This window comes from Chenopodium album, chromosome 8 (genome assembly GCF_948465745.1).
Source record: "Chenopodium album chromosome 8, dcCheAlbu1.1, whole genome shotgun sequence".
In the NCBI taxonomy this organism is placed as follows: Eukaryota; Viridiplantae; Streptophyta; class Magnoliopsida; order Caryophyllales; family Amaranthaceae; genus Chenopodium; species Chenopodium album.
In genome coordinates, this window is record NC_137841.1 from 49,997,667 (window position 1) to 50,069,755 (window position 72,089).

General features: G+C 34.5%; 2 protein-coding genes, 1 long non-coding RNA gene and 1 pseudogene across 3 annotated transcripts; 3 read left to right on the forward strand and 1 right to left on the reverse strand.

The window, feature by feature from the left end:
- The first annotated feature begins 16,628 nt into the window (after positions 1 to 16,628).
- LOC145556982 (small nucleolar RNA R71) lies at positions 16,629 to 16,742 on the forward strand (annotated as a pseudogene).
- Positions 16,743 to 31,889: 15,147 nt separating this feature from the next.
- On the forward strand, positions 31,890 to 42,317 carry LOC145556105 (transglycosylase). Its single transcript, XM_081617777.1, has 4 exons — positions 31,890 to 32,067; positions 34,912 to 34,962; positions 41,373 to 41,503; positions 41,978 to 42,317. Exons 1-4 carry the CDS (start codon positions 31,891 to 31,893, stop codon positions 42,096 to 42,098), a joined length of 480 nt encoding a protein of 159 aa, XP_081473903.1. The 5' UTR covers position 31,890; the 3' UTR covers positions 42,099 to 42,317.
- A 5,438-nt stretch (positions 42,318 to 47,755) lies between these two features.
- LOC145556106 (uncharacterized) lies at positions 47,756 to 51,406 on the reverse strand. Its single transcript, XR_014091743.1, has 5 exons — positions 50,848 to 51,406; positions 49,853 to 49,935; positions 49,674 to 49,753; positions 49,523 to 49,565; positions 47,756 to 48,323 (listed from the first exon to the last, which is right to left on the reverse strand). It is a non-coding gene; the product is annotated as an uncharacterized LOC145556106 (long non-coding RNA).
- A 15,351-nt stretch (positions 51,407 to 66,757) lies between these two features.
- Positions 66,758 to 68,040, forward strand: LOC145643017 (uncharacterized). The gene is made up of 2 exons (XM_081694181.1): positions 66,758 to 67,520; positions 67,616 to 68,040. Exons 1-2 carry the CDS (start codon positions 66,758 to 66,760, stop codon positions 68,038 to 68,040), a joined length of 1,188 nt encoding a protein of 395 aa, XP_081550307.1.
- The last annotated feature ends 4,049 nt before the right edge of the window (positions 68,041 to 72,089 follow it).

The following is a 72,089-nucleotide window of genomic DNA, read 5'->3' on the forward strand; positions in this document are numbered from 1 at the left end:
AAATGGGTGCATATTTTTGCCAAAAAAATGGGTGCATATTTTTGCCAAAAAATAATGTGCATATTTACTTTTAGGGAACTAATACATGTTTTATTTTCGGGAACTAAGTATAGTTTTTAAATTGGAGGATTAATATCCGACTTACCCCCTAGAAAAGTGACGGAAAAAACGCGCATGCAAGACTCCCTTAGACATGGTCAAAGTGTGTGTATTGGTGTGTGCGTTGAGTTTAAGTGACATGTTTGGACTCTTGTTTAAGACCATGGGACTTAGTGCCTAAACTCGATTAATGACTCAACCAAGTACTATTTACAGCGAAAATTAACCGAATTAATTAGAAAACTGGTTAATTAGACACTAGGTGATGACTCGACCAATAATCCGAACTATCGGCAAAACGACAGGACTGGCGTCGCACTATGTAACGTAGAGCCAGACGACAGAGTTGTCGCCAGGCGCCACACTCCACAGAGTGGCTCTACAGCTCAGAATTTGGCGCCAATACTGGAACTTCAATCTGAGACTGTTTTCGGTGTTATTAGTCAACAGGGGTATATGCCTAAAGTCGTGCTAGGTCAATTCTGATTAAAATATTAGACTTTATTGACTCGGATTAATTAATTAATTAATTAATTAGGCGAAGTTCTTTAAGTCATTAATTTATTTAATCTCATCACAAGTCAAACAAACGGTTAAGAAAACATAGAGTATAAGCACAACAAATAATGCACAATTAGTCAAGTAGGCACAATATGATGCAATAAGTTTGCAACCTAACCATGGCTCTAATTCTCTAAAGTTCTGGATATGGTTTAGTCAATAGAGGGTCCATGGTTAATTGTCCGGATGCACCGCGCAGAAGCCTAACCGTGAAGGGTTGGCGCGAGTGGATGGGACACCGCGAGTTTTAGAAAAAACTCGCTTCCATGGTTTGGTGAATTCAACAATCTCAGATGTACCCTTTGTTGCTCAGAGCGTTCAATCAGGTAGATGGAGCATGAATTCCCAGAGGGTTATGTCCATATGTAGAACACATATGGATTTCGGAAAAGTGAGAAAAAATTCAATCAGGAAATAGGATCGAGCAAACAATACAAAAAACTAGTCGAAATTAGAACGCATATTTCTGGGTCGGTATTGGAAGAATTTGGCGCCAGGCGTCAGGTTTTAGCTGTAGCGCCTAGCGCCAATGCTGGCGTCTGGCGCTATAGTTAAAATTCTGGCGCCAATGCTCTGGCCCCTGACGCTAATTCCTACATGCCTCAGCAGCTTTCTGTTCTCGATAAAATTTTCCAGATTCGCACAGTGTTATTTGGGTCCTAGTTGTGAAAGATATTTCTCAAATTTCCTACGTGTAAAATCCTATGTTTTTAACTCATTACGGATGGTCTTTCCAATGAGATCTTTTTTTATGCATATGACAATAATGTTAATCAAAATTACGCACATAAAATACTTAGAACATTTCGAGTCTCATCCACTCATTCTAAATCATTGCCGAAACAAATTCAAGAATTAAAATAGAAATCCTCCCCAGTGGAGTCGCCAAAAACTGTAGGGAATAATTTCAAGCGTTAATCCCCTAGCTTGAACCCCACTGTGATCATACACTAAAGAACGGTGGCGTCCAAAAGGGAAGAAGAAAGAGAAAAAGATTCGCCAACAAGTTTTAGGAACTTGTAAACCGTTCACAGGGTAAAGGTTACACCCCTTAACGATCCAAGAGATCGTCAACTCCATAAGGTCTTGAACCAAATAAGGGTTCGGGGGTGAAGGTACAAATCCAACCTAAAAGATATTGAACCTGCCCTAATAATAGGCCTCTACTTTATTCTGATCGTATTCATGTGCGCTTTTTGACTAACATGCAATCAATAGGATTACCCTAAACCTGTTTATCTATGTTGGTTGAATATTAATGCACAGATAAATCTATTATTGGCGATCACTTGAATTATAATCATATTAACCCTAACAAGATTATTAATTATCTTATTAAGCGTGATTACAAATACCAATTCCCTTTAAACATGCATAAAGGTGTGATCAAGCAATAACAATAAATAAATATCAAGCAACATGATAATAATCATAAATAATAATTATAATCATAACAATAATAAAACCATTATCATAATAATAATCATGTTAAAGCTTAATAATAGCAAGATCCTAGGCATGATACTCACAAGATTAATAACAAACCCTAGCATGTCACTACACAATAAAAATCAAATCTTTAACCCTAACATGATACTAAAAATCATAAATATTAGGAAGAACATAGGAAGCATCATACTTTTAATCATACTTGATATTAAATTTACCCTAGACATGATTCTAGGAATCAAAATAACAATCTAAGCATAATTTCTATATCATAACAACATCAATAAAAACCATTAAAGTACTTACTTTGATGCCTCGTACCTCTTTCTAATAACAAAATACTCACGTTAGTAACTTCAAGGAAAATAATAATCAACAATTAAATTAAATAATGGAAATAAAGATTTAGGACCAAACCCTCAGAAATTAAACCTTTCACGTCTAGGGCGAAGGCAACTTCAAATATGGCTAGGTGTTTTTAGATCTAATGAATGCGGAATTTTATATGTAAAAACCCATTTGTGTCTCCCCAAAACCAAGCCCAGTGATGAGTACCTTTCACGTGAATCATAATCGAATGAAGCAAAAGTGTGGAAAGTTTAGTGTTGCGGATAGTTTTATTTCTTTTCTCTTCTCTCTGTTTTTGAAAACTTATTTTAAGAAGACAGGGAGAAGAGCTTTCCAACGATATATTATAAGCCCAATTCCAATGAATATTGAAGAAGTTATGGCCAATTTACTAAACTGGGCCCGGTTTGAGCCTTATATACGGCCCAATGATCTAGGGGAGGGCCTAATATGATTTATCATTCCTAATGCAATAAGGAATGGTTTTAGTCTTCTAAATTCTTCTAGAAGGTTCTTTTCATTCCTAATTCAATTAGCATTGATAAATTGACTTTTGTTGACTTTTCAGAGTTTTAATTAAAATCAAATAGCATTTTCAAGGAAAATATATGATTTTATCCTCCAGTACGGCAAACTTATCTGATTTTCGAAACACGTTAAAAACAGGCTTGGCGCCTGACTCCAGGCATTGGCGCCTGGCGCTAGTGTTGGTGCCTGGCGCTAGTTAGCCAGGGTTGGCACCAGCTCTGTTTTTCGTGCGCCAGACTCTGTTTTGTTTATTTTATCTTTTTGGCTGATTTTCTCTATAAATAACGTAGTAAAAACTCCGTTTTCATTCACCAGTCCTCATCAACAGTCAGTTTTAATTAATGTTCACCTACAATCAGTTTTCATTCAATTAATTCTCTCATTCTCTTCTCTAATCATTCACCATCTCTCTCTTTTCTAAAATTGCTTTTTACATACAAAACTCCGCATTCGCAAGATCTAGAAACACCTAGCCATATTCGAAGTTGCCTTCGCCCTAGACGTGAAAGGTTTAATTTCTGAGGAAAGAGGTACGAGGCGTCAAAGTAAGTGCTTTAATAGTTTTAATTGATATTATGATGTAGAAATCATGTTTAAATTGTTATTATGATATTTCTAGTATCATGTCTAGGGTAATTTTAATACTAAATATGATTTTTACGATGCTTTCTATTCTCTTCCTAATATTTATTCATGTTAGTATCATGTTAGGGTTAAAGCTTTGATTTTTATTGCTTAGTGACATGCTAGGGTTTGTTATTAATCTTGTTAGTATCATGCCTAGGATCTTGCTATTATTATGCTTTAATATTAACATGAACATGATTATGATTATAATTATTATTATGATAATTATTATTTTGATTATTATGATTATTTTATCTATGATGATTATTATGATTATGATTATTATAATTATTATTCATGATTATTATTGTGATATTTATTATTATGTTGCTTGACATTTATTCTTTATTGCTTGATCACGCCTTTTATGCATGTTTAAAGGGAATTTGTTCTTGTAATCACTCTTAATAAGATAATTAATAATCTTGTTAGGGTTAATGTGATTATAAATTCAAGTGATCGCCAATAATAGATTTGTTTGTGTGCATTATATTCAACCAACATAGATAAACAGGTTTAGGGTTAATCCTATTGATTGCATGTTAGTCAGAAAGCGCACATGAATACGATCAGAATAAAGTAGAGGCCTATTATTAGGGTAGGTTCAATCTCTTTTAGGTTGGATTTGTACCTTCATCCCCGAACCCTTATTTGGTTCTAGACCTTATGGAGTTGACGATCTCTTGGATCGTTAAGGGGTGTAACCTTTACCTCGTAAACGGTTTACAAGTTCCTAAAACTTGTTGGCGACTCTTTTGCTCTATCTTCTTTCCCTTTGGACGCCACCATAATTTAGTGTATGATCACAATGAGGTTCAAGCTAGGGGTTTAAATCTTGAAATATTCCCTACAGTTTTTGGCGACTCCACTGGGGAGGATTTCTATTTTAATTCCTGAATTTGTTTCGGCGATGATTTAGAATGAGTGGATGAGACTCGAAACGTTCTAAGTATTTCATGTGCGTAATTTTGATTAACATTATTGTCATATGCATAAAAAATATCTCATTGGAAAGACCATTAGTAATGAATTAAAAACATAGGATTTTACACGTAGGAAATTTGAGAAATATCTTTCACAACTAGGACCGAAATAACACCGCGCGAAACTGGAAAATTTTATCGAGCACAGAAAGCTGCTGAGGCATGTGGGAAGTAGCGTCAGGGGCCAGAGCATTGGCGCCAGCATTTTAACCGTAGCGCTAGACGCCAACATTGGCGCCAAGCGCTACAGTTAAAAGCTAGCGCCAGTCTCTGATTGCTGGCGCCAACCTCCCCCAATACCGAGCCAGAAATATGCGTTCTAATTTCGACCGGTTTTTCGTATTGTTTGCTCGATCCTACTTCCTGATTGAATTTTTTTTTTCTCACTTTTCTGAAACCTATATGTGTTCTACGTATGGACATAACCCTTTGGGAATTCATGCTCCATCTACCCGATTGAACGCTCCGTGCAACAAAGGGTACATCCGAGATGTTGAATTCACCAATCCATGGAAGCGAGTTTTTCTAAACTCGCGGTGTCCCATCCACTCGCGCCAACCCTTCACGGTTAGGCTTCTGCGCGGTGCATCCGGACAATTAACCATGGACCCTCTATTGACTAACCCATATCCCAAACTTTAGAGAACTAGAGCCATGGTTAGGTTGCAAACGCATTGCATCATATTGTGCCTACTTGACTAATTGTGCATTATTTGTTGTGCATATATTCTATGTTTCTCTTAACCGTTTGTTGACTTGTGTTGAGACTAAATAAATTAATGACTTAAAGAACTTTGCCTAATTAATTAATTAATTTGAGTCAATAAAGTCTAATATTTTAATCGGAATTGACCTAGTACGACTTTAGGCATACCCCAATTGACTAATAACACCGAAAACAGTCCCAGATCGAAGCTCCAATATTAGCGCCAAGGTCTGAGTTGTAGCAGCTCTGTCGTCTGGCGCCAAGCTCCATAATGTGACCCCAGTCCTGTCGTTTGGCCGACGGTTCGGATTATTGGTCGAGTCATCACCTAGAGTCTAATTAATCAGTTTTCTAACTAATTCGGTTAAGTTTTGCTGTCAATAGTACTTATTTGAGTCGATGATCGAGTTTAGGCACTAAGTCCCATGGTCTTACACAAGAGTCCAAGCATGTCGCTTACACTTAACGCACACACTAATACACATACTTTGACCATGTTTAAGAGAGTCTTGTGTGCACGTTTTCTTTTCCGTCATTTTTTTTAGGGGGGTAAGTCGGATATTAATCCTCCAATAAAAAAAAAACTATAAATATGTACATTATTTTTGTCAAAAATAGGCACCCATTTTTTACTTTATTCTTTTTTCCTCCTTAAAATAAACCGTAAAGTCAAGTTGATTCGAGTCAAGTAATTAAAACGCAAAATGGTTTAATTTACAGCGCGTGGTCAAGAAAGGAAGGACGGTTAATCAAACACAACCTTTTCGTACAAGTCCAACTTTTCGACAAACCCATAGCTCGTAAGAGGAAAGCTAAGACTATAATGGCAACACAAGAAGAATTCAATGATCTTAGGAACCAACTGGTTGCCGTGACTGAGACACTGAAGCTTCTCGCACTCAAGATCGATGATCCCGTGAAGCAACAACAGATGGACCTCATGCAAGAGAGTCTAAGCAAGCTGTCTAGCGACTACAAGTTTCAAGAACTTACATCACAAGGGGTCTCGGTGGACAAAGATCTTCTTCCGCAGAAGTTCAACGCCAACGACATCCCAAAATTCAGAGCAACTGACAACCCTTACTTTCATTTAAGAGCATTTGAAAAAATAAAGAGTATTAAGGGTATCGATAAGAAGGTTTTCCCATCTCTGCTCTCACTATCTCTCGAGACCGTATGCCAACAATGGTTCTTTTCTCTCGAGAAAGAAAAGACCTCTACTTGGGAGTCCATAGCAAACGCTTTTGTTGATAGGTACAAGTGCAACATTCAAGTCGAGACTTACCGTAGGAAACTTGAGATCCTCAAACAGAAAGAGAACGAAGGCTTCACCTCTTTCTTTAACAAATGGAGGGAAACCTCAGCTAAGATGATTGAGGTGCCAAGTGAAAAAGAGTCTGTGAGGCTTTTCATCAAAAATCTTCAAGAAAAATATTCCAAGCATCTCAAGTATCAAAATAATCTCTATACCTTCAAGGCCGTCTATGACATTGGGATCAATATTGAAGACGACTTGGCTAAGTTAAAAGATGCCAACAATAACTCCAACAGTGGCTGGAAAGGAATTGAAAGAAGAACGTCAATCCTTCTTCTTCCAAAACCGCCCACTCAAACAACGTTAGCACTTTTAATTTAGGAGAAGTCCTTGCTATGAACAATCAAGGACAGAAGAAACCATTTAGTAGGAACTTCACTCCTATTGGCATGAGTTATGACACCGCATTTGATCGATTAAATGCAAAAGGTCTTATAACTCCTATTGGACCATTTGGGGACCCACTAGTCGAGAAGAGGTCGGCTAATTGGAGCCCCAATGCACACTACAAGTATCACCAAGGTAGGGGCCATTTCACCGAAAACTGTTGGAAGCTTAAGGAAGCCATCCAAGACTTAATCGACAACAAAAAGTTATCGTTGCCCCATGCCAGTAAGAAGTCAAGCATTGACAATGCACCTTTCTCTCATACCCTGGTTATCTCTGATGAAGAAAACAAGGTTGACCCCTCATCTCTCATTAGACCTGTCAAAGAAATCCATGTCGTAGAAAAGGAAGAGGAAATCTTTTTCGATGTCAAGGATAACCTTCCAGAACCGGCAAGTAACGAAGATATACAATTGCTCACACTGTCTATGATGGAGGTATCGCATCTACTACGTGAAGCTCTCAAGGCTATAAAGGAATCCCAAAAGAAATGTGATGAGGTTCCACTTCCGAAAGATGAACCTAAAAGGGAATTCACACCAGTAAGAACGACTTATGAGGCAAAGCATTTTCCTTTACAAGTCAATGAAAAAACCAAGAAGAGCAATAGAATCTACACTCCAATTGGGATCCCATATGCACAAATGTTCGAAATGCTCTCCGAGAGTGGCGAGATCAAACCTCTCGAACCGAGACCATTCGAATCGTTGAAAAGAACAGATAGATATTACTTTCCGTATCATCAATCAGGGGGTCACACTATAGAGAACTGTTTCAAATTCAAGGATTTGGTTTAGAAAATGATTGATGAAAAGAAATTAGTCCAAGTTCAACAAGAAGAGGATGCAACCATTTATGGAGTTTGGGACAGTGATGAAGAAGATGTCTATCTAAAGGACCTAGTAGGACCTCCACCTTCTGTGTCATACACCACATATGACATTTGGGTTGAAGATGACTCATCAATAGATGTCCTCACAAGATCTGGGAGAATGCAACCTCCCATTTCAACACAACCTATGCCAACCACACAACAAGTTCCCATTCCTATCATTGAAGACAATGATATTGTTAAACAGTTTAAGAAGACAAAAGTTGAGATGAATGTATGGAAACTTCTGGCAACATCTCGAGAACATAGGTTGGCTGTAATGAATGCCTTGGACAAAATTGGGATAGATTCTAACACTACTCCTGAGGGATTAGCGAACTTCCTTACAAGTGACCTTCCTAGTCCGATTAATTTGATCACTTTTTCTGACAAAGATATACCCCCAGAAGGTGACAAACATTACAAGGCGTTAAACCTCACAGTAGTTTGCAAGAGGATGAATGTTCCTATGACTCTTGTAGTCAATGGATCGGCCATCAACGTCTGTCCACTTAGAACTGTGAGGATGCTCAGCATAAGGGACAAAGATTTAACTCCATCTACACAAGGAATAAGGGCCTACGACAACACTCGTTGTCAAGCTCTTGGCAAAATTACCCTGAATGTAACGGCAGGAGCAATAGAACATGCTACTACTTTCCAAGTAGTAGACATTAAAGCTTCGTTCAACTTGTTGTTGGGACGCCCTTGGCTTCATGATCTAAAGGCCGTCCCTTCATTTCTCCACCAACAAGTAAAAGCTATAGTTGGGGAAATTCCAATCACCATCGATGCTTCGCCTATGAGGATCAAATCTATAGAGAATCCAATCATTAATGTGGAGCACGACGAGAATGATGAAGATTTATGGGGCTTTAACGAAGCAGTCTCCTAAATCCAGGAGGATAAAAGGACCCCTCTTTGCCATGACCCCCATTCCAACATGATTGTAAATGCCATGCTGAAGAAACAAGGACATTTTCCTGGGAAGACCCTAGGAAAGAAGAAAGGAATGGCAAAACCGCTGAAGTCACCTGGCCTCCCTAAGTTAAACATTTTCGGACTTGGTTTCGAACCGACTCGGAAAGATCTCAAGCGAGCCCAGGAAAAGTCAAAAGCACGTAGGGATGCTCGCATTCAAAAGAAAGCAATCCCAATGGATCAGTACCCTCTTACGCTTAATAGTCAATTTATAAAAAAAAGGAGAGGATTATCCATGCCATGAATTTCCCGAGCCATTTGTTGTAAACGGCATAAGACAACCGGGATTCGAGATTTTCTTGGATTGCTACTTCACTGATGAAATCCCAACTCCTGCCTACAAGGAGAAAGCACCCCCATGCTTTAACTTTAACGTCATGGGATTACTGTTTGGGCAAGAAAAGAATGAGCCAACTTGGAAAGAGGATAAGTCCTCGCTCATTCAAACAGTCCTACAAAGTGAAAGCTTCGATCCCTCAAAGCTTATCACTCCAGCTGAAGGATCCCTACAAGGGTGGCGCAAGACTATCAAGGTGACTACTCCAAGCGGAAGGGAGATATCCATCACGACAGGGCAAGGACCGATGTTTGAAGAGTCGTTTGAGTCAGAGTCTGAATCAGAGCCCGTCCCCCTAGAGTCTTCTAAGTCTTTAGTAGTAACACCTCCCCCTCCTATTTTTTCTCCTAGGATAGTTAGTGATCCAGTCCCTGAGGACATATCACTCTTTGATGTAATGATCTCAGAGTATAATAATATTTCTCATTCTCCTTACTTCTCGTGTTCTTCTTTAACCCAAGATGACGAGCATTGCTTAACTAACAATGAAAAAGACAAAGAAATTATTAAAGCAATGGAAACACTCAAAAAGAAAACACCGATAATTGAAGAAACTGAAACAGTTGATATCTCAAATGATTCAACTCATAAAAGAGAATTTAAAATCGGATTAACACTGAATAAACAAGAAAGAACCGATTTAATTAACTTACTTAAAGAATTTATCGATGTATTTGCTTGGTCATATGAAGATATGCCAGGAATTAAAAGAGAAATAGCTCAACACACTATACCACTAATTCCAAGAATGAAACCCATAAAACAAAAGGTACGTCGAATGAAACCTGACGTAGCTCTTAAAATAAAAGAAGAAGTTCAAAAACAAATAACTGCAGGTTTCATCAAAGTATCCAAATACCCCGAATGGGTCGCCAACGTCGTCCCAGTTCCAAAGAAAGACGGAAGGGTAAGAATGTGTGTCGACTATCGAGATCTAAATAAGGCAAGTCCAAAGGATGACTTCCCCTTTCCAAACATCGATATTCTGGTAGATAACACGGCAAATCACGTGCTTCTCTCGTTCATGGATGGGTATGCAGGTTACAACCAGATTCTCATGGCAGAAGAAGACATAGAGAAAACAACCTTTATAACACCATGGGGCACTTACTGCTACACGGTAATGTCATTCGGGTTGAAAAACGCGGGTGCTACTTACCAACGTGCAGCAACTGCCTTACTCCATGACATTATGCATAAAGAAGTCGAGGTATATGTCGACGACATGATTGTAAAATCAAAAGACCGTCCGGGCCATCAAATAGCCTTAAGGAAATTTTTCGAAAGGCTAAGAAAATATAATATAAGGTTAAATCCATCTAAGTGCGCTTTAGGAGTCACCTCAGGCAAGCTTTTGGGTTATGTCATAAGCTTTAGAGGAATAGAGGTAGACCCAACCAAGATCAAAGCAATCATGTCAATGCCACTGCCCAAGACTGAGAAACAAATTCGAGGATTTATTGGCCGGTTGCAATACATAAGCAGGTTCATATCAAAATTAACGTCAATATGTGAACTAATCTTCAAAAAACTCAAGAAGAATGTACCAGTAATATGGGATGATGAGTGTCAAAAAGCCTTTGAAAAGATCAAAGCCTATCTCGCAAACCCTCCTGTATTAGCACAAGCACTTCCCGGAATACCTCTTAGGTTATATTTGACGGTTACTAAAGAGACAATGGGAGCTATGCTAGCACAAGAAGTAGAAGGCAAAGAGAACGCAATCTACTACCTAAGCAAGAAGATGCTCGAATACGAATCATGCTATACACCGCTCGAGAAATTGTGCCTCGCCTTGGTGTGGGCCACAACCAAGTTAAGATATTACAGGCTAGTGCATACCGTCTTCGTAGTCTCCCGATTAGATCCACTCAAGTATTTATTTGAGAAATCTACACTCAACGGACGCATATCAAGATTGATAGTCAATCTAGCCTAGTTTGATGTAAGGTTCATGCCACAAAAATCTATCAAAGGATCCGTAGTGTCAGACTTTCTAGCAGATTTCCCAATAGAAGACTCGACGCCAATACAAGACAATGAATTTCCAGACGAAGATCTAATGGTTACTGAAGATGACACTTGGACCTTGTACTTCGACGGAGCCTCGAACCAAAAGGGATGTGGCGTTGGAGTACTACTAGTATCACCTAAAGAAGAGAATGTTCTAATCTCCACAAATCTTGATTTCGACGTTACCAACAATGCTGCTGAATATGAAGCATGTGTGGTAGGCCTTGAAACAGCTTTGGCATTGGGAGTAAAAAAAGTTAAGAATATTCGGAGACTCTTCTTTGATTATCAATCAGATATCTAAAAGGTGGAAAGTAAGGAGCGAAAGTCTAGCCCCTTACCAAACCTATCTGGAAACTCTTACCGATCAGTTAGACAAAGTAGAATATACATATCTACCTAGAGAGGAAAATCAATTTGCTGATGCCTTGGCAAGATTAGCCTCAATGGATAGGATTCCCACGGATATCGAGCAAATGCCTCTAACTATAGAAAAAAAGACATAAACCAGCATACATCCAGGCTATAGAAGACGACGAAGTAGTCCTAGGCGAAGAAGAAGAAGAAGAAGAAGAAGAAGAAGAAGAAGAACCGTGGTACACGAACATACTCAATTATGTCACCAAAGGAGAATACCCTCCTCATGTTGAAAAAAGAGCAAAACGAGCATTAAGGCTTTTGGCTTCCCAATATGTACTCATAGACAACGAGCTACATAAAAGGGTACCTAAGGGTCAAGCTCTCTTATGTGTAGGAAAGAAGGATGCACAAAGAGCAATGAGAATAGTCCATGAAGGAATCTGTGGCACTCATATAAATGGCAAAATGTTAGTCCAAAAGATAATGCGAGAAGGATATTATTGGACTACAATGAATAGGGATTGCCATCAATACGTAAAAAGATGCCCTAAGTGCCAAATTTATGCCAATTTACAACATATCCCTCCATCCTTGCTCTACACCTACACATCTCCATGGCCATTCTCTACATGGGGAATTGACATCATTGGCAAAATCACTCCCCCGGGAACAGGAGGCCACGAATATATCTTAGTAGCAATTGATTACTTCACAAAGTGGGTCGAAGCGCAATCATACGCTAAACTCACTACAAAACATGTAGCACTCTTTATCGAGAGAAATATTATTTGTCGATACGGAGTCCCACATGAAATGATAAGTGACAATGGAACTCACTTTCAAGCCGAATGTGAAGAATTGCTACAAAAATACGGCATTCAACATCATCGTTTTTCCCCTTATAGACCTAAGGCAAATGGAGCAGTCGAGGCAGCTAATAAAAACCTAAAGACTATCATCGAGAAAATGACAGAGAATTATAAGGATTGGCCTGATAAACTTCACTTCGCATTGAGGGGTTACCACACGTCAATTCGTACATCAACAGGAAATACGCCATTTTTCTTGGTATATGGAATGGATGTGGTACAACCTGTAGAACTAGAAATACCATCTATACGCATTGCATTAGAGAGTAAACTCAATGAAGTTGAATGGACTAGGGCAAGATATGAAGAATTAATTCTACTCGATGAGAAACGACTAGAAGCTCTACATCACACTCAGTGTTACCAGACTCATATGGCTAGGCATTTTAATAAGAAGGTCAAGACAAGAAACATCAAAGTAGGAGACTTGGTGTTAAAAGCACTAAGGAAAAATGTTTTAGATCCAAGGGGTAAATTTAGACCTAATTGGTCTGGAGCCTACATTGTCAAAACAATCTTGTCAGGAGGTGCAGCAAAACTAACTGATATGGATGGCAATGAATTCTCGAACATGACAAGTCTTGACCAACTTAAGAAATACTACCCATAATTACTTGAGTAGGATACTCAAGAGAGCTACGTTTGGCCTGATTCCTTAAGAAAGGATACGTAGGCAACCCTTTAAAGGTGCGGCCACCTTATTTTTCGACATTCTCACGTCCCAGAATTGATCAAAAATTCGACAGAAGATCGGCAAAATATCGACGTCACAAAGAAGAACCTGGCGCTAGTCAACGACCATCGGCGCCAGCCGATGAAATTGGCGCCTGGCGCCAGACTTCCCTGGCAGGCGCCAATCGCAAATAAGAGGCGCCAATTGGAAAATAAATTCTGGGCAAATTTCGGTGTTTTTCGGAAAATTTTCGACTTCCGTACTCGAAGGATTTCTGGAAAATTAATTTTTTTTCGGTTTTCATTGCTTTAATAAAACAAATTTAAAGTAAATAATTTAATTAAAAGCTGAAATTTCATTAATAAAATAAAATTACATTATTGATGGAATTTAAATAAAGCTGAAATAAATTAACTTTAAATGAAAATTTTAAACTAAGTCTAATAATTTGGAATTAAGCAATGCTCCTAATCTTTATTTTCGTTTCTAGCCCTTTTCCAATTCTTGTCTGCTTCTTCCTCCTCATCCATAACTTTAGCTAGTAGGCATCCTTTAGAGGACCTACATTCAATTTTAGAGTAGATAGTCTCCCCTTCAGCTAGTACTCCATGTTTCTTTTCCACCCAAGCCTTTTTATCTGTGGTGTCAGCTTTCCTTTTCCCTTTATCTTTGGTAGCACTTTTCTTCCTAGGCATTGTAGGTGTTTTGAATTCAACTCTTGAACCTAGGCGTTCCTTGGCAGGAATCACCCTGTCACCTAGACGACTCTTCCCATCAGTTTTACCCTGATCTTTCTTCGAATCCTTCGAAGGCTTCTTCAGCAACCACTTCTTCACATCATTGGGCAAAGAAGGAGGAACCTTTTGAGTAATCACTTCCCATAAAGGTCTAGCACTCCAGTAAGCATCAAATCTGTCTACTTCTTGAGAAACAGGGTACTCATAGGGAGGACGAAGATCCCTGGAAGGAATATTCTGAAGCAAGTCGTATTGTCTTTTTACCCTGCAGGGGTAATAATAAGTCATACGAGACAAACTTGGAAGACGGCAGAAAGGTTGCTTGTTGACACCAACCATCCTTTCTATTTTCCACCATGGGACGACCCACTTGATAGCAAAATCACGAGATTCGAAGACCTTTCTCCACCCATGGCGCCCAATTTTAGGGAAGCGTTTCTTCCTCCTCATGAAGCAATTGGGAGTATACTTCTCAATATCGTCCGGAGGGCTAATTAATTCTAGCCTTTCCATTAGCCACATCTGTAAAAATATTGCAATGCAAATAAATTATTATTACAATACAAAAATATATTTTTGATTGATAGATATTTGATTGGTAATTGGCCCGATTACACCTTGATTGAAGATCGGCCTAATGACGATCAAATTACCGATCGCATATTGATTAAGAAAATTTGAAAACTGATTTGAGTAGTGATTGATTATAATCATAAAGGATCCCTAGAATGGAGATTTCTACAGAGATTGACTTGAAGATCGAAGAATCTTAAGATAAGGTTCTTCCCAAAGCCAGAAAGGTCAATTACTCCTAAAAGTAAGGACAAGAAGATTTGAATATTAAAAATAAAGAAGCTTTTAACAGAAGGCTCTAAAAGAGTATCTCGCTTAGATTTGAGAAAGACGGTTCAAGATGAAACGACCTTCGATAGCTTTCACTATGATTGGGGACGTTAGTATTTGATTTGAGAAAAGAACGATTCGAAATGAAGCGGTTTTTGATAGCTTTTGCTGGGATGGTGGAAATTATCACCCAGATATGAGAAGATGGCACGAGATGGGCGGTCTTCGACGATGTTCGCTAAGATTGTGGAGGTTGTCTCCCAGACTTGAGAAGATGGCACGAGATAGGCGGTCTTCGACGACGTTCTCTTTGACTGTGGAGGTTGTCATCTAGATTTGAGAAGATGGAACGAGATGGGCGGTCTTCGACGACGTTCTCTAAGATTGTGGAGGTTATCACCCAGATTTGAGAAGATGGCACAATATGGGCGGTCTTTGATGACGTTCGCTAAGATTGTGGAGGTTGTCACCTATATTTGAGAAGATGGCACAAAATGGGCGGTCTTCGACGACATTCGCTATGATTGGTAAGGTTATCACCATTATTCAAGAAAATAGCTCGAGATGTAGCAGCAATGATAGACGGTGTTCCCTAGGATGTGGAAGATTGTCACAACAACCCTAAAGATGGCAACTAGCAGTCACCTTCGACGATGCTCCCGAGGTACTGAGGAGGATTGTCACAAGCAGTTGAAGATGGTTACAAGCAATGGTCTTCAACGATGGCGTTCACAAGGCACTGTGGAGGTCTTCACAACAAAATACAACAACAAAAATCGGTTACTTCAGAGACGTGTGTCGACGGTGCAAGATACGCATTTTTAAACTCTTTTATCTGTTTAACTAATGCGAGTTTGCAGGTATAGGCGTTACAAGAATGATTTAGGATCGCAGAACGTTTTGAGTTATTCTCCGTCCCTATCGCTACTTTGACTTTTGTTTTGTGTCATGTTAGGATGCCTTTATTTCTTCCTGGTATCATGTTTAGGGTAATAACTAAGACTTCTAATATCATGTATGTTCCTAGAATCAATCTTAGGTTGTTTTCTATTCTTTCTGATATCATGTTATTATCATGTTAGGGCTAAAGATTTGATCTTTATTGTTTAGTGACATGCTAGGGTTTATTATTAATCTTGTTAGTATCATGCCTAGGATCTTGCTAATATTATTGTTGCTTTATTGAGATTATTATTATTATGATGATTGTTGTTATTATTGCTTGATATATTATTGTTATTGCTTTATCACGCCTTTTATGAATGTTTAAAGGGAATTTGTACTCGTAATCACGCTTAATAAGATAATTAATAATCTTGTTTAGGCTAATATGATTATGACAAGGGTTGGAACTAGGTCGTCATCTAATTCTCCCTTTGTCAAACTAAAGTTGTAAACACTTGACAAACCTTTGCACATTATTATTGTTTGACACATAGTTCACATGTTCACTCTCATTATTATCAAAATCATCATTACCATCCGGAAAAGCATGACAGAAATTACTAGAGTCATGATCATATGAACCACACACATCACAAAACAAACAACCACTAGCCATATTACTAGAAGAATGAGGGGGATAAGAGTTAGAAGGAGTACCTCTCCCCTTAAATTGGGAAGGAAGACTAGGAGCTTGGCAAGAAGAACTCTCCAATTTTTCCTTGATTGCACTCACTTCCTTCCCCAAGTTTGCCATTTGTGAGGAGAGATTGTTGATTGCATTTAAGATCAACCGAGTACACCGAAGAGCTACTCTTGCTAGTTGATTCTCTCTCACCATCTTGCCAATCTCAATAGTACCTCAAAACATCCTCAATGATGTCCACCACTTCTTTTTCCGTCCTATTCATGATGGGACCTCCAGCTCCTCCATCTAGGTATGACTTGCCTTGGGGACTTAGGCCTCCATAGAAAATCTAGATAATTTGATAGGTTGGAATCCCGTGGTGAGGACATTCCCTTTGATACTCCTTGTATCTCTCCCACGCTTCATAGAGGCTCTCACTTGGCTTTTGTTTGAAGCCTTGAATTAAAGCTCTTTCCTCCGCCGTTTTCTTTTGTGGATAGAAATAGGTTAGAAATTCCTTTGTAGCCTTGTCCCATGTAGTTAGAGAATTCGGCTTAACCTCCTTGTCTAGCCATTTCAAAGCACGCCCAATGAGAGAAAAGGGAAAGAGCTTGAGGCGGATGAATTCTTGGGAAACTCCTTTCACCTTGATAGTATTGCAATATTTTTCAAACTCCTTGAGATGATTTAGCTGGCTCTCATGCTTGGCTCCACTAAATTGTCGCCTCTCTATCAAAGTGATCATAGCCGGCCTAATTTCAAAATCATTTGCCGGTGTTGTAGGCAGAGCAATTCCACTCTCAAATTTATATGCACGGGGAATCCCCAATTCTTTCAATGCCACTCTCGAATTCTCTTCAATTCTTGCTTGTTCCTCTTGTTGTGGTTCTTCCTCACTTGAAGTGCTAGAGCTCAAAGATCTCCTAGTGTAGACACCCAAATGTGTCTCCCCAAAACCAAACCAAGTGATGAATACCTTTCATGTCATTTGATTATCGAACAAAGCGAAAGTGTGAAAAGTCTAGTGATGAGGATGTTTTTTATTAAAATATCTCTTCTTTCTATTTTTGAAAATATTTCCTTTCTTAACTTATTTTTAAAAAACGTGCATTCCAGTTTATTTTGGTCCATGATAAGGGTCAAATAATGGTTTAGTTGGATGGGGCTTGAAAAGACCTTTCCAACGATATATTATAAGCCCAATTCCGATGAATAATGAGGAAGTTGTGGCCAAAATACTAAACTGGGCCCGGTTTGGTTTTTATATGCGGCCCAATGATCTAGAGGAGGGCCTATTATTAATTATCATTCTTAAAGATATTAGGATTTATTATAGTCTTCTACAATATTCTAGAAGGTTATTTTAAATCATAATGGAGTTAGGATTGATAATTATGTTTTGAAGAGTTTGAAATTGAATAAAACCACTCCTTTTTAGAATCCTTATTTTGTACGAAGTGGAATATATTCAGATTTTATTTTCGTGCCTCATAATGTTTATACAAATTTTATATGGTTGGATATATATTGAAATTATCTTTCCAATGATATATTATAATATAAAATCCGAGCTATAACGGAAAAGATATGAATTAGACATGAAACTCTATCCAAAACTGACACCCTTCCACTATTTAGGCCATATCTTTTTATCTACAAAATATTTTAATCTTATTCGAATTGGGTTGGAAATTAGACTTTAAGAGATTTCCAGCGATATATTATATGACTTATTTGGACTTTCGGATCAAAAGATATGATAAAAACAAAAACGCGTGAAACTGATTATTAGCGCCTGACGCTAAGCAAAGGCTTGGCGCCTGGCGCTAAGCAAAGGCTTGGCGCCTGGCGCTAAGCATTAGCGCCTGGCGCTAACCATTAGCGCCTGGCGCTAACCATTAGCGCCTGGCGCTAACCATTAGCGCCTGGCGCTAACCATTAGCGCCTGGCGCTAATGGCCAGCGTTTGGCGCTAATGGAGTTTTATTCTCGTTGAAGCTCTGGCTCGATTTTCAATCTTTTTTGCTGATTTTCTCTATAAATAGCCTCCTAAAAACTCCGTTTTAAATCATCAATTCTCATCAATTCTTATTCTATCTAATTCTTTCTTCTCATCAACTCTCATCAAGAAATTATTGATTCTCTCTCTCTCTTTCTAGCCTAGCCTATTACAAACACAATTCCTCATACATTAGCACTAGACACACCTAGCCAAGTTCGAAGTTGCCTTCTCCCTAGACGTGAAAGGTTTTAATTTCTGAGGGTTTGGTCCTAAATCTCTCTTTTAATTATTTAATTTAATTTAATTGTTTATTATTTTCCTTGAAGTTATTAACGTGTGTATTTTGTTATTAGAAAGAGGTACGAGGCATCCAAGTAAGTGCTTTAATTGTTTACATTGTTATTATTATATAGATTTCATGTTAGGATGTTTTATTGATTCCTATTATCATGTTTAGGATGTTCCTAGTATCATGTTAGGATGCTTTCTTTAGTATGATATTTAGGGTGATTCGCTTATATCAGTTATGATTCCAATGATGCTTCCTACATTCTTTCCTAATATCATGTTAGTATCATGTTAGGATTAAAGCTTTGATCTTTAATGTTTAGTGACATGCTAGGGTTTGTTATTAGTCTTGTTAGTATCAAACCTAGGATCTTGCTATTATTATGCTTTATCATGATTATGATTATTTTTATGATTTATGATTATAATTGTTATGATTATTTATTATGTTGCTTGATTTTTATTATTTATTGCTTGATCACACCTTTATATGCATGTTTAAAGGGAATTTGTACTTGTAATCACGCTTAATAAGATAATTAATAATCTTGTTTAGGGTGAATATGATTATAATTCAAGTGATCGCCAATAATAGATTTATTTGTGCATTAATATTCAACCAACATAGATAAACAGGTTTAGGGTTAAACATATTGATTGCATTTTAGTCAGAAAGTGCACATGAATACGATCAGAATAAAGTAGAGGCCTATTATTAGGGAAGGTTTAATCTCTTTTAGGTTGGATTTGTACCTTCATCCCCGAACTACCAGTCATGGTTCAAAACCTATTGGAGTTGACGATCTCTTGGATCGTTAAGGGGTGTAACCTTCACCTCGTGAACGGTTTACAAGTTCTTAAAAACTTGTTGGCGACTCTTTTGCTCTATCTTCTTTCCCTTTGGACGCCACCGTACTTTAGTGTCTGATCACAGTGGAGTTCAAGCTAGGGGTTAGTGCTTGAAATATTCTCTACAGTTTTTGGCGACTCCGCTGGGGAGGATTTCTATCTTAATTCCTAAAATTTATTTCGGCAATGATTTAGAAGGAGTGGATGAGACTCAAAAAGTTCTACGTATTTCATGTGCGTAATTTTGATTAACATTATTGTCATATGCATAAAAAAAGATCTCATTGGAAAGACCATCCGTAATGGTTTAAAACATAGGATTTTTACACGTAGAAAATTTGAGGAATATCTTTCACAACTAGAATCGAAATAACACTGCACGAAACTGAAAAATTTTATCGAGCATAGAAAGCTGCTGAGGCATGTAGGAACTAGCGTCGGCGAACAAAGATTAGCGCCAGTATTTTGACTTTAGCGCCAGACAACAGCCTTTGTCGCCGGCGCTAAAGCCAAAAGCTGGCGCCAGCCTCTGTTTGCTGGCTCCAAGTTCTTCCAATACCGAGCCAGAAATATGCGTTCTAATTTTGACCAGTTTTTAGCACTGTTTGCTCGATCCTACTTCCTGATTGCGTTTTTCTCACTTTTGTGAAACCCATATGTGTTCTATATATGGACATAACCCTCTGGAAATTCATGCTCCATCTACCTGATTGGACGCTCTATGCAACAAAGGGTACATCCGAGAATGTTGAATTCACCAAACCATGGAAGCGAGTTTTTTCTTAACTCGCGGTGTCCCATCCACTCGCACCAACCCTTCACGGTTAGGCTTCCGCGCGGTGCATCCGGACAATTAACCATGGACCCTCTATGAATAACCCATATCCCAAACTTTAGAGAACTAGAGCCATGGTTAGGTTGCAAACTCATTGCATCATATTGTGCCTACTTGACTAATTGTGCATTATTTGTTGTGCATACTCTATGTGTTTTTCCTAACCGTTTGTTTGACTTGTGATTAAGCCTAAATAAACTAATTAATGACTACTTCATTTTATTAATTAATTAATTAATTAATTAATTAGAGCTAATAAATATACCTAAAATCGAGTCATAGTTCCTTTAAGTCAACCCGGATTTTTATTCCCGTATACTGCACAAGCGTCAACTTGTTTTGGTCATAGCTGGAGTTCTAGAAAGAACTACGAGTCGTACAACCTATGGATCTGTAGCCCCGAGTTTTATCCTTAATTTGGCGTTGGTTTAATCTAAATCAGAGTCACAGATAAAACGTTATGACTAAAATACCACAGCCTGTCCAGTTTAATGCATATACGTGAGGTCTTAACTTAATCTTTGTTTGAGTCTAGTCACATAGTCTAGCCACATGGTCATGACATGAGTCTTAACATGTCACCTACACTCACTAGTATTAGCACACACTTTTTACATATTCTTTTCACACCATGACCATGTCTTAGGTTCATGCATGAGTCGGTTTTTTCCGTCATTTAAGTTGGGGGTACATTTCATTCCTAATTCTTCATATCCCTCCATCTACATCATCTTTCTTCACCTCCTCCATCCATTGCATGTTGAATAGAGTTTGAGCCAAACAATTAACAATGAATATCCCCAAATTCTTTTTCCACAGTACTTGGTCGAGGAGAGAAAGGCGATTAATCAAGGACAACATATTTGTTCAAGTTCTACTTTTTGATAAACCAACGAGTCGGAAAAGAAAAGCTAAGAAGATAATGGCAAGTCAAGAAGAAGTCAATGAACTCAAGAAGCAGTTGGCTGACGTGATTGAAACATTGAAGGCTTTAACCCTCAAAATCAATGACCCTGTGAAGCAACAACAAATGAACCTTATGCGAGAAAGCTTGAGCAAGCTATCTAGTGACTATAAATTTCAGGGCATTAGTTCACAAGGGGTCTCGCTGGACAAAGAACTTCTCCCGCATAAGTTCAATGCCAACAACATCCCAAAATTCAAGGCAACAGATAACCCTTACTTTCATCTAAGAGCTTTTGAAACCATAATGAACATTAAGGGGATTGATAAGAAAGTCTTTCATTCTTTGTTTTCTTTATCTCTTGAGACCGTTTGTCAACAATGGTTCTTTTCCCTTGATAAAGAGAAAACCTCTTCTTGGGAGTCGATAACAAACGCTTTCATAGATAGATATAAGTGCAACATTTAAGACGAAACAGACCACGGACAACTTGAGATGTTAAAACAAAAAGAAAACGAAGGTTTCACTTCTTTCTTCAACAAATGGAAGGAAACTTCCGCTAACATGGTTAAGATTCCTACCGAAAACGAATCTATGAGGATGTTTATCAAGAATCTCCAAGGGAAATATTCAAAGCACTTAAAATACCAACACAACTTGAATACTTTCAAGGCTGTGTATGATATAGGCATTGACATTGAAGATGACCTTCTGAAAGATAATAGTGCGAGAGGAAAGAAGAACGACCATCCTTCTTCTTCCTCTCCCATTAATGAAGTACATGATACGAACGCCTCTAAATCACGAATCCAAAGGTCGAAAAGAGTGTTCACTCCACTTGGTATGAGTAATGAAACAGCATTCGAGAAGCTACACCACAAAGGACTAGTCATGCCCATAGGGCCTATCAAAGATTCAGTTCCAGAAGCCAGGCCACCCAAATGGGATCCTAATAAGCACTGCAAATATCACCAAGGAAAGGGTCATGATACTGAGGAGTGTTGGAAACTCAAAGAAGCTATTCAAGATCTGATCGGCAACAATGAAACTTCCGAGATTATAGCCATCAAAGAAGATCAAACATCCTTCGATCCATCACTTCTTATCACACCTGTAGGTGAGCCCGTGATCGAAACAGCTTATATAACCTCTCTTGATGAAGTGGCCATGATCAAGGAGAATGAAAGTCTTGTCTTAGATAATACTAGGGAAGACTCGTCAAGTCTAAAAGAGGACGTTCGGAAACTGCAAGATGTCGTTGCCATGCTCTTGAACGTGGTAGAAGGACTAGCAAATCGGGTGGTGGTTATCGAACAAAATTCTCGCCAAGGATTTAATGAAGAACTCAATGCTCCTAAGCCACGGGCAAAACGGACCATTGAAGAATACACACCAATAGGAATGACTTACAATGAAGCTTTTGACAGTCCTCACAATCAAGGTCTTATTCACCCCATTGGTCCCAATCAAGACCCTCCGCTTGAAAAACGGTATCCCAATTGGGATCCAAAATCTTATTGCCGATACCATAGAGGTCGTGGTCATACTACTGAAATGTGTCTCGCCCTCAAGGATCGTGTTCCAGACCTCATTGATTCAAATCTCCTTCATGTTCCCCCGCGCGACAAGAAGGCCAAGATTAGTAACAATAGTAACAGTGGATGTAAAGGAAAGAAGAACGACTTTCCTTCTTCTTCCGAAAACACCTACTCTAGTAACAATATTGGTACTTTTGACCTTAATGAAATCTTAGCCATGGATAACCGAGGATTTAGAAAGCAACTAAGAAAGGATTTCACCCCTATTGGAATTAGCTACGATGATGCTTTCGATCGACTCCATGCAAAGGGACTCATTACTCCTATTGAACCCATTCAAGATCCCCCACTTGAGAAGAGATTGCCTAGTTGGAACCCAAATGTACGCTGCAGGTACCATCAAGGTAGGGGTCATACTACTGAGAGATGTTGGAAGCTAAAGGAAGCAATCCAATATTTGATCGACAATAACGGGCTTCCAATACCTCCAGTCGGCAAGAACACCAAGTAATGATAGGCCAAGGGACAAGACGCAAACTTCAACGACAAGATTTCATGATCATTTTTCTATTTTTTTACCCTTTCCCTAATAAGTCTAGCATAGGCACCTTTTCTTTCCTTAGATCAATTTTGTAGGATCATTATTTCTTTTCCTTTAATAAAATGAGCATTTATTTCCTTACATATGATCATTGCATTGCAAAAAAAAAAAAAAAAAAAAAAAAAAAAAAAAAAAAAAAAAAACATATCAAACTAAGCACAAGGTATACCAATGATTTGAGGCACCCCTTGTAGCCACATCATATCATTTTCACCCTTCAAATATACAATCCTTTATTCATAAACCACTTTGAGCCTCGTCTAACAACAGACCTTTCAGTTTTCAACCTACATCTACCTAACCTTGGGATGGGATGGTGTGTAACTTATGCAATTTTCAAAGAACAAAAGCTTGAGTGATTCAAAAGATTAAAATAGAAAAAAATAAAAAATAATAAAAATAAATAAAAGTGTACAAAAGGGCAAGTGTTCCAATGTCTTTGATATTAACATGTCTTTGATATGAACATGTCTCAGATTGCATCTCTTATCGAGTGCTCGGTACCGTGCCTGAGAAACATGAATGCCAAGTGAGTGATAGACCGCATGATCGGGATTTCCCACACTTAAGAAAATAAAATAAATGCTAAAGAAAAAAAAAATAAAAAAATAAAAATAAAAAAAGAGCTAAAAAAGAATTAAAAGCCTCAAGCATAAAATTATAAAGATGAAAAAGCAAGGTTGCACACCTTGGGGGCTTATCGAGGGTCTTGAGCCTTTATCCCCTTCTTCTATAACCTTTAGCCTTACCATGTTACAACCCTTAAAAAGACCTTTTGGAGGTATACACACACTTGTGCGAGGTTCGGCTAGAGCTACGTTTGTCCTGATTCCTAATGGATAAGTAGGCAACCTCACATCGAGGTGCGGCCGTAATAAAATGAATTCATATTCACATTCACACACTTAAACCATGATCATATCAAGGGATCTCTAATGCTCATCCCTATTCATGTAGAGCTAGACTTGGGGGCTTGATCCCTACATCATTAGCTTACCTAACCTAAGAGTCACCACCATTTGACTCTTTTTAATATATTTTCCCACACACTTAGCCCTTGCGGCCTAACTTTAGTATCACTTTCACACACTGCACACATACATGACCAAATATACTTCCCTTAGGAACCCTTTGTCATGAAATCTTAACACAACGCTGAAGCATGTCTTGTCATATCAACATCACTCATCAATCATAATTGTCATTGCATCACAAAGTATGAAGTGCTTAGCCTCCGTGCCTAAATTACCCAAATACTTTCATCATTGAGTCAACCATTGAGATAGCCTAGTATGAATTAATCCTTGCACCTTGAGAGATAGTATAAAACAACATTTGACTAAGCTCATTCAACATGCACCTTCAAAAACTTCGCTTCTTTCTTTTTTGGTCTTTCTTTTTCGGGAGAAAGTCGGTACCCTCCACAGAAAATTTTTTCTTTTTTGCATTTTCGAGTCGCACAATCATAATACAATGCGCACACGGGTCATGAGTCACACGTGTCATTTCTCTTCGAGTCGAGTCAACCTCGAGTCAATCACAGCGAGTCAAGTTTATTCCTTGAGTCGTGTCAAGTTAATGAGTCAAGCGACATTAAACCTTAGGTCAACCCTAAAGAAAGATAAGCAAAGTCCTATAGTCAAAGATTAAATGCAGGTGCATCCCAACAAGCAAGAACATTCCCGATTTTTTGTTTGAAAAAACCGCGAATATGATACATAAGATTCTTCCAAGATAAGAGGAGTTACATTGATCGGTAAATTGGAGATGAAAAGCTTTAATTTACAAAAGATTTGAGCGAATTTGGTTGAAAGGAAACGACCAAGCTCAAAGTTCGGAGCAAAACCAAGCAACAACGGCAGCAAGAACAGAATAGGGAAGACCCGACTCCAGCACCAGACGACAAGGTTGTCGTCTGGCAACAACATCTGGCGTCTGGCAACAGTTTTTAGCGCCTGGCGCTAGATCCAAGCGTCTGGCGACAGAGCCAATTCTTGGCGCCAGAGATATTTCAGCAGCGACAAAACGCTTAACCACTCAGAGAAGGTTATTTCAACCTCTTTCAGCAATTTCGGGTTCCTTGGTACGCCAGTTAGCCCCTATAAGCAATTTGACATGATTAAGTAGTCAGTTTAATTGATTACAATCGCAATAAGTGATCGACCTGACGAAAGATCGTCTCACTTAGCTTAAAGCGCCTAAGCATTGGCTCATCGCAGAGACACCGACATACTGGTTCATAAACAGCAGAGCGAGGCACCGACATAATGGTTCACAAGAAGCAAAAGCGCTGACGTACTGGCATAGCAGAAGCAAAGTTCAAGCGAGCTTTAAAGATCGATAAGTGTTGGTCTTCGGAAGTTTTTCTTCGGAATATTATCGCAACAAACATTCAAGCATCGAAGCTCTTTTTTTCAGAGACGTGTGGACATATTATCAAGCTCTTTTGTTCAGAGACGCGTGGACATTTCTTTCAAGATCTTTTGCTCAGAGACACGTGGGCATCCTATTATCAAGCTCTTTTGCTCCAAAGACGCGTGGGCATATTAATCAAAAGCTCTATTGTTCAGAGACGCATGGACATATCATCAAAGCTCTTTGTTCAGAGACGCGTGGACATATTATTCAAAAGCTCTTTTGTTCAGAGACGCGTTAACATATCATCAAAGCTCTTTGTTCAGAGAAGCGTGGACATATCATTCAAAAGCTCTTTGTTCAGAGACGCGTGGACATATCATCAAGCTCTTTTACTCTAGAGACGCGTGGGCATATCATCCAAAAGGCTCTATTGTTAAGAGGCGAGTGAACATCAAAACAACAAGATGGCGTTCCATAGATTGTGGAAGGTTGTCACAACAGCAAAATACAACAAATCGGTTACTTTCAGAGGCGTGTGCTCGACGGTGCAAGATACGCGTTTCTTAACTCTTTTATCTGTTTAACTAACGCTAGTTTGCAGGTATCGGCGTTACAAGAATGATTTAGGATCGCAAAACGTTCTGAATCATTCTCCGTCCCTATCGATACTTTGACTTTCGTTTTCGAAACTTGCGTTTCTCCAAACTCAGTCAAAGTGGGGGCTTCTGTAGACACCCAAATGTGTCTCCCCAAAACCAAACCCAGTGATGAATACCTTTCATGTCATTTGATTATCGAACAAAGCGAAAGTGTGAAAAATCTAGTGATGAGGATGTTTTTTATTAAAATATCTCTTCTTTCTATTTTTGAAAATATTTCCTTTCTTACCTTATTTTTGAAAAACGTGCATTCCAGTTTATTTTGGTCCATGATAAGGGTCCAATAACGGTGTAGTTGGATGGGGCTTGAAAAGACCTTTCCAACGATATATTATAAGCCCAATTCCGATGAATAATGAGGAAGTTATGGCCAAAATACTAAACTGGGCCCGGTTTGGTTTTTATATGCGGCCCAATGATCTAGAGGAGGGCCTATTATTAATTATCATTCCTAAAGATATTAGGATTTATTATAGTATTCTAGAATATTCTAGAAGGTTCTTTTAAATCCTAATGGAGTTAGGATTGATAATTATGTTTTGAAGAGTTTGAAATTGAATAAAACCACTCCTTTTTAGAATCCTTATTTTGTACGAAGTGGAATATATTCAGATTTTATTTTCGTGCCTCATAATGTTTATACAAATTTTATATGGTTGGATATATATTGAAATTATCTTTCCAATGATATATTATAATATAAAATCTGAGCTATAACGGAAAAGATATGAATTAGACATGAAACTCTATCCAAAACTGACACCCTTCCACTATTTAGGTCATATCTTTTTATCTACAAAATATTTTAATCTTATTCTAATTGGGTTGGAAATTAGACTTTAATAGATTTCCAGCGATATATTATATGACTTATTTAGACTTTCGGATCAAAAGATATGATAAAAACAAAAACGCGTGAAACTGATTATTAGCGCCTGACGCTAAGCAAAGGCTTGGCGCTTGGCACTAAGCATTAGCGCCTGGCGCTAATGGCCAGCGTTTGGCGCTAATGGAGTTTTATTCTCGTTGAAGCTCTGGCTCGATTTTCTATCTTTTGGCTGATTTTCTCTATAAATAGCCTCCTAAAAACTCCGTTTTAAATCATCAATTCTCATCAATTCTTATTCTTTCTAATTCTTTCTTCTCATCAACTCTCATCAAGAAATTCTTGATTCTCTCTCTCTCTCTTTCTATCCTAGCCTATTACAAACACAATTTCTCATACATTAGCACTAGGCACACCTAGCCAAGTTCGAAGTTGCCTTCGCCCTAGACGTGAAAGGTTTTATTTTCTGAGGGTTTGGTCCCAAATCTCTCTTTTAATTATTTAATTTAATTTAATTGTTTATTATTTTCCTTGAAGTTACTAACGTGTGTATTTTTTTATTAGAAAGAGGTACGAGGAATCCAAGTAAGTGCTTTAATTGTTTACATTGTTATTATGATATAAATTTCATGTTAGGATGTTTTATTGATTCCTAGTATCATGTTTAGGATGTTCTTAGTATCATGTTAGGATGCTTTCTTTAGTATGATATCTAGGGTGATTTTCTTATATCAATTATGATTCCTACAATGCTTCCTACATTCTTTCCTAATATAATGTTAATGTCATGTTAGGATTAAAGCTTTGATCATTAATGTTTAGTGACATGCTAGGGTTTGTTATTAATCTTGTTAGTATCATGCCTAGGATCTTGCTATTATTATGCTATATCATGATTATGATTATTTTTATGATTTATGATTATAATTGTTATGATTATTTATTATGTTGCTTGATTTTTATTATTTATTGCTTGATCACGCCTTTTTATGCATGTTTAAAGGGAATTTGGACTTGTAATCACGCTTAATAAGATAATTAATAATCTTGTTTAGGGTGAATATAATTATAATTCAAGTGATTGCCAATAATAGATTTATTTGTGCATTAATATTCAACCAACATAGATAAACAGGTTTAGGGTTAAACATATTGATTGCATGTTAGTCAGAAAGCGCACATGAATACGATCAGAATAAAGTAGAGGCCTATTATTAGGGCAGGTTCAATCTCTTTTAGGTTGGATTTGTACCTTCATCCCCGAACTACCAGTCATGGTTCAAGACCTATTGGAGTTGACGATCTCTTGGATCGTTAAGGGGTGTAACCTTCACCTCGTGAACGGTTTACAAGCTCCTAAAAACTTGTTGGCGACTCTTTTGCTCTATCTTCTTTCCCTTTAGACGCCACCGTACTTTAGTGTATGATCACAGTGGGGTTCAAGCTAGGGGTTAGTGCTTGAAATATTCTGTACACCTAGCAACCCTTAATCTTTTAATAGTCCTCTCAATCTTCGATCAAATGGCACTAGAAAATGACCACGTGCTCTACGCATACAACTCAAAGGAAATGATTAGTAGCATGGCTACAAGTGTAGCCTTAAAGAGGAAAATATTTTTGTCTTATTTTTAAGAATGAAATAGACTCAACAGCTATAACAAAGCACCAATGACATTCTCCAGCAACGGCGCCATTTTGACAAGGGTTGGAACTAGGTCATCATCTAATTCTCCCTTGGTCAAACTAAATTTGTAAACACTTAACAAACCTTATACTAGTACGCGGTAAGTCAAGGGTCGAACCCAAAGGAATGAATTGGAGTTATGATATAGTCTAATATTAAGCTAAATCGAAGAATTATCAATGGTTGAGTTGGTAACTAGAATAACAAGAATCAAGACAAATCAAAGTAATCGAACAATATACTAAACACTAGGGATATAGGTTCCACATGCAAGCTCAACAATCACGCTAATTGATAGATCACCCAATTGATTCAAACATTGCAAGGGACAAACAATAGTTGCAATCAAAGGAATTCAAAGGTTATCTCCTATAAACCAAGCTAGGGTTCACTATAAATGGCTAACAAGGAGAATCACAATCAAATTCAATCAATTAAAGCAATTCTCAAATCAATTGTTCGTGTCTTTGAAATTTGCAATGCAATCTAGATTAATCTTATAGGTTGATCACTCCTAGTCTAATTAATCACATGCACAACTGTGTCAACCAATTTAATTGCAACAATTCAATCAATCAATGATCATCAACTAGCAAAAATTATCAATCAAGCATGCTTCCCCTTCTCCCTAGCAACTAATCTACTCACTAATCATGGTGAAATTGAAAGCCAAAACAAATTCAATAACAAACATATTCATCTCAAGCTAAATCAAAAAGAAATACAATCAATCAACAAATTCTCAAAGCTAAATCAAAATCCAAACCAAACATTCAAACATAAAAGAAAATTGCAATTGAATTAAATTCAAAGGAAAGAAATCTCACAAACTTTCATTGATATGAAGAAGAATTCCAAACTTGATTGAAGAAGCAATGTTGAATTACAAATCAAATCCAAGGATTACAATCTCTACTCTCTCTAACTTTTCTCTAGTTTCTCTCTCTAAAAACTAAGCAAATGAAATATTATCTAAACGTTATCCTTCAAAAGGATTTACAAGAGTATTAATAGACAAAGAAGAAAAGTTGATCGGTCGCGCCCTCTCCAAGAAGACCCCGCGGGCGCGCAGAAACGGGTACGGAACCCATAACTAACTCCGCGGGCAATCAAGGTAAGACCCGCACCCGCGGGTACTGTAGCACGCGCCCGCGGAAAAGCCACCCGCGCCCGCGGCTTTGGGATCGGCAGATGCCCTGTTCCAGAAGAAGCAGGGGATCGCGGTCTCTCTATCTGGAGCAGTCTCTCCAGATTCTCCGCGCCCGCGGCTAGGACGCGGAGAGTTCCTGCCTAAAATCACCAAGTTGAAGCACTTAACCCGCGACCGCGGCCTTCAGGTCCCGCACCCACGGCAATGAGAAGATGTAGAGCGCCCTCTCCACGAGGCTTGAATCTCCTTTGCTTAGCTCTTTTTGCTCCTCTTGAATCCTTTGCAAAGCTAAGTCCTTAAGCACCTACAAGAGAAACCAAATAGAGAAAATAGAAGAGAAAAAGAGCAATATAAAAGGAAAACACGAAGAAAAGCACATAAAGGAAAGTAAAACACAAAGGAAGAAGAAATAGAGAAACTAATGGAGAAATGACCAAAATGATAAAAGAAAAGCATGAAAAATATAGTGAAAATATCCTAAAACACTACCCTATGAGTGTCATAAATGACACTCATCATATTATAATTCAAGTGATCGCCAATAATAGATTTGTTTATGCATTAATATTCAAACAATATAGATTAAACAGGTTTAGGGTTAATATATTGATTGTATGTTAGTCAGAAAGCGCACATGAATAAGAGAAGAATAATGTAGAGTTCTATTTTTAGGGCAGGTTCAATCTCTTTATGGTTGGATTCGTACCTTAATCCCCGAATAACTAGTCATGGTTCCACACCACTATGGAGTTAACGATCTCATGGATTGTGAAGGGGTGTAACCTTCACCCTGTGAACGGTTTACAAGTTTCTAAAACTTATTGGCGACTCTTTTGCTCTAGCTTCCTTCCCGTTGGACGCCACCATGCTTAAGTGTATGATCACAGTGGGGCTCAAGTGTGGGATGCTTGAAATATTCCCTACACATAGTACTTTACAATTTTAACTAATTGATAATTAGAGATAATAATAATCATTAAACTTGTACGTCAATCGACAACCGTGATAAAAGAAACATGTCAAATAAGAAAGGATGAAAATGTAATAAAGCGAATATGTGAAATATTTAATTTTAAGGAATAATCAAAGGAGAAGTAAAAGAACATTGAGAAATAAAGGGTGTATTATAAATTTTCTTATTATTACCTTATTACTAACTTTTTTTTAATAAAAATATATGAATCATATTTCTGATTCTTAACCATAATAACAACTGTAAATGTAACAACATTTTAACCACACAATTTCTCATACAACGTGGCAATGTGCGTATTATTTGCTAAGAAAAAGGTGTAAATGCAATTGATTGCATTTAATTTGAAATACATAATAAAATGTGCAGCATTACCTGTGCATGGATATGGTTATTTTTATAAAAATTATTCATCTGATATTATATATGTAACTCATTCGTTTTAAATTTATCAAAGGTAATTAATCATCACATTGCTTTTATCATTATTATGATATTTTAGGTTGAATGTGAAACTTTTTTTTATGGCTATTAACTAATCACTCATGACTCTTTATCCTCATTGATGCATTTCCAGATATGCTCCCTATCTAAAGATATAGATCATAAATGTATGTTATATGTTTATGGATAAATCATTACAAGGTAAAGTATGTTTTAATTTGAATTCCATCTTTCTAATTAAAATTATTTGTTTAACATAAATATTGTTATCATAAATAAATATATTATTTGGTAAAACTTACATTAAAAGTGCCAATTATCTGTTTATACCATCAATTTTATATTCTTAAATTTTATTTTATTTTTTATTTTACAATAGTTAAGGTATGCATATAACCATATATATAAATAATCATCATCTGTTCTATCACAAAAATAATATTATTCTACAAAAACTTAAGACATTGTAAATCAATATATAATTATTTACCTTGATATAATATTGTAAATGACAACAGAGAAAATGACAACTAGCTTCAAATATTGGGATGATTGTGTTCATCCTTTAGACATTGAAGCCTTATGGTTAGATCCTCAAGTTAGAACTGAATGGCTTGATTCTGGTGAAATTAGAGGCCAAAAAGTTCACCTCTCAAGAGATCCAGATGGACAACCTTTCCTTACACAAACAGAGATGAAGGTAACATACTAATATAATTTCTATTTTTTTTTAAACTATTTTTAAACCATTTTCTTCTTTTTCACTTTAGCCAATATGAGTTTACCTGGTACTAGCTGCTTTGTCGGGGAATTTCTCATCTAAATTAACGTGATTTGTGTGTTATTTGTTCATCTTTTGTATTAATAAAGCTAAATGAGCATAACTAAGTTTCATATTATTGATCAAATTTTATACTAAGTTATCCATAAACTAGTTAAACTATCTATAAACCTATACTAAAAGCAAATAAGTAATGACACTTGTCACTACATTATGAATAATTTTTCCGCCTTTTTATTTTTCCTTTTTTCTTCTCCTATCTTTTATTTAAGGAAATTAAGGAAAACAATTGGAAGGTGGAACATATTAAGTTAATAACATACAATATAAGTAATATAAATAAGTGAACCATACCATTTACAAATCTGTACAAAATATTAAATATTTTAAATTAAAGCTTGACAAAAATTGTGTTATACTAAACATTTTGCATACTACATCAATACTAGCTAAATATGACTTTGTCTTTACACATAAAATAATTAATAGTTTCATAGATCAAATCTGGGAAAAAAAAAAAGGGCTTTGGATGCAGCTAATATAGCTAATCTATGTGTGCATTTTTTAAAATAATTATTGATATTAATTAAATCATTTCAATAAGTATTAGAAAATTTTAATTGTGTAAAATATTATGAGATAATAGAGGAAATATTAAAGAGACATATGTATCTTTCAAACAAAAAAAAAAAGTAGACATGTGTAAATAAGTCTTTGTTCATACCGTCATCATACGTACATTTTCTAGCTTTTAATTAAGGAATAAGTAAACTATGAGGGAGTGCAATTTAAATTTTATTGTTGTAAAAATCGGTGGAAAGCAGGAAGTTATGAACCCAAAAGGATATGCAAATAAATTAAAATTAGAATCTTCATTTATGTTGTAGAGGCAGTTGGAAAGATTTTTTTATCCATGGTTTTGATTTAAAATTTTATGAAGTAGTAGTAATGATTTCATTTTTCTTGAATATATATATCTTTCTAAAGTCTCACCAACTAATACGTCTTTCAAGATGGTATCCATAAAAAAATAATAATAAAAAAAATTGGTAGAGACATAGATTAACTTAGCCGAATTTAAGATGATAAAAAACCAAAGGGAATGAAATAGTGATACAATGTGAATGCTCCAATAAAGTTTTAAATGTCGCGTGTTTGAACTTATCTATTTAAATATGTATAAAACCGAGTAATTTTATATATTGAACTATTGCTTTACTTTTATATATTTTTTTTAATTTAATTTGTTAATAATTTTTTTAAAAAAAATAATTTAAAATGATATTTTTAAAATTTATTATTGTGTATGGAACGGGACTTAAAACTAGTATTTATCTATTATCCAATCTCATTAATAATTTTGAAAAAGATTTTCTAGATATTCTATTTTTTTAATAGTTGAAGTTGATGAACCACGTGATTTCTAACGTACTGCCATTTTACAATCAACATCTTTAGTTACTCAATACCATTTTTTTAAGATTTATTTCCATAAAAGACTTGTTAGTAGTTTTAAATTACTTATCACTTGATCTCATTCAAAATATTACCTATGATATACTTGCTTTAATTTTTTAACTAGCAACCTTGTCTCATGACAAACTTATTTAGAAGGTAATAAACAATCAAATTTGTCAACATATTTAAACACCAAATACCTTTATTTTTCCTCTCTAATTCAATTGTTTGCAAGATAATTTTGTAAAAGTTGATTGTTTAACTTTTTAAATTGTTTCCTTAAAGTGCATTCCATGGCACAACATTATAAGTTAAATAAGGAGGAAGCATTAGGTCCTGTTTGATTCACTTTAATATTGCTGAACTGAAATTATTTTTACTGAAGTGAACTTATTTTTACTGAACTGAACTTAATTTTACTGAACTTAAATTATTTTTACTTAACTGAAATTATTTTTACTGATTTTCTATTATAATTCTTCTTTAAGAAAACTGAATTTTACTGAACTGAACTTATTTTTACTGAACTAAAATTATTTTTACTAAACTGAAATTAATTTTACTGAACTGAACTTATTTTTACTAAATTGAAATTATTTTTACTTAATATTATTTTTTTAAGGTGAAAAGAACAGGGCCTTAGAAAGAACTCTAAATGATAGTTTTGATATATTTTTTTCAAGTTAAAGAATGAAAGGAAACTATTGAGATTGCTAGACAATTGATATTTGATCTAATAACATTTTCCCCTTTTAGATTGGTTAAAGAAAGATTTTCCCTCGAAACATTACTAAACATAATTGCTTTATTATGATAATTAGATATTGTTTCATTTGTTTTGTAATACTTCGAGATAATATATACCACATTCACAAAAGCTTTTCACTATTATAATATTAATTTTGTATTCTTACACCATTACATTTAATTACTTATAAATAAAGATTATAAAAAATTATAACTTCACTTTATCTCACAAAATTTTAGTTTTTATATATAAATTATAGAAATAAATGTAGTCAAACATAGTTTATTAGTGAATAAGTAAAGTGTTACAAGTAATAAATGGAAAATCATCTAATCTTTTACTTTAACCAAATAACCTATAATATCAAATTTTGGGTTTATTCAAGAATAATATTATTGTATTCAACATTTCACATTTATATTTGGAAAAATATAATAAAATAAAATTTCTTCTTAGAGTATAGATATCAAAAATAAAAAATTAAAATATAAATACTAAGTAAATATTCAATCTAGTATACCAGTTTTACTTATCATTACACAAAACTTTTATTTCAGGCCATTGCAGAGATTGTTAATCGTAGACATTTTCATTCTCAAATGGATGTGGTATGTACTATCTAACTTGATTTTGATTCATAAAAATACTAAATAATAAGTAACAATTTGTTATACACCTTTTTGTTTTATTAGTATCAATACATCGTTAAATATGTACATATATATAAATAAACTTGTAAATCATAAATATAAGCGTTTTTATTTCTTACATATCATAAATATAATAGAGAATATTGGAGAAAAATATAGATTGTAATGTGTTGTTCTATCATTTCATTAAACCATGTTGTATATATACATCATGAGAATATTGTAACCTCCATGGACAATTAAGACTCCATTTATATGGGGTTACAATGTGAATTAGTAATGACATATGGGGGTTACAAAGAGATTACAAATAGAGGCATGATATTGATGGAGTTACAAGTTATAATGGACATCCATAATAATTATATATTTGTGTATCAAAGAATATGTAATAAACTTGATCAAAGTATCCTTTTATAAGGCCTAAAAAGTGTCGAATTTGTGTGGTTTTTTGGCCTGATTTTTGGACCCAGTTTGTCTCGACTTGATTTTTAATTTTTACGGGTATTAGGTAGCCTATATATTTTATTTGATTTTGACACGGCCCAAATTTGGCACAAAATGTCCACTATCATTTTGTCAATATAGTGTGATCTCGTGGCCCAAAAGGGGGCCAACTCGAAGTCTTAGCCTAAAATGGGGGATCCACCTAAATCAATTTGTGAGTTGTTTAAAATTTTTTAGTTGTTGATGTATTTATTAACATTTAAGTAAATGAGAGTCAACAATGTGTTAAATAGAGAGGAATTTAGAGTAAGTGAGAGTCTCCATTTTCTAAAACCAAAGTTTTAGGGCTAAAATCAACATTACAAGTTTAAAAACATGTGCAAAAAGATGGCATAAATAGTTTTTTTTTTAGTAACATTGAAAATAACTAATTATCATTAATGTGAATCATCATCTTTTAAACACAATATTGTTGTCATTTTTTATTTTTTTTTTTTTTTTTTTTTTTTTTTTTTTTTTTTGTTTGTAGTGACATTGATGTTGGAATGTGCAATAATTAACACAGGTCCATGAACATGAGAGGATCACCATTTTGTTAAGGATATATATTACTCCTAATTTTTTTGGAGACACATCAAGGAATGTTAAGGTTTTATGTAAATTATATTACTCAAATATATATCAAATAAGCATATAAATCAAATAAAAAGAGAAGATAAATGATGTTTTTGTGAATTGACTAGAATTTGCAACTCTACCCTACAACTTCTTCGACCACAACCCTGTATGTACTTAAAGCAATAAAATTAATACCATGAGCAGTTTGAAGAAAAGATAGAAGCTAGTTAGAAAGATAGTATAGAGAATGAGATCGAGATATGAATTCCAAGTCGATGTTAAGATTAAAAAATATACGAAGTACTTCTTAGTAAACACCCATTCAATGATAACAATTATCATTTAATTTGTCTCCATAAAGATTGATTTTAATGTTGGTTATTCGGCTGGGGACAACAAGTGGGTGTAGGTAAACCTATAAAATTTTCAACCAGACCTGTACTCATTTTTGCGGGTCCTGAACAATTTTTTTTACTCGAAACCCGATTAAAACGAAACTCGTTTAACCCGAACCTGTTTAACCCATACATTTGCAGGTCAAACCCCACCCATTGACCCATTGTTATGGGTTTTTCTGTTTAACGAATCTAGTTCTTTATACAAATTGATCATTTGTCCAAGATCCTACATTTATTCTATTTGTCATCAATTTATCTCATATAGCTCTCTCTCATATTCACACAAATTACCATTACACCAACCATCAACCCATATTAATTGCATCTGCATAAGCCACATCACCATCAGTGGCCTACACCAACCGCTATAAGATGGTTTTTAGTTTGGTGACGATTTAAATTATGTATTCCTCCATCCCTAATTGTTTTCTTTTTTTACAATATCCAAGATGCGTAGAAATTTTTTTAAAAAAAAATGACTGTGTATAATTTCTCTTACATATTAACCAGAATGTATAGTCAAAGCTATCCAACTTTGACCCAACAATTAGCAATTAGACAAAATATTTGACGCATAGGAAGTACGCAATGCCTAAAATTAATATTGGCGAAATTGTTCGATTACTAAAATTAAAAAATAAATAGGAAAGAAAGCTTAATAAATCAAATATTTATAAAAAATTAGGCAAAATAAAGTAAATTAAAAATTGTTCTTAAACCATTGGCCCGGGTTGACCCAACCCCGAAAATTTGGGTAAGAAATGTATTTCTCAATCTGTGACCCAAAGTGACCCGACCTAAAATGATTGTGATTTAGAGTGACCTGCACCAGTCAACTCGATTTACATGTCTAGGTTTAGGTGAAGGTATACATTATTGACATATTAGAGAAAATAGGATGAAATTGGGGACAAGTTAGAAATAATAAACATAATGGTGGTAGATTAAAGGGAAAGAACTTGTGTGGACCCGAGGTCCACAAATGCCAGCCAATGGTATATTGAACATAGTGTTCCTAATTTCAATATTGTAACCTTTATTATTAACATTTTTTGGTAAATCCTTTACTAAAACTTGTGTGGACTACGATCATGTTGTCGTATACCTGTCAAAAGATAAAATCTTAACAAAACCAACGAACAAAGTAAGTAGGGTTGAATCTACAAAGAGATGATTATTTAATCTAACCTCTAAGAAATCGGAGAAATAAACTATGTCATGAAATTGAGATAAAAATTCTAAACTAATGAAAGTACGAATTTTTTTAAAAAAAAAAAAGGCTCAAGGTTATGGTTCACCACACCTATAACTCTAAATCTATCAAAATACCATTAACAATTCAATTAATCAAGTATCTAGAGCAATTTCTCAGCCTACAATCGGGTCTTAACACTCTCTATTCAAATATGTAGTTTGGTCGCTAAAATAATCAGAGCTGTTTATTGTAAGTAAGCATCTAAAAGTATGATATTTCGACTCCAACTCTTATTAACAATAATTAATCAAATAATTGTCTTGGTTGTAAGATTAATAGTATAGCTTTATACATTAGAGATGTCAACCATTAATCAAACCATAAATAATATCAATCAAGAATTACAATACAATCATGGATTCCTCAACCCTAGAAATTAAACTACTTAATCATGAAATAAATAAATAAAAAATTAAATCTAATAAAGAAAGCATAATTAAAGTACAGAAATAAAATTAAATCGATAAATTAAAGTAATAAACTCAAGAACAAATCCATGGAGTCCATGAAGTTGTCCATGAAAAACTAAGGCTAGAGAGAAAACTATAACAAATGTATAAAATAAAAGCATAAACTGCCTAAGTGAAAAATAATATCCCTTGAGTAGGGTTGTGCACCAATCAAAATCGGACCGGATCGAGACCGGAATGGGCTGGAACCCGGAATCACTATATTTTAAGGACCGGAACCGAATCATAATCAATTGGTCCAGGTTCCGATCTAGACCTGTTTATTCCGATTTGGTCCGATTTTGGACCAGAATGGACCTATTATACTCTTTCTTTTTTTTTTTTTTTTTGCATTTTAATATTTTTATGTATACATTATTTTTTAACGCCTTGTTTTTGTACGCGTGCTTTCCTATTTTGCACCTAGAATTTATAAATTATAATTTTTATACCTAAATTTTTAAAATTTAAACATAATATATTAAATTTTCACCTTATTAATAAGAAAATACAAGATGTGAGGACCGAAGACCGACCGAAATCCAACAGTCCGATCCGGTCCAGTCCAATTCCGGTCCAGTTTCCAGCCTCTATCATTTTTTGCACACCCCTACGCTTGAGTATTTATATTATTCCTAATCCAAAATAAAACAGGAAAATAAAAGTAAGATGTTTAATGATTGGTCGAAATATAGAGTTATAGTCCACATATGATTCCTCATCATATGTGCACACACCCCACCCATTGGGCGATGGTCGGATAAGCTGTATAGGAAGGAGTTTGACCAAAGGGCATTGGTTTTCCATCCCTCTAATTAGTAGCTACGTCCCTCACGCACAGCACGACCATCATCCGGTGGCTGGGCTATGGGTTGGCAGCTTCACAGATTCAACTCTTGATGGCGTAACTCAAGATCTAGGAATTTTGTAGAGGCATGCAGCATATTGTTGGAAAGATCTTTAAGTCTAGTTTCCAACGCAACTTGAATTACTCCAATTGGATCTATAAAACTCAAGTTATGATCCATAGTTTTTCTTCGTTTCATACTCAAATTCATCTCCTAAAGGTACAAAGCGACTCTTTTGGATCAAGTCTTGATGGCGTAACTCAAGATCTAGGAATTTTGTAGAGGCATGCAGCATATTGTTGGAAAGATCTTTAAGTCTAGTTTCCAACGCAACTTGAATTACTCCAATTGGATCTATAAAACTCAAGTTATGATCCATAGTTTTTCTTCGTTTCATACTCAAATTCATCTCCTAAAGGTACAAAGCGACTCTTTTGGATAATATATATTTTTATTTCTAATCGATATAAATCTAGACCTAAGATTTAAAAAACACATCTCTCTCATTGATCAACCTCAATTCATCAATCTTGCGTCCAAATATCATCTGAATTAACTCTAAACATTTTAAATTGAATGCGCCTAAGTGGCTATATATATGAAATCACCAGAAACGTTATAAAAAACACAAATGTAGTGTAATAGAGAGATATGTGATGACTTATGCAAACATGAACCTAAAAACGACAAAAAAAAATTTAAAAAAAAAAAAAAAAACCTAAAATGTTACTACAAAAGTAGCATAACATGCTTATAAATCCTGTATGAATATGACTCATCAGATCACTATAATATTATTGTGAACTTGAGATCACTATAACACAAACGGAGTGTAACAGAGAGATATATGATTATATGCAAACATGACCCTAACTTTAACATAAAGACCTTTATTGTTCATATTGATTAATACAATGAAACTCATTATGAAATATACAAATCTCTACTAGTAACCTTTTATTAACACATGAATTTCTTTTACATAATAACCTTTATTTTAACATAGTGACATTCTTATTAATATAAAGACCATTATTTAAAATATCATCTACTTTCTTGGGATTTCATTGACTCTTTTGACATCCGTTCAAAATCCTAAGGGTAGCACGTAAATGTTGCACATGACACTGATAGTTGTGCTAAGATACTAAGTTGTTTTGTCAGAAACTGCCTAATAAAACTTAGAATATATGACAAACTACCTGATAAAATAAATGTTGTAAGAAACCACCTATTAAAAGGTAAAATATTGTAAGAGACTACCTTTGGTCGGATCTCCACCGTTAACCTAATTTTCTAGCATTAAACCCACCACAAAACACCCCCAAGAAGTGGAAGATCCAAGATTTTATGGGTGTGCACTGCCAACCATCCACTGCTTAGTTTCTCCAAAATCCAATCCCTTGAAGGCTTGAAGTAGAGGTTAAATAATGCAAGACAATCAACACTCCAAGATAATTTAAGTGAGTAATTACATATTTATTTATTTATTACAGCTAGTAAAATTGAACAAAGATCATACCCAATTACAAGACTACATTTTGTCAAAAAAAAAATTACAAGACTTACACAATATTGCTTTGTAGCAAAATATTATACTCCGTATACCCAGATGAAATATCTTGTTCTTATTTCACCTAATTTCACCTAATTTGGGTCAAAAGTTGTAAAATTCCTACAAATTATTATACTCCGTATACCCAGATGAAATTTCTTGTTCTTATTGTAGTTTCTTAAAACAATTTTTATGTTAGGTAGTTTGTTAGAAATTCTAGGCTTTATCAGGTAGTTTTTGGCAAAAAATATGATATTCAGTATTTTAACACACTTTGTTTTGTTATTATCTAGGCACAAAGTGCGTTTTAGCGCCACTTTGGCCCAATTATTAATTAGATTGGATTTATTAAGGGACATCCTTAATTTAGGCTGGAAAACGTTTTATGTCCCCCTTTTCTCATATTTTAAATTCCATATAAGCTCTAGTTGGGAAGTCGGTTCTTGTCTTATCATGCATTGCAATTATTTGTTCGGATTAGGGAGCTAAGAGTATTTGTCTGCATTACACATTTTAGATTAAATTTATTCATTCATATTCTTTTTTGTCCAAGGCGTTCTTATTACAGTGATGATTAGTTAAGGTAAAAATGAACTTGAGAAAGTATTTATTTTGATAATTGTTTGGTAACCTTTTAGGTTTGTACTATAGTAGGAAGAAATGAAAAATATATAATACATTATTAAGAGATACATACATATATATGTGTGTGTGTGAGAGAGAGAGAGAGATGTATATACACATTTTTTTTAAGAGATACACATATTTTTTACCTTTAAAACTGTTATTGTACCACAGGACATGATTTGTGCTATTGCAGAATTAGAAAGTGATAGACAAGTCCTTGCAACACGATACATAAAGAAAACAAAAGAGAGGACTTTCGGTATCATGCAAATTTCTCCCCAAATTTCTAATTGGTTGTTCAGGTGAACATTATAATAGCTAATCTTATATGTAATATTTTACTCCATCCTTCATACATTAATTGACACGCTTGATATTTTTTCAAAACTTTTACCATATTTATTTTTATCCTATTACAATATCTAGCTTTTCTTAAAGTTATACTTCCTCCGTTTTCTTTTACTTGCAACACACCTTTTAGGCACGCAATTTTAGGAGATGATTAGTGAGGGTAAACGAGCTATTTTATCAATATAATTTTTACACGAAGATTAGAATAGGGTTAAGTATCATTTGTAAAAATTATAATGAATAATTTATCTGTTTACATTACATAAACCCGACCTCAAAACACGTGCCACAAGGCTGTGTGCAAGTAAAAAGAAACGGAGGAAGTATTACATAATAAAAGATGATCAAAGTTGATAAAAAAAAGTCTGATGTCCCAATTATTTTGGGACGGAAATCTAATAAGTTTTAAATTTTCTTTGTGATAGAGAACATGGATATCGAGCATGTGCATTGGAAGAAGAAAGTTCTACTTTGTATAGACCTTTTGTAAATGTATATTTTGGTGTTGCTTATTTGAAGTGGTTATCTAACTTTGACCATCGGTAAGTTTAATTAAATGCCATATAAAGTAATCACTCTCTCTATTCCTTTTACTTAATGTAATTACTTAACCTTGGAAATAAAACCTGGAAAATGGATTTTGTTTTTTACTTTTTTGGTTGAAAGATAAAGGAGTTAAAAGACATTAGTATCTTTATTATATATAGTAGACCGCGTAGTAGCGGTATGATGTGATAAAAAGCAAGATTTAATTATTTCATTCCAAAAAAAAAAAAAAAATTTAAAAAACAAAAATTAGGAATTTAAAAAATGATTATATCAAAACAAATAGTTTTAAGATTAAAAATAACAGGATTATAACACTTAATGGTACATTATTATATACAAAGTAGTATTATATCTATTACACTTTTGGTTATGCTTATCTATGAATTCAATTATGATTTATATGTTACAATTCAATAATTATGAATAGGGCAATAGATGAAGAGTTCATTGTCAGAGCTTTTAATGGTGGCATGAAGAAGTCAACTCATAAATCCACTTTGCCTTATTGGAAACAATACGTTTCAATTAAAGAAAGTCTCCCATCAAGGTATCTAAATTTACTATGCATTTAAACTTTTAATTCTTTCACACTACGAAGTGTTAATTAAAATTCAATATCATTTTCAAGAAAATCAACTAAAATATTTTAAAATACACCCTCGTGTTATTCAAACCTCTTCCTATATTATTTGGTTTTCTCCAAACTAAATTAGGCAAAATTAGTTTAATATTAATCCACACATAATTCTGATTATTTTGTGATTACTTATTTAAGTCCCCAAGATTAAAAGGGAATCTAATTAGATTGTCAAAATTATCATATTAGGCATGGTTTTCAATTGCATATTCCTAATCAAATATGCAAAAGGGTGATCAATAATACATAAGTTAGTGCGGTATATATATTTGAAGCAACATCATAAGTTGTTAGTCAAAGAATCCAAATCACAATAATAAACCTAAACATGATACTAGCAAAAAAAAAAATAAGTTAAGCAATTAATTAAAATTATTACTTACATTGTGTGTGCTCCTTTAAATTGATACATCATGAATAACTTGTTAGATACTTCAATAAAAATGTAAATCAAATCAAATTAATTAAATTAAAATAAAATAAAATTTTAGGTTTGTCCAGACTCTTAAAAATTAAACCTTTTACACCTAGGTTGATGAGTAGAACTCCTAGTATTGCAAAGGAACTTCAATTTAATTGAAAACAATGATTAGAATAGATATAACTATTATCAAAAGCTTGAATTATTGGATTTCTACTTGTATGACACTATCTCCTCTTTTCTTCAAAAAAAATAAGAAAAATTGTTTCCTCTCCGAAAAACCTAGAATTAGGGTCATATTTATAGCTAGAAGGTGAAAAAAGAAGTGTCAGTACAAATAATTTTTGTATCGTGGCACAATATAGTGAACCGTTGCGCGGTTTAATGTACCGTTAAGCATTACTTTTGGCATAATTTACACGATTTAAAAACTTCCATAACTTTTGATCCGCAACTCATAATAAGGCATATATTAATGCATTGCTGGAAAAAATCTTGAAATCTACATTCCAAACCAATTGAAATTAGGTCAAATATTTCTTATATTTAAAAATATGACCATTTGATTACAAGAATGTCGGTTTTGGGCTAAGTTTTTGTGTTTTGCTCATATCTTCTTTGTTTTAAATAGGAATTGGGTTTATGATATATCACTGGAAAGATTATTTCAAGACCTATTCAACCAATTCATATTTGAATCAAAATTATGGCCCACAAAAATTAATATTCCTCGGTTTTGGCCTGTGGTCAAGGAAAAAAAATGGTTTGTGGATTTTGGACTAGGAAAAGGGTTTGAATGGATATTTGGGCTACGATTGGATTAAATTAGGTGGATTAAAATAAAATTGGGCTAATACTTCAAGCAATTTTTAATTCTAGTGCCTAACCTGACCAATGTCGGTAAAAGGTCATTCATCACCTAGTTTAGTGTTGGGGAGATATAATAAGGTGGCTACAAGCGTAAGACAAAGGTAAGGGAATAAATAAGGAAACTTTTAAGGGTATGTAACCTTTTGTTAGAAAATTTTTAAGTCTATATTCTAACGTAACTAGAATCTTGAACACTAGTTATAAAAAAAATCTTGGACAATGATAGATATTGTGACTTTGAAAACTATCATTTGCTTCGTTTACAACTCAAGTTTATTTTCAAAAGATAGTTAGTTACCCTTGTGGATGCAACGTTCCATTATGTGCTTATGAAACTGAGATAAACTTCTGCAAGCACATATTTTTCATTCATCGATCCAACTAATAGTGTTGATACATTTGATCATTTTCTAATTCATCTTTAACAATCCCACCAGAAGCACAAAAATAGCTATAGAAAACACAAACAACTCGAGTTTAATAGAGCAAAAAATGGACACAATACAAAAATAATCCTAACCAAATAAACTACTAATGCATATAAGTTCCTAGAGTACTTTTCATAAGTAGGACTTGTCTTTCACCAATTTATTATACTAAGAAACTTTAATACTCCTTCCATTTCAACATATATGCCCCAATTTGATCGACACATTTGTCAATGTGGAACTTTGATCTATGTTATCAGGTAGAAATATCTTTCTATTAAAGAATGGAGGTTTATTATGTACATATAATAGAAAGTTTGTGAATAAATATAAATTTTGTTAATGGTACTCTCTAAAAAAGAGATTTGGAGTTTAAGGGAAGAAAAGATACATAAAAGACATGACGAGGCCGCTAAATGAAATTTGATTTTCATCTGATGAATTTCATAAAAGAGATTAAATATAACAAACCAAATCACCTTTCTGTAAATAAATTTACGGCGCCTTTTTGGTGCAGCAGGCCACACCGTGTGGCCTGCTTCCAAGTCAGCAGAATAACGGAGAACGACGCGCGTATAACGGGATTAGGAAACAAGCACTGAACAAAATAGCTCTACCAAACACGCGCAAATTTCTAAACCTTAAAACCCGTAACAACTCATTTACGAGGAACGAATGCGAAAATTGAGCGAAACCTCACACAATTTTTCTTCCAGAAATTAAAGAATAACAATGGCAGAAGAATTCGAAAATTACCTGATTCACAAGAATCATTAGAGATCGAACAAATTGAAGATTCTTTGATGAATCTTGAACTCCAAACCAGTAATCAGGTATTGGATCTGGAAGATGAAAACAGATACAATGAAATTGAAGAAATTAACAAGTAACCCCTGTAAAATTAACATTTAACCCCTGTAAAACTAATAACTAACCCCTGTAAAATTAATAAGTAAATCCTGTTAAACTAACAAGTAACCCCTGTTAAACTAACAAGTAACCCCTAAAATAAACAAGTAACCATAACAAAAATTAACAAGTAACCCCTGTACAACTAACAAGTAACCCCTAAAGTAAACAAGTAACCATAACAAAAATTAACAAGTAACCCCTAAAATAACACAATTAACCCTAACAAAAATTAACAAGTAACCCCCTATAAAATTAACAAGTAACCCCTGTTTAACTAACAAGTAACCCCTAAAATAAACAAGTAACCCTAACAATAATTAACAAGTAACCCCTAAAATAAACCAGTAACCCTAACAAAAATTAACAAGTAACCCCTATAAAATTAACAAGTAATCCTAACAAAAATTAACAAGTAACCCCTAAAATAAACAAGTAACCCTAACAATAATTAACAAGTAACCCCTAAAATAAACAAGTAACCCTAACAAAAATTAACAAGTAACCCCTATAAAATTAACAAGTAACCCTTAAAATAAACAAGTAACCCTAACAAAAATTAACAAGTAACCCCTGTATAATTAACAAGTAACCCCTAAAATAAACAAGTAACCCTAACAAAAATTAATAAGTAACCCCGAAAATAAATAAGTAACCCTAACAAAAATCAACAAGTAACCCCTGTTAAACTAACAAGTAACCACTAAAATAAACAAGTAACCCTAACAAAAATTAACAAGTAACTCCTAAAAATATCAAGTAACCCCTATAAAACTAACAAGTAACACCTGAAATTTAACAAAAATAAACAAGTAACCCCTCTAACTTAACAACAAATTCTGTAAAACTAACAAGTAACTCCTAATAAACTACGAGTAACAAGTAATAACCCCCTAAAACTTTACAAATAACCCTTGTAAAATCAACAAGTAACCCCTCCCTATAAAACCAACGAGTAACCTCTAAAACAAGTACACTGTAATTTTTAAAAGTAATCCCTACATAATGAAAAAAGTAACTATTGTTGTATCTTCTACATTAGCAAGGTCCTCCAGCATCTTCTTAGCAACCTCCATTTCATCTGCCTTTTTTTTCTTTTCATTCTCTAGTAATTCTTCATAAATTGCTTGATTTCTACTCACGAATTCTTTCACACCACCAAGAACAATCTCACGATACTTGTTCAAATTGCAGAGCATAGATGACAGAAAAATCGAAAAATTACTAAAATTAGGGTTTGATTTATATCAAAAGTAGGAGAGTTCAGCGTATATGTCGATCCTTTCTTTCCCTTGGGGAAGATTATCTTGATTTTAGTCATTATCAACAAAAAGAACAATTTAGAGGAGAGAGAATTTGAGGAGAAGAATTTGAGGAGAGAGAAAATGGAAGAAGAATAGTTTGAGGAGAGAGAAAATGGAAACAGAGAAAATGAGAAAACTTTGGGAAAGAAGAACCTTTTGATGTAATAAAATGAAAAAAAAGAAAGACACCTTTTTTTTTAATTTAAAATAACGGACCCATTCTGTATAACGGAGTCCGTTATATGAAACGGACTGGCCACACCATGTGGCCAGCCACATATAAAAATTTGCCATAAATTTTATTGTTTTAAAACCCTAAACAGTATTGCAATTCTTTATATTTTAGTTAAACAAAAATTATCTGTTAAAAATTTTGCTCCTAATTTAGCAATAATTGTATCTCAAAATTCAAATTAGAAACAAAATATAATTAATTCTATATTTTTTAATTTATAAATTTATAACTAAATAACATTCCCTACGTTTTTAAATACTTGCTCCATTTCTATTTTTTGCACTATTTATTTGTCCTATTTTGACTAATGTTTGTGATTTATACATAAGAAAAAATAGTCTTGTGGGTACTTGTTGGAATCATCTCAATGAATAGATTATTAATTTTCAATTGTTAGAATTTATACTTATTGATAATTAAAGATATTAGTGATCAAAGATTAGCATCGACATGCGTGTCCAAGAGAAATGGAGCAAGTATTTAAAAACAGAGGAAGTAAAAAGGAAGAATGTTGTTTTTCCTTTTTTTGAAGAAACTAAAACAACTATAACAAGTAACATTACATTAACTTCAAGTGTATCTAGTACAAAATAAGAAAGGTTAATATTAATGCAATAATTGTGTCATTATATATCACTACTACATTTTTTACCTATTGCAACCCCTAAGTTCGTTGCATTAGGCGTCAAAATCCGTGGAATTAGGCCTAAACCTAAGTTCAGTTGAGCTCCAATCAGTTCAGTTCAGTTCAGCTCCAATCAGTTCAGTTCAGTTCAGCTCTTAATTTCCCTCTCTCATAAAATATTCATTTCAGCTTAGTTCAGTTCAGTTCAGCTCCAATCAGTTCAGTTCCAATAAGTTCAGTTCAGCTCAGTAAATGTGAACAGGCCCTAACAATAACAAATAAAAGATTTCCTAAAAAAAACAAATAAAAGTTATAACTAAATCATTTTGTCCCCAAACAATATTTTCAGCATTTTTGTGACCGCATTATCATTTCTTTCTCCTTCTTCTCCAATTTCTCAAGTAAAGCAATTCAGAATAATTCCATAATAATAATAATGCAATTAAAATCAGGAATTCTAGAAAAAAAAAAAAAAAAAGAATTTTATTAATGTAAATTAAAAGTTTGTACATTGTTATCTAAAGGAAAATTACAAAATTAAACTATCACTAGTTAAAATAAGTAAAAAACAAATAAAAGATATCCTAAAAAAAACAAATAAAAGTTATAACTAAATCATTTTGTCCCCAAACAATAATTACAGCATTTTTGTGACCGCATTATCATTTCTTTCTCCTACTTCTCCAATTTCTCAAGTAAAGCAATCCAAAATAATTCCGGGAGTATCTTCTTCTTCAGCTTCAGTATCCACCTCTCTAGCACTGTTTACATATATCCAATTGATCTAAATCCCCTGATAACAAAACACACAAATAAATCAGAATGGAATTATAGAATAATCGAGCACTAAGAAAAAGAACATGATGTTTAAATTTGTTTTTTGCACATGAAATTGAAACACAATACTAGAATCGAGTTCACTAACGATGGGAAACCCCCGTTGTAAACTCGTCATAAAAGATCATTTATGATGGCATTTCCCGTACCCGTTGTAGAAGGAGAAGAGGTACACCTAATATCATCGGAAAGAGAAGACAAACTAGCTAGCATAGAATTCATGACAGGTTGGTAATATTTTATAAAGTAATGCAGAAAAGAATGCTGAGATTAACAGAGAGACTGCTATGATGGTAACCACAGATTGATCCCAACTTATATAGTACTACATAAAAAAAAATTTCTATAATATTCACTAAGACAATATTTGTAGAAATTTCACACCAAAGACCAATGAAATTTGCAAAGTTCTAAACTACAAGACCTACCAATATGTGAATACGCTGCATACCTGTTAATACGTTAATCTGTTTTTCTTACTAACAATATAAAGGCCCCAAATTGATATAGAGACTAAAATTACCACCTAGATTGTGAAATTGATATTCGATATTTATAAAATATTAGAGATCAGAAATATTAAATACATGAGAAATCAAGCTTAGGAATTACTCTCGTACCTTGTACACATAAGATGAATTGAAATATGATCTATAAACGAGAAATGACCAAAATTAATTTGTGATGCATACATACAGCTGAAGACTCAAATACCTTAAAATCAACTCCTATGGTTGAATACTCCGATACCATTGAACCAACTCCAAATTAATCAATGTAAATCTCTATACATCAAAATCAACTTTTTTTTTTTTGTTTTTTTGTGAATTGTGATTAAAACCCCGAAGGGGCGGCTCAAATATCATTAATTAAAGAAAAAAAATCATTAAACAGTACGGAGCTAATAGGAACACGAAAATCAACAAATCAAATATTACTACCTAACTCCCAAGGAGGCACATGAGCAAGAGCATGTGCAACATTATTCGCATCTTCTTGCTGGCGCACCACAAAGTTTCCCCCTAAGCGTCTCGCAACCATACCAAGACCACATACCATCCCACCAAGGCTGCCAGCATCTACATTAAACTTTACCCTCCCCACAGGTCAATCAATGCATATTAGTAGGGCAAGGACATAATATCTAAAATATACCTTCTGTGGCTTCAACAATGGAAGGATTATTTTCAAGTAGAGTCTGCATCAAAGACATAAGCGCCTTTCAGTGATCAAATTCCGATTATTAAGGATTAATAGAGCATTGCTAGATTTTGTATCAAAATGAATAAGTGTTACAAGGAAATACCTCCTGTAATTGCACAAGGGATTCTATTGCTTCACTAGATGCTGCAATGAGATCTGAATATGCAGCAGAGACATCGTCATCTGCATCACATAATGATGACCAAATTGGTTCCTATAATTAAAGCAATAATTTACAACAGAACTCCAAATGGGATTATCAACTAATTAAGAGGAATTTACATGAAAACCTGTGGTAGCTTATTTGATTTAGAATACAGTTTTTGTAATAAGAACCTGAGCTCAAGGGCCATATCCCAAAGAGCCTACAAGAACACAGAGAAAATTATAACAATAAATTATCATATCTATGATATTAACACTTCAATATTGAGTCACAATACTTGAAAGGTAAAACATGTCTAAGAAGTAGTAATTATCATATTTATGACATTCATAATTCAACAATGAGTAACAATACTTGAAGCATATATAGTAATCTAGTTAATAGAAGTAGTAGTGATGTTATAACCCACATCAGGAAAGTATAATTCTGAACAGGATATTATGAAACTAGTCTAGATGTTATAATCCAAAATCTAGCAATAATCAATCCCTTGCCTGCGTCACAGCTCTTCTGACAGTCCCATCTCCCTCCATTTCTAGCATAAGTTTGCTCACATACTCCAGAACTTCTGTAGGTGACTTCCACTCATTCTCAAATAATCCCCTGTTCCTTGCACCCCAACTTGCCTAACATATAACCATAACCCACCTTCTCTCCTCTACTCCCAGTTTCACAAAAATCAGAGCAACCCAATCTGAGAACGACCTCCACTTACCATCCACCACCCAACCGAAACTACTCTCTTGCCAAATATTAACAGCACGAGGGCAATAAAGCAAGGCATGGGAAACATCCTCCTCATCTTCACTACACACATTACACTATTTTTTATATTCTTTAATCAAAATTAAACTTATCATTACTCATTATTCCTGATTTTAATCACATTATAACTCAAGATCTAATTAATTAGTCACACAATAAGAAACAATATTCACTTGATTAATACGAGTAATTCAATTAACTTTATGAACATCATCATCAAGACATGCAGAGATAAAATAGCAGGGTAGCAACAGAGGGAAATACCAGGTAAGCAACAACATAACGACATGTAGTACAAACAAAATAATAAAAATAATAATTATAAAAGGTTGAATGAACATCTTACCCAGGAGCCATTTCAATTGAAGAGGAACATAGAAATTGCTTCAATGGAGATTAGAGTACGCTTTATTATTTGGGGTGACAGTGATAGCGAAAAAATTATAATGATCTTCAAAATCCAGACAATTCAAAGAACAAGACGAACCCTAATTTTTGGATGTTCTTGTGCGTAATGAAGCTATTCGATCTAGAAGCTTTTAAACTCAAATCCTCCATGGCTGGACTCGAGAAAACTTTCAACCTTTTGGAAATCTTCAGTCATAATCTCAAATCTAGGATTGAGATTTGCACCCGTACACAAACCTAAAACCAAATCCCAAGCCTTATTCGTTTCTCAAGCCCGGGTTCTTCATATGATTTCCCCAAAAATCGTAACAACCATGATCTCATCATCAAGCATTACCTTGATGCAATTTTCGATGCCTGATCTTCGATCTATTTTCTCAGCGAATTTCTCTTTTCTCAACTATTGGGGATTAAGTTATTTGAGAGGATTTGAACCAGATTTATGGTTGTATTGTAGCTACAAGGAGAGAGAATAAGAGGGTAGAGGAACGAGGACATTCAAAGTTTGGGGGGAAATATAAGAGGGAAATTAACGCGCCTGTATAAAATTTTCATATATTTGGCTGGCCGTTGCATTAGACCACCCTATCCCAACGGCTCTGAACCATAATACAACGCCCAGTTATATTACGGTGTATTCGTTGTATTAGAGGATGTTATTGACACGGCTAGTAGGTATCCGTTGTATTAGATTTAACTATTGCCACGGTATTCCAACTTACCGTTGCATTAGCTCTACTTCAACCATCTCATTTGATAAAAAATGTAGTAGTATGTTTTTATTTCAGGAAACTGATAAAATTTTATTTCACAAAGTAATAGTAAAATAAAAACAAAAAAAAAGTTAAAGAACACATGAATTTATTGAGGTTTCACTAAGCTCAGAGTCTTTGTCCTCCTTACCCTAATCACTTTTTATATTTAATTTGTTTCATTCAAATCACAAAAACAATTATAATAATAATTACTAATCCAAGTCAGGACAAAATTATTGCCCACATCTAACTCTATATGTGCACTTGGCGTCTTGGCCTCACAAGCAATTGTCCTTGATGTCACAAATGTTAGATGATCACTAGCTCTTTAGTTTTCCTTTTAAAACACACATTATTTTCTCTAAAAAATGCTTTCTCGTAAAGATATTAACAGTGTTATAAACTAACGTGAATAAACAGATGAAATGTTCTTAAGACAAAAACTAATGGGATGTTTTCAAAAGTTTATAAAATAGACGAGATGTTAAAATAATAATGTTTTATGTAAAAAAAGTAAGCTAAAAAAAAAAATTATTTCACGAGTTAAACGATCATGTCATGATGCAAAGATACTTTCTAAAACATATAATCGTGCAACAGAAGGTACATAATATTTTATTTTGTCTCCATAAATATACTAAATATTGTCTCAAGAATTTATATGATCTATAAATAGTATAACTGTAATCTCTTACTCTCTTAGTTAGAGAATATATTCTAAGCTAAATATACTTTAAGGAGATAATTCATAGACATTAGAAAAATGGATAATCGCCAACTAATGAAAATGCATTTTTATAGTAAATTGAATTTTTGTTCAGACTGGTAGTGTTTTGAATACCAATTGGATTGATTCTAGCATTCAGAATATTTATCTTGTTTTATAGAAATAATTTGCCAATTTCTCAAATGTTTACACACAGATACCATACTTAGAGACTAAAAATGAAAAACTCTAATCTAGCCAGTTATTATCTTCATGTACTTCAAGTCTTGAAGCGTTCCCTAGCTAGAGACACCTCAATTCAGTTCTTTCTTAATCTTTAACAAATTGGATAAATAATTTAAAACAAAAAATGACAACCTTTTGCTGCACATCTAAAAAACAACTAGTTTAGGTGGTGTCATCACTACAAAACTGTAGGACCCCAACATTAACTACTCCTTCCTTTTTCCTAAATTTTACTTACTTGCATTTTATGTGTTGTTCGATGGATACATAGAAGTTTTTTTATGGAGTACGTTGAATTTACATTATCGAAATAAATCTAATAAGTTTCTAGATGATAATATATATTTATCAAAATACATGTTTAAAGTTTTAAAAAATTAAAAAATACCACCTACTATTATACTCCCTCGTTTTAGTAATAACTAACCAACAAATCATATTTTTTACTTTACCTCCAACAATTCTTCAACACATAAAAAAAAAAAAAAAAAATCGCCACTTATTTGCCTAAATCCTTTACATGCACTGACTTCACCATTTTCCGTTTTCCTCAATTTCTCCCTCTCTTCTCTCGATTCACATACTTCACTTCTCCTTCTCTTCTTAAACCTTCATATTATGCTCACCCACCAAACTTATTCCACCCCCTCCCCCCAATGGATAGATTCTTCATTGTTTTTTTTTTTGTCTCTCTCTCCTCTTTCCTTTTCAAATTTGAGTCTTCATCATTGTTGTCTAAAAGTTATCTTAGAGGGGTTGGGGAGGGGGGACCAACAACGAAGCACAACTACAACATTGGAAGGGGATTAAGCTTTGAATATAGTTCTAAGATCTAATGCAAAACAATAATGCATGGTAATTAAAAAACACAAATTACAACCTTTATTTTGTTCCTAATTAGCAGTAATTCACAAAATAAGAATTAATTTTGCAACAAAGTATCACTAAAATCAAATCCCAAATTGATTTCATACACAAACCATAATTTCAATTTAAAAACTCCCAAATTGATTTCATGAACCTTGAGTTTAATTAAAAAAACTCCCAAAATTTATTTCATAGACCCTACTTTTACTTCAAAACCCCCAAAATGATTTCATAAATCCTTATTAAACATACATTTTTTATAAGATGATTATGCACTCGGTGTTGCATTGTTGTTTGGCTAGAGTAGTGAATTAAAATTCTAATTACCTCATTGATTGCAACTTTTTTGCAAATATAGAAGAAAGATGATGAAGAATGAATAATTGCGGTAAGAATCAAGAGAATAGATAGGGAGATTAGGGAGGGAGATAGTTAATGGGGCTCACATGACGTCACTATATAAGGTTTTGGCAAACAGGCGTTGATTTTTGAACGTTTTTAAGAATTGTTGGTGGTAAGATTAAAAAATATTGGTAGTTATTAGTAAAACGAGTATAATAGTAGGTGGTATTTTTCAAATTTTCATTAAATTTTTGTTAGTTTGACTACAAGAGTATAAAGTAGGGCAAAATTAGGAAAACAAAGATAGTGTTAGATGATTATAAGACATTGAAATAAAAGTATTTTGTTTAATAAAAGCAATATTGTAATACATGAGGTGTGCCTAGTAATAGTACGTAGTAATAGAAGTAATATTAGTAACAACAACAACAAAAACAAAACAACAACAACTACTACCACAATAATAATAAAAAAAATAAAAATAAAAATAAAAAATAATAATAATAATAATAATAATAATAATAATAATAATAATAATAATAATAATAACAATAATAATAATAATAATAATAATAATAATTAATTAACTAATTTTTATTAAATAAGACAATCTATTATCTTCTTATTTACATAATATTTCCTTTAAATTTATGCTTAATCGTATTGAAGTTTTTTTTTTTGTTTCATTACAGAAAACTCATTAGTCAACGCCCTATAACAGATCAAAATTCTGATGACATTCCTACCGCTTCAACAAAAAATAATGGTAACCTTATTATAAGCCCAATTTATTTTGTTCAATTACTTAACTTAAAATTCATGAATGAAATTTTGTAATGTATTTGGGTATATAACTTAGGGGATAAAGTAAGATAGATGGAGTAAATAAGTAGGTGTGAGTAAGATTGTGCAATGGTCTAAAACCGGTCCGGAAACCAAAATTACCTATTTGTAAGGACCGGGGATCGCCTCGTAATTGACTGGTTTGGGTTCCGGTCTAGAATTGAATTTTACGGTCTAGTCCGGCTTTAGACTCAATAGACCATAATATTTAGATATTTGAATTTTTAAAAAAATTGTTAGGTTTGTTTGAAATTTAATATAAAAGTTATGAAATAGAGTATATTATCTAATTATACTCGAAATTAATGAAAACATATAAACTACATAAAAGTAACATATTAAAAAAAAAAAAATTCTAAAGCTGCAGATGATTAGTATTGATGACTATGCTTCCGACAGCATCTTCCAATAACCAATTAGTGGTTCGCGAGTCCAAGTCACTGCTAGTTGGTGGTTCACGAGTTAGAGACGCCGCTAGTCAGTGGTTCGCGAGTTAGAGAAGCCGCTAGTCGGTGGTTTGTGAGTCATTACTCGTGTTTTCTTAATTAAAGGCGATGTGTGTAGTACGATGGTGGTCGCTTGTCTTCTCCTCTGGTGTGATGGGCTGAGATTGAAAGAGAGAAGAAGAGGAAGATGAGAGAAAAATGAGTGAGAAAGTAATTGAGAAACTGAAAATAGAAAAGAGGCATAAGAAAGGAATTTAGGATTTTAAAAAATGAAATATAAAAATTAAAAATTTTAACCATATGGCTAGGTAGAACCTAGGTCGTTGATTACTAAGTAAACCCGATCAAAATAAATTAAAATTTATAAAACCAAACCCAACCCGAAGTATAGGGGAACAGGGGAGATTTTCTCGTGCGGTCATTAATTCTCTTGTGCGCTCCACTTGATACATGTTGGGGGAGGCACTCTCTAGAGGTCTTCACGGTGGGTTCAACACCGATTTTAATGTCCACGCAACATGAGATCGCGGCCTTGAAGACTTGGCTTTTACACTCCTTCTCTTTCGAGCTTCAAGGGGAGAGTCCGGCTTGCATCTTGAGCTTTATATACCCCTAGAAAACGCCATTTAGTTCCTTGAGAATCACTAATATCTTGAAATAAAAAAGAAGCAAACAAGTAAAGGAGAAAAGTCAATATAAACTAAGAAATGCAAGAAAATAGGAAACAACTAAGGAAAATACAAAAAGAGAAATTACAAGTAAAACTAAAGAAAAAGAGATAAAAGAGATGTAAAAGCTATCAAGATTCATCCTAAAGAGGCTAAATGAGTGCCATAAATGACACTCATCAAACTCCCCTAAGATAGACTTTTGCTCGTCCTCGAGCAAAACAAAAGCAAGTAGAAATAGGATGAAAGACTTATACAAATAAGAAAAAGGAATGAAAGCGATAAGAATGTACACTAAGACTCACTTTCGTAGGAATCACGGTTGTTTTTAGCTACAACCATCCCTTTAAACCCCGAAGTCGCTAATGAGGACGTCTGAGGTCTTGTAAGGGTATCCAAAGAGTTTGAACCATATATCTTGAAGGTAAAAATGAGGCAAATCAATAAAAGAAAGTAAAATAAAAAATTCAAACAACTGGATTTTGAAATAGACTTTTACAAATGATTAAATGCAAGTGAATAAACAACTTTCTATACAATAAGGGTATGCACGTTCCAAGATATCTAAGGTTGATTGAAACATAGGATATGCTAAGCATAGATTAATAATGAGACACAATTCACCTACATCTCAAACATTTTCACCACAATCTCCCAACTAGCTTCAAAGCCACCTCTAGTGAGCATCTTAATGATTCCTCAAATGAACCGAAAAAGAAAGAGATTTAAAGCAACTCGAAATCTTGACTAATCCACACCACTCCATAGGCTTGACTCACATCTCCCTTCACTGACTTGTGACTTAACCACAAAGGTCAAATGGTGTTGAGAAGGGTTGTAATGTAAGGGCAAAAAAGGTGAAGATAGGCTAAAATTAAAAATTTGGTGGTATACCTAAATTGTGAAGCGAAGGGTGATCAATCCTCAACACCATAATCAAGCAATCACCAAACAAAAACACCAACACCCCCAAACTTATTCAAAGCCAAAATCACAAACATATATTCAAAAAGCGTAAGAACGCTTCCTCCCAAGCTAAAATGAAGTAATTATCCTCAATGCTTAAAATATGGAGAAAATACTTACATCAAAATATTTTTTTGAATTTTTTCATTTTTCACATTTTTTTTCACTTTTGCCAAAACATGTGAATTTGCTAAGATTTTTCTCAGTTTTTCATTTTTAATTTTTCACTTTATTTCATTGTCCTCTCCTTTTTTTAACTATGGACGACTTTTTCAACTTGGCATTTACCTTTTATTCACGAGATATTTTCAACAAAAACTTGCATATATACATTATAAGAACTAATATTCAACTAATCCACCATAATCTCCAACAATAATGATTAATTGCTTCACAAAAACCAAGAATGGAAACAAGAATGAAACAAAAGACTAAAAACTAAATATATGGATTGGTTTATGGCTCAAAATGTGAGCAAGTAGGCAAATGAAATCCCAAAATAAAGAAATAGAAAACTATCCTATAAAAAGAAAAATCACCACCCCGAAAAGATGTCTTTGTCCTTCCTAAATAGCTCGGTCGCGATCTCGGGAGACAAGAGTCAAGTTCTATATACTACCTTAGCATACTCTATCCTAGAATAAATCAAAGATACTCTCAAACCGTGCACATCGATACAACAAGGAAACCATTCATTCAAAAGCAAAAGTTCGGATGATATTATGTCCAAAACACAAGCATAACATGAAATGAAAACGAAAAGAAAGCCTCAAAATCATATTATTGTAATTTTGCATTTTGAAAAGAATGAAAAGAAGCAGGAAAGTAGAAAAGAGAAGAAAAGGAAAAGATAAAGAAAAGTACAAAAGATGCATGCATGTCATATAAATCCCAATCGTCATACAAGTGGTCATTCGACAACATCGCCAATGACCCCAAACACCTATGGTGTTACAAAGAAAACATCCTCAAACTGTTCCACTCTTCCTAAACTAATCCTATTCTATGCAAACAATGAAAGAAAAGAAAGAAAAGATGGAAATAAGAAAGATCTCACCGGGTTATCCAAGTTAAGCTAAGAAAAGCGGGGTAATGAAAATACCACCTCCACGAAGCTCCAATCAAGCATTAGCATGAATTGTAAAAACCAAGTGAGAGTGAAAAAGAGAATAATGGAACTATATACAAAGAAAACGGTTAGTAACTTCAAAACAAAATAACAAGAAAGAAAAATCAAAAATAAAAAAGACAGAGACAAAGTAACAACATCGAAATCAAAACAAACCAATTAAAATATCAAAATCAACTATACACTCAAAATAGCAAAATAAACTATACACCTAAGCTACGATCATTTGGATCAAAGGGATTTGGATTCAAGGGTTTTGGATTCAAGGGGGCAAAATCATCAACTCATCATTAAATAACAATCATCATCAAAATCAACATCAAAAGATCTCAACAAGAAAAACATGATATAATCATGGAAAGCAACAACACTCAATTACATCAATCATAGACCAAGACAAGCAATCATAAATCATCGACGCATGAAAAACCAAGGACATCCAACAACAACAAAATTCGCCACCGAGACCCTTCCATAAGACTAGTGTCCCCCCAAGCTAAACAAAAATACATCTCATCAATATAAAAAAAAATATCACATAATAAAAGGGATGAAGGTAAAAGCACAAAGAGGGGGAACTAGTTACCACTAGGCCCGGCACCATCATCATCATCCTCCCTATCATATGAGAAGCCGGATGGGGGACCATAAGGATCCCATCCCCTGGTGTAACCGGGTGGCCAACCATAGTGACCCCTAAAATTATCTTGTTTCCAAGGGAGTATATTGATTGGGCAACTCAAGTGGCAACGAATGGGTGGGATCGACATAGGGGTAGGTAGGATCACCCCTATAATCGCTCCCATCGGGAACACGGTAATCATAGTTACCGTGCTCATCCGGAAATGAGCGATTCTCGATGTTTGACCCTTGAGTTCCTTGCCAATATGGGTAGGTAGCCCTCCCATAATCTCCCCAAGAAAGTACGGGACCGAGTTGAGGAGGAAAATACGGGTAGTTAACTGCAGGGTTGATCTCCCCATGGTTAACACTAGCATCATAGAGTTGTTATTGTTGGAGAAACATACCTTGTTGCATTTCAGAGATGCCTCTCATTTGGTTGTGAATCACCTCAAAGTCTTGATTATACATCCCGTTCATTCGAACTTGCATGCCCGCCATTTGGGCACTTAAAGCCTCCATGTCGAGGTTGGATGTTGATATTGAGGTTGAGGTGGTTCTTGATCTTGTTGTTGTTGTTGTTGTTGTTGTTGTTGTTGTTGACGTTAACATTAATTTTATTGGATTTGTTGCTCTTCATTGAGGACATCTTGCATGTCTTCATCTTCACCGGGGATGCGGTTTCTTAGGGGAACAAACCACACATTTGGTACATGCTGGTGGAGGGAGGTCAAAGAGGGGTTAAGAAGGTAACAACGAAGAGCATTCCTTAATAACCAATCAAAAACCTCATCGTCATTGCTCTTTGCTATGAATTGTACTTGCTTAAGTTGAGCGATGTGAAGGAAGAGAGTGCCGGTGTCTCTCATCGGAGTACAAGAATGGTGATATTGACCATAACCAAGCTTGGTATCCAATCTAGTCACCATGATACCACAAGGAATGTCCCACGACTTCTTACCATGCATGTCCATGCAATTTCTCAAAAAGATTTTCCCAAAGTTCACATTAACACACAACTCTTCTCTAGTTGCAATCCAAAGAACACATAACTCGGCCTGTGACATCTTTTCCAAGTCTTGCTTTGGGAATACTGAGTAACCCAACAACCGATGAATCACTCGAAGGCACGTTTGGAAAATGTCACTGGCAGGAGAATAGCGAGCGGTGAACTCATCCAAAACCCCGAGATATCATGCCACCATGAATTTTGGGATTACCCATCATAATACTGATGCTAGGGAAAAAGGATATCCGCCCCTGGATTAAAATCAAGGGCCACATTGAATTCAGCTAAAGCCATGGTAGTCTCCACATTGAAGAGTTGGAAGGAAATTTGGTAGTCCTTTTCACTAATCGAAGTGGAAGTCAATGAAGCTAAGAACTCCCTAGTCGGCTCAAGGTAGGTTCGGTAGCACTTGTTGACAAAGCTACCCAACCGAAGGTTTTCAAACAAAACCCACAAGTTCTCATCGATTCCCTACTTAATCATTCTCTCTTGATGATAGTGAAGTGAGGGATTTATGGTTCGTTTCTTGAATTTGGTCCAAAGATGTTTGTGGATTTGGTTGGCAAACCGTGATTTGGGTAATGGTAGAGGGTCATGATTTTGTTGTGTTTGAGATGAGGGGAATTTGAGGGTGAAGCTTCTTCAATTCTTATTTGAGTTTTTATTTTTTTGGAAGTGAGGAACTTTCATGATTTTTGACATGTTTGCTTCTCAAAATTCACAACCAAAAATTCAATCACAACTCCACAATCCACCACAATCACAATACAACCACAACACTACCACTCCACTTGGTTCAACCAACCAACACTTCAATCACCAACCTACTACCAACAATACCAAATTTTAATCTTCCACAAATAGCCACCAAAATTAACAACCAATCTATACAATCAACAACAACAACACAATGTAAGGCAATTTCAGTCAACAAACAACACTTATAAGAAACCAAATTATTCAATCAATCATCATATTCAACCAAAACAATACTACTACTATTCACAAGTGTGCATAATAAAATGTTTGCTACAAATTGATGTAATAATGTCAAATAGAGGTAAAGAAGATAATTATACCATACAAGAAGCAAGTTTGATCAAGTTTTAAGCTCCAAAATCAACCAAAACAAAAATCTTCAAATTTCTCTTCAATGGAGGAAAGAGAATGGATAATATGAAATGGATGAAAGTAGTATGATTTTTGACGAAAATGATGAAATTAGAGTAAGAATTTGTTGATTTTGTGAGTTGTTTGGAGGATTTGAGGGATGAAATTCGAAGTTTGAGGGGTTAGGGTTTCGGTTTGGGAGAAAGGAGTGTGCGGACGAGGGTGAGGGTAAGAAAGAAATAAGGGAAAGAAAGGAGAAAGAAGAAGAAATAGATGCGGCCTAGGCACCTGCACGGTCGCGCAGTAGGGGTGTGCGCGTGCATGATGCCCGTGCGCTCATGCCCCTGCTGCTCCTCTTCTTTACTTACTTCTTGTTTTGGTGAGTTAATCTTGGGCTCTATGGTCTTTATCATCCGAGGATTAGGGAACCCACTAAACATATCAATTTCTAAACGCCTTGGCAGTGGGTTCAACATCCGGAATTAATGAGAGCACCATAATGAACCCACCAATCACAAATTTGCTTCTCATTTAAACACAACTTTTCCAATCTGCCTCCTTGTTTACCTTACCCATTTAACTCGAAATTCAATAAAATCAAGCATAATCTCATCATTTATCACGAAACTCCTTCCCATTGTGCTCATGCTCCTTTGAGGGGTCCGTTTTCCGATGAATACAACTTATTAATCCAAACACAAAACAAGTGAAAGAAAGAAAATCAATTTAAAGAAAACTAAGGAAGATACAATCAAAAGAAAAAGTTAGAAAACCGGGTTGCCTCTTGGGAACTGCTTTCTTAAGGTCCTAAGCTCAACCCTTCCTCCAAATCATGGAGGGTCAAATAACACCACCTTGTTCAAAGTGGTAGAGGAAACAAACTTCTTGTCATTGCTTGGCAACTTTTCATCATTGTTGGATTTACTCTCTTTTGTTGAAAATTCCGAATCAAGTTTACTTTGCTTCAACTTCATTTTCATCTTCATAAAAGCTCTTTTTTCTTCTTTGTCTTCTTGCTCCTTATAGTGGACGACTTATCACCATCAATACTCTTGGAGTCAATCTCATCCTATTTTTGGTAGAGCTCAAACCATAAAGGTATATCAATCACCTCCTCATCCACAAGCTTTGAAGGCTCCATCTTGTCTTCACTAACCTTCTTGCTTTCAACACTCGAAGGCACATCATCACAAACTTCAAGAACATTGTTAGCTAAAGAAACAATCATGCATACATTATCATTGGAGTGAAGTGAATTTATGCACATAATTCCCTTCACAAATGATAAGCATTCATGCATCGATTTAACTCAAAATTAGCCTTATTGTTACCAACCCTCAAAGTAATAAGGCCATTCTTCACATCAATCAAAGCTCCCAAAGTAGCTAAGAAAGGTCACCCTAAGATGATAGGTATGTTGTCATCTTTCGCTATCTCAAGCACAATAAAGTTAACCGGAATAGTAAACTCTCCTATCTTGAGGGGGACATCCTCAACTCTTCCCTTTGGAAACTTAATAGATTGATCGGCCAATTTTAAGGTCATGTTGGTTGGAATCAACTCACCTAGCTTAAGCTTCCTAAAGATCGAATAAGGAATGATGTTCACTATTGCACCAAGATCGCAAAGAGCATTTTAAAACAATTTTCCATTGATTTTGCAAGGGATAGAGAAATTACCCGAATCTTTCATTTTATTAGGTAATATCATTGTGAATCAAAGCACTACAACACTCCCCAACCTTTACCGAGTTAATGTCATTGCACTATCTCTTTCCACTTAAGATTTTTGTAAAGGAACTTAGAATATCTTGGCATTTGGGTCATGGCTTCGGTGAAAAGGATTGAAATATGAACTTCCCTAAGCATATCAAGAAATCTCCCAAATTGTTCATCAATTTTGTTTCTCAAAACCTTTTGGGGATATGGAATTTTAGGTTTGATCACATCCTCATGCACTTTTTCATCAATCTTCTCTTTATCTTGGGCATCTTTGCTCACATTCTTTGACACATCAAGCTCTTTCTCCTCACTTGAATCACTCACCTTTTCACCTTCCTCACTCTTCCTAGAAACTCTCTCTTCAAGCACTTTACCACTCCTTGTGGTGTTAGAATACACGGGTTTCTTAGGATCAAATTCTTGTGAGGGTAAAGAAGAAGAGCTAGCATTCACGCTCTCTTTCAAGGTGTTCTCTAATCGGGTGATTTGTATTTCAAGCATCTTGTTGTGTGTCATCATCTCATTGAACTTTTTATCACTTATCAACATGTAAGTTTATAAAATTTTAGTTTGGTTCTCGATAATTTCTTCCAAGGTAGTTCTAGAAAATGAAGGTTGAGCATAGGAATTCTCACCATTTGCTTTAGTTCTAGGAGCAAATCTGGGTGGGGGTCCTCTTTGATTGTGGTTTTGAAAATTTCCTCGATTTTGGTTTCTCCAATTACCCTGGTTTTGATTTTTGCTATTATTATGGTAATGGTTACCATAGCCTTGGTTTTGGCTTTGGTTTCCATACCCTTGACCTTGACTTTGATTATTATAGCCTTGATTATCATAGTTACCTCGGAAATTTTGATTTCCTTGGTTCCTATAACCACCATTGTTATAATTATCAAAGTTCCCTTATTGGTGAGCATTTCTGTTCCCAAAGTTTCTTGATCCATCAAATCTTTGTCCATCATTGTTATTTGAAACAAATTTCACTTGCTCACATCGTTATTATCAACATCATCAGAATTATCAAATGAATGTGGATAACTAGAAGCATCATGGTCATATAACCCACATACATCACAAAACACACATCCATTTGGAATATTATTCGAAGTAGAAGTAGGAGTAAATTAGAAGATGTACCTCTCCCCTTATTGTGGGAGGGAAGAATTAGTTCTTATGAAGAAGCACTCTCAAGCTTTGCTTTAACTAAGATCATCTCCTCTCCCAAGTTCGAGAATTGTGAAGACAAATTGTTGATGGCATTGATATGGTCGATTGAATATATCGTAGCACCGCTTTTGCTTGTCGACTCTCTCTCGCCTTCTTTCCAATCCATGTGATAACTCACCACATCTTCTATTAGGTCTACCACTTCATCCTCCTTTTTGTTCATGATAGGGCCTTGGGCACCGACATCTAAGCAAGACTTTCCTTGGGGGCTTAGACCTCCATAGAAGATTTAGATGATTTGATAGGTGGGAATCCCATGGTGTGGGCATTCTCTTTGGTATTCCTTATACCTTTCCCATGCCTCATAAATACTTTTGTTTGGCTTTGCTTGAAGCTTTGAATGAAAGCTCTTGCTTCGACCGTCTTCTTTTGTGGATAGAACCGAGATAGAAACTCCTTAGTCACTTCATCCCATGTTCTCAAAGAATTTGGTTTCACCTCTTTGTCCAACCACTCTAGAGCACGTCCAATAAGAGAGAAAGGGAAAAGTTTAAGTCGAATGAACTCTTGAGAAACCCTATTCACCTTGATGGTATTGTAATACTTCTCAAACTCTTTAAGATGGTTGAGGGGATTCTCATGCTTGGCTCCACAAAATTGACAACTCTTTATCAAAGTAATAATCGCCGGTCTTATCTCAAAGTCATTTGTCGGTGTTGTGGGGGGAGCAATTCCGCTTTTAAACCTTTAAGCTCCCGGAGTTCCCAACTTCTTTAATGCTACTCTCTGATTAGCACCCATGCTTCGTCGTTCTTCTTCTTTTTTATTATGGATTTCCTCTCTTGTGGGACTTAAGCTTGAGGAACGATTAGCTAGAAACCCTTATCCTTGTTATGGTCCTCTCAATTTCCGGATCAAATGGCACTAAATTTCGATCTCGTGCCCTACGCATACAAATATCAAAGGAAAATATCAACATCATGGCTACAAATGCAGCCTAAAAGAAAGAAAATATATTTGTATATTTTAAATAAAGTGGAATAGACTTAATCAACAATAGCAAATAACGATGCCATTCCCCGGCAACGGCGCCATTTTTTGTGCGGGTGAAACCTAGGTCGTTGATTACTATGTATACCCGATCAAAACAAAATTTATAAAACCAAACCCAACCTTAAGTATAGGGGTAATTCCGGGTTGAACTCAAGGGAATGTAGTATTAGCTAAAGTCTCCAGTTAAGCTATTCCAAAGTCTTAAACAATAGGGTAGGTCTAAGCTAGCAAATTAGCTCAATCAAAACTAACAAATAGAATTCAATTATCAAAGTACTAGGGAATTTAGGATCCACATGCACTCACTATAAATTTGCTAATTTGTCGGGAATTCGATTAATCAAGCGATGCGAGGGAAAACAATATTTGCAATCAAAATCACTCAAATAGATATTTCCTAGGGTCAAGGTAGATATATTTACAAATGACTTCAAAGGAACATCACAAAACAAGATCAATCGATAATAATAGCTTACAAATCAATTTTTCGTGTCATTGAAAACTACTATGCAATCTAACTTGATAATCAAGGTTAGCTACTCCTCTTCAAATCAAACACATGCACAAATTTCATCAACCAATTTAGTCACATCATCAAATCAATCAAAAACCCCCAAATTAGCCATACCTTATTTTTCATACATGCTTCACCACTTCCCTAGCAAAGGAACTACTCACTACACATTGTAAAATTGAAAAGCATAACAAAACTAATCATCAATTTCATCATCAACATTGCAATCCAAATATCAACAATCAAATCAAACAAACTATAGAAATTCAACAATATATTAAGAATCAAACATAAAATTGCGTTAAAAAGGATAGAATTCTTACAAAACTTTGATCTATATCAAATTGAATGAAGATCAAAATGTAGCAATCATAAAATACCGAGTTTCTCTTTATAAAATCTACGATGGCCTTTTTGCATTACACTATTATATGCAGGCACACGCATGGGCTTTGACAACTAGGACGGGTCAGTTAACAAAGTTTCCAAAATCTTGAGCTTCTTTTTCCAAAATTCTAATTTTAAGCTATTGAAAAACTAACTCCCTCTTGAGAAATAAAGAAATTTAATATATAGTAAAACTAACTAAGGAGAAGTTAGTTAGACGTCCAAAAAGAACCCCAAATGGCACGACCTCTATTCTCAATGCGCGGCCGCAAAGAAATGGATGCAGAACATGGGGAGGAAGGTTGTGCGGCCATGCCATAGCCGCGAGCACCCGCGCTTGGTAATTGGGGAGATTTCCTCGTGCGGTTGTTGATGCTCTTGTGCACTCCACTTGATACATGTTGCGGGAGGCAGTCTCTAAAGGTCTTCACGGTGGGTTCAACACCGATTTTAATGTCCACGCTGCATGAGAGCGCGACCTTGAAAACTTGGATTTTGCACTCCTTCTCTTTTGAGATTCAAGGGGAGAGTCCAACTTGCATCTTGAGCTTTATATACACAGAGAAAACGCCATTGAGTTTCTTGAGCATCACTAATCTCCTGAAATACAAAAGAAGCAAACAAGTAAAGCAGAAAAGGCATATAAACTAAGAAATGCAAGAAAATAGAAAAACAACCAAGGAAAATACAAAATAGAGAAATTACAAGTAAACTAAAGAAAAAGAGATAAAAGAGATGTAAAAGCATTCAAAATTCACCCTAAAAGAGGCTAAACGAGTGCCATAAATGACCCTCATCACCAGAATAAAGTTACATTTTCTCGAGTTTTTGGTGCAGACCATATTTATCCAATTTTTACCCGTACCGGACAGGAAACTCAAAATCATCAATTTGTAAGGATTGAAGACCGACCCAAAATCCAATGGTGTGGTCTGTTTTGGTCCAATTCCGATCCAATTTTCAATCTCGGTCCTCTTTTGCATACCCCTAGGGGTGTTTGTATGTGTGTGAGGGCGTGTGTGAAAGTTATAAAAAGATGGAGGGGTAAAAAAATTTCAATGTTGTGATATAAGGAGTTGGATGGTAAAGTTGATTTGCTAAAATTACTAGAATAAACTATAAGTGAGTATGCATAAGCCGCCAAGACTGCTTAGCTAGGAGAGCGGCTTCTTGTTTCTAGGGTGTACCGAGCAAAGTATCCGTCTTTGCTGGCTTCCCATGGTACTGCGAAGACGGTTAGCCCATCTTGGGGTTGCCGTAGTGTATTACATGGTTTTCAGACCCTTCGTCATGGTTTGATGTGGAAGGTGGGGGATGGTACCAACATTCGGATTCTTGATGATAGTTGGGTGCCTGGGGTTCAAGTTCAGTTTAAGGAGTCTGTGAGCAGGGTGGGTGCCCCTTCCTTTGTTTCTAATCTAATTAATGTGCGTTCAAACGCATGGAATACGAGTATGATTCATCGGTTATTTTCTCTTGGTACGGCTTGCCTTATTTTAGGCCTTGAACGGCCCAAGGAAATTATCGATGATTTTGTTTATGGGAAATTTACTAGGGATGGGAGGTTCTCCACGAAGACTACGTATGTGTGCTCCTTGTGTTATGAGAATGGTGACCAACGGTCACCTTTGGTTCTTGACTCAAGTTGGTGGAGGCATTTCTGGGCTTCGCCTTTACTTCCGAAATGGAAAATGTTTGCTTGGAAAATTATCCATAATGCGTTGCCTTCTGCTTCGTTACTTGCTAGGAAGGGTTTGCCTGTGGATTCCAGATGTGGGTTCTGTCATCAGGATGTGGAGACTCTTTCTCACCTTTTCCGAGACTGCCCATTTACTTGGAGTTTATGGGAAGACCGACCTTGTGGTTCTGCCTTGAATATGTCCCAGGATCAGTCTTTTGAAGAGTGGTTTCCTGAGGTTCTTTTTAGGTTTCTTTATGATAAGGACTGGTTGATGCTAGATCGTTTTCTAAGTCTGTTATGGGCCCTCTGGCTTACTCGGAACTCTTTGCGGTTTCGTTCTGCGGTTTATTCTCCTGATTCTATTATGGATCTAGCTTCTAGTTGGGTGGACGGGTGTTCTGCGACTAGATTGTTCAGATATATGATATTACGCCTGCGTTTGCCCCTGGGTTTTCTTTTGCTATGTCTTCTGCAGTTCTTAGAGGGAATGCTTCGGATGTTTGTACAGTCAGTCTTACTTTTGATGGGGCCTGGAATTCTGACAATCATAATGCGGGTACTGGATGGGTATTCTTGGATGTGGCTTCTAATGTTCAACTCGGGGGTGGGGCGCAGGCTTGTAGCTCTAATTCTGCGTTCCAGTCTGAAATGATAGCTTGCTTGTTTGCTTTACGCCATGCCAGGCAGCGTGGGTATTCCTCTTTACAGATCCTTACTGATTGTTCTTTGGTGGTGGATTCGCTTCGGTCTTTGGTTCCCAAGAATATTTCTGTCTGTTGGATTCAGCAAGAGCTTCTGGAAATTATTGGGGCTTTGGTTGTGTGTCATGTTCAGAAGGTTCCAAGATTTAAGGTTGCTCAAGCTCACTGTTTGGCAGGGATGGCGCGTCGGCGTGATTGACTTTGTTTTTTTTTTAGTATGTTTGTTGTTTGTTTATTTGTAAGTTCTTTTGTCAAAAAAAAAAAAAAAAAAAAAAAAAAAAAACTATAAGTGAGTATAATAACATCTAAAAATAGAATAAATGGAATTAGACAAAAAAAAAAAAAAAGCGTGTAGGACATATATATGGTGAAAATTTCTCATACATAGGAACCATCTTATATTGATTTAATTTTACCTTGACCAATCATTAATGATATCAATAATCACATTGCGTCTTTATTAATTACTCTATCCTATTCAATATCCTCTACAAAGTCATTGAAAAATAACTTTGGTTTTCTTTCCTCTCATAATGTCACTAACTTATAATTATCAACTTTCTCTTCTGGAAGAGGTTTATCAATTAACTTAATTCGTTTATATATATTAAGGAGAAAACTAAGGTCATAAAAAAAACCGAATCCACGTTTCGTTAAAGAAACGATGGTCTTTACCAAACTTAATCCATGATAATTTATATTATATGGATGATTTATTTTTCCCTTGATTCCATTGATGATCTTTAACTTTCTTTCCTGTTTCAGTTTCGTCCATGAACTAAAAACTTATTTATCCAGATAAATAGAGGAAAAAAATCATTTACTAGCGAATTTGTTACTCCCTCCGTCCCTAAATTACATTTCTCTTTGGAAATTTACACGGGAATTAAGGAGGAAAGAATAAGACAAATAACAATAATTAGATAATGCAATGTGAAGTACAAGATAAATTAGTTATTACTCATGACATGTCATCAATCCTTTGCAAAAAAAAAAAAAAGGACCAATCACATGCTCTTAATTGAAAATTTTTAACCAATCATATTCATTGTTATTTGGCACAAGGATTATGAGTGAGATTAGGTAAGGATGAGTGAGAAAGCATTAAATATAAAACAGAAAAAGAGAGTTGATTTACTAAAAAAAACTTACCAAAAATAGAAAGGAGGAATATAATTTTGAAATACCAAAAATAGAAAGGAAGAATGTAATTTAGGGACGGATGGAATACTTATTTATAAGAAATGCGGAGAAAAAAGTTCATTAATGAACCCGATACTAGTTAACATTTAATTATTACATGGATTGATGAAACTAATTAGTGAATCAATCTAGTCCTTATTCATTTGTACTATATCCTAACGCAAATTAATTTATTCTAGGGACTATATATTCTCATCACTAATAAATGTTTGTGTAGGTTTTTTCATATCATTACATAGAAAATAAATAGATTAGGTCTTGTTTGACATCATTTTTGGTTTTCAGCTTTCTGTCTTTTTGAAAATCAAAACATGAAACAAAAAAAGGTGTTTCCACTATTCTGTTATCAGTTTTCAAAAATATCATGATTTTAATAAGTTTAAATAATTTTTTATTCATTATGGGACATATATCATATACTTTTTTAAAAAAAAAAAACAAAAAATAGAAAATCACAGCAATGTCAAACAAACCCTTAGTTAAAGGATTTTTTTTGTCTTATTTCTTTTAAAGAGAGAATAAAATACCTAAAGAAATTATATTAAAAATTTATTACTCCATTACTATCGTAAAAGTAAGGATTATTTTTAATTATTACCACCTTATAAAACCACTATTTGTGTTTTAACATGATAATATTAAATAAAATGTTTTAATTTACCACAATAGAAATTTAAAATTTAATTTCGAATGTCGTCCATAAACACATTTGGTGGTGGTAAAATCCAAATTTTAACTTTTATTATGATAGTAAAATAAAAAAATTTATTTATTAATGTACTAAAACACAACCTGAGATATTTTTAAGGTGGTAAAAATAAAAAAAAAATAAAAAAAATCTTAAAAAAAAAAAAAAAGGAACCAATAGTTAATGTAAGAGTTTGACATTTATTAAAAGTGTTTTCACAATAAGTGGAGTTTCAGCCTTGATAAAATTCTCATAAATACAATTGAAATTAATATAATTATATAGATTTACACTTACTTTACTAATTTAATATTTTATGTGCTCCTTTATGTTGGCCAATTAGCCAAATTGGTATAAAAGTTAGCACCCTTGTAACATATTGGTATAAAAGTTATCGCCGGTGACATATTGGTATAAAATTTAGCAATTTGTGACAAATTGGTATAAAAGTTAGCCACCAGCGACATATTAGTGTAAAAGTTAACAAATTGCGACAAACTGGTATAAAAATTAACAAGTTGTGACATTTCACCCTTCTTTTCTTGCCGAATGAGTTTTTTTTTTTTTTTTTTAAATAAAAAAATAAATAAATTTGTTGTTAATTCTCATTTTATGATAAATAATTTTCTCCTTCATGCTCATTCACTTAAGATAATCGATAAATAACAAAAAAATCGTGAGTTCAAAAAAAATCTCAAAAATGAATGGAAAGAGACATTTTTATAATTTAGTGTCTCAAAAGTGAAAATTGTCATGTAATAAGTTGAGATATTTATGAAGTTGGGAGAAAATATATTTATATAAAATTGAAATTTTGAAACAAAAAAGCTCGATATAATCTTAAAGTATTTAATCAAAGAGTTTGATCTTGTAAATTTTCTTGATTAATTCTTCTGCATAATCTAGAATATTTCTCTATATATTCCTTTTTTTTCCTCTTTTTTTTTTATTTTTTTATTTTTTTATTCTTTAACTATTTTGGGGGCTTTTAATAGTTTCCAAAAATAAAATATTTAAAGCAAAAAAAAGGTAAAGGAAAACAATAGATTTAAGCTACAACAAATAAGAATTATCTTTTTCTTATAAAAAAAATAAATAAATAAGAATTATCTTTTGTACAATATACGCTTATTATTCTAAGAAGAAAGAGGGTTGTCATCACTAATAAACTTTTATACCAATATGTCATCATATGGTAACTTTTATACCAATACGTCATCGGTGATTAACTTTTATGCCAATCTGTCACAACTTGCTAATTTTTATACCAATTTGTCGCCGGCGATAACTTTTATACTAATATGTCACAAGGGTGCTAAGTTTTATACCAATTTGGCTAATTGGCCCCTTTATGTTACTAATTTTACAACTTGCAACTTATTTTTATTAATATTGCTGAAATCTACTAATTGTTATTAAACTTAATTGACCTTGGAAACATTAAGTTTTTTTTTATTGAAAAAAAATTATACTTCTTGAGATTATTATATTTTAAATGATTATTATTTTTATAAGAAGTGGGACTAACTGTAATTGTTAGATAACTTACAATACTTAATTTTGTCTAGTTTGGTTGTTTATCCTCCAAATTTGTTATGTCATCTGATCTAACAATAATATAGATGTTAAACATGTACTTTGGGATGAGAGAACTTCTCCTGAAGATATGGAAGAAATGTGGAATCATCGTGAGGTTCAAAAGCAATGGATCAAATCTCGAGAGACGCAAGGACAAGTACGCTTTCTTATGGATGATAATAAAGGCTTATATATATCAAGAGTTGAATTAAAGGTATCAACTTCACACCACACAATAATAATAATAATAATAATAATAACAATAATAATAATACTAATAATAATAATAATAATGCACTCCCTTCATTGTTATTTTTACTCCGTACTATATTATAGCTAATTAGCTAGTGAGTAGTGTAGTATTTCGTATTATTAATATGACTTCCGTTTTTGAAAATTTGACTCACTTACTATTCATATGTTTAATATAAAATAACTTAGCTTTGAAAACATATTATGATTTATATGAAAGAAATAAATTACCATGGTATTTTATAGATTTGTATTAGTGTATATTTTCTAAATATCAACTTTTTAAAACTTTCACTTATACATAGTCAAAGATATTAATGGTAAAATATATATATATATATACATACATACTTCCTCCGTTTTCTTTTAGATGCATCACACTCTTTAGCGCGGTAATTAAGAAAGGTAGGGTTTACATGATATAATAAACTTTAAAATAGGATGAGTGGTTGTTAGGAGTGTAATTTAGTGGGCCATATGCTTTAAATAAGGGAAATAATATAGTTTTTCCCTAAAGTAACTTTCCT

What these genes read in the sequence shown, in the direction of transcription:
- LOC145556105 (XM_081617777.1), top strand. Translation starts at nt 31,891, where the DNA reads ATGACAACTAGCTTCAAATATTGGGATGATTGTGTTCATCCTTTAGAC. An exon ending in TTACACAAACAGAGATGAAG is followed by an intron (nt 32,068 to 34,911) that starts GTAACATACTAA and finishes CTTTTATTTCAG; the next exon opens with GCCATTGCAGAGATTGTTAA. An exon ending in ATTTCTAATTGGTTGTTCAG is followed by an intron (nt 41,504 to 41,977) that starts GTGAACATTATA and finishes TCTTTGTGATAG; the next exon opens with AGAACATGGATATCGAGCAT.
- LOC145643017 (XM_081694181.1), top strand. Translation starts at nt 66,758, where the DNA reads ATGTGGAAGGTGGGGGATGGTACCAACATTCGGATTCTTGATGATAGT. An exon ending in TATTATGGATCTAGCTTCTA is followed by an intron (nt 67,521 to 67,615) that starts GTTGGGTGGACG and finishes TGTCTTCTGCAG; the next exon opens with TTCTTAGAGGGAATGCTTCG.